Genomic DNA, 72,089 nt, shown 5'->3' on the forward strand with positions numbered 1-72,089 from the left:
TTCACATCGGTTACACCAGCCTTTTAGCTAAATATGCAGGTTTAAAAATATTGTATCCATATATTCTGTGGATTGATTTTAAGAAAGGCATTGGTGTTTATGGTTAGGTACAGTCGTCCAACGATTGTGAATTTTTCGCAAATGAGCTTTTGTTAAATCATCCCCCAGCGTTGCATTGATTATATGCAACACAGGACACACTAGATAAACTTGTAATATCACCAACCATGTGTAGTTATAACTAGTGATTATGATTGATTGTTTTTTATAAGATAAGTTTAATGCTAGCTAGCAACTTACCTTGGTTTACTGCATTTGAGTAACAGGCAGTCTCCTCGTGGAGTGCAATGAGAGGCAGGTGGTTAGAGCGTTGGACTAGTTAACTGTAAGCTTGCAAAATTGGATCCCTCGAGCTGACAAGGTGAAAATCTGTCGTTCTGCCCCTGAACGAGGCAGTTAACCCACCATTCCTAGGCAGTCATTGAAAATAAGAATGTGTTCTTAACTGACTTGCCTAGTTAATAATAATTATATATATTTTTTTAAATCGGCAAAATCGGCATCCAAAAATACCGACTTCCGATTGTTATGAAAACTTGAAATCGTCCCTAATTAATCAGCCATTCTGATTAATCGGTCGACCTCTATTCCGCTCTACCTCTCCCCTGTCCACGTAACTACAGCGACAGTAAAGTCTTATTAGATCAGAGGTCTTAGAGGAAAGGAGACAAGGAAAGGGAACAGGTTCAGACTATTTGGGACATGATGTAAAGTGTGATTCCTGTGTTTTTCTCATGGCACCTGTAGTATATTGTCTTCAGATTGTGTTGCAAGTGTGATGGAGATGGTCAGAAATCAAGTCATCATCAGTGTAAGACATTTATAACAACAATATTACCTAAAAACCTGCAACTCCCTGCTCCAGCCATCTTCAAATGATTAATTCTGTTAACCATTGAATTCCCCAGAACCATCCTTACGCTCTGACCCCTCCACGTCTATCGCCACGTTGACGGCCACAAGCCACCGGTCTCCATGGTAACCTGAGCCTTTAGTCCCGTGAGAGTGGTGTCAGCTAGCCAACATGGCACATAGCGTTCTGCCATATGGTGCCACCCCATACGTCCTGGCTGAGCTGGGCCTGAAGAGAGGGGAGTGTTAATGGGAGAGACCTGCCTGCACCAGTATACACGGCACAGCTGAGGCAGAGAGATCGGAGAGCACATGATGCCCACTATAAAAGGTGCATATTGCATGCTTGATGGTTTTACTATTGCTCAGCTGTTATCACAAGGGTGTGTGCAATGAGTACAACAAGTATGTTATGCAAGAAAGTACAATATCACTGAAACATCTTTGAAGTTAATTGCCATGATACAAATAAATCTGATTGGACGGAAAAAAATAAGTACATGACATCTTGTAGACATACGTAAACACACAATTACATTTTTTGTATTTCTAAAGTAAGACAAAACATGTATTGTACTGCCCTTTCCCAATGAGCTACTTTGTGACTCTTGATTATAAAGCCCTCTGCTGCCCCTGTGTGGTAGCAGGTGAAAGTACATCTTACAGTCTAACCAGTCACTTTCCATGGCAGGAAGGAATAGTCCCAACTCACTACAGTTGATAAAATAGTTGTATTTATTTCAAGTTCAATAAAATAAGATTACAAATACAATATGTCTTGAGCAATAGAATACTATTTATTTTGCATAAACCTTTTGAAATCTTTTTTGATATATAATATATATTACATTGTCTTAGAAGAAAGCTACACGTTTGTGAAATGTTGGTGGCAACATAATCAGAATTATATGGTTCTTGGCTCTAATTCAATGGGCTGATATGATATACAAAAGGGCAGCATGTGACACAGGGTTTGGGTTGGGGAGGGGGGGGGGGGGGTCTATTCTGGAGAAATTGAAGTTCATCAAAATTCCAATTAAATCATTTTTAAAATCCTAATTGAGATGGCATTTTTTTATTCTTGAATTAGAATTTCAATTCACTCACGGATTTTACTACTGGTTGGACCCAAAACCTGATGTGACAGAAATCAAACAATCATCAGCTAAGGAAAGTTAACTTGATAGAGCTTTTGAATAAGGGCATCTCTTAGCTTCTGTGATCGAAAATGTTGGGTGTTCAGTTGACAAAGTAAAAACAGTAGACTACAAATTGGTCAGACATTGACAAACTAGGGCATAGCTTTTGTACAGTACCCAGTCACTAACAGTGTGCTACCTTTTGTATGCCAAGGCCTCATCATAACCTTACTGCAATCAGGGCCTTTGTTTCTGAGAAGCAAGCACCCTACTGTGTCCGTACCACTCTGTGGGTGGTAAGGCTTAACATGTTAAAGATGACGTCACATCCTGTCCAGACTGAAGTAATCATAACAAACAGGGAGCCGTCTACGGCATGACAGTTGACTGCCTCATCAGCTGTGCGGAACTGCATCCGTCAAGCCTCTTAAATGGCCACTCTCAAATGATACACTATGGCATCTTTCTACAGGTCTCCTTTATTGACAACATCATTGATATCAATTTCCATATAAATGAAATGCATAAAATTAAAATAAGAATCTGTGATTCAGGTCTTTGTATTTGAGCATGTCATGCAATTATCATCTTTACATTCAAAAAAGAAACGTGATAACTTCTTAATTTAACATAAAACAAATCCTTCTAGCTAAAATGTACAGAGGGGGGGAAAAAGTATTTAGTCAGTGCAAGTTCTCCCACTTAAAAAGATGAGAGGCCTGTAATACCAGCAACGGTGTGTGAAAATCTTGTGAAGACTTACAGAAAACGTTTGACCTCTGTCATTGCCAACAAAGGGTATATAACAAAGTATTGAGATAAACTTTTGTTATTGACCAAATACTTATTTTCCACCATAATTTGCAAATAAATTCATAAAAAATCCTACAATGTGATTTTCTGGATTTTTTTTTCTAATTTTGTCTGTCATAGTTGAAGTGTACCTATGATGAAAATTACAGGCCTCATCTTTTTAAGTGGGAGAACTTGCACAATTGGTGGCTGACTAAATACTTTTTTGCCCCACTGTATGTTGAGGCTAGTCTCTCTATGACAGCTCTGGAAACAAAACGCAGTGAAGCACACTGACGAGCATGTAACCATGGTGATAGACGATGGCAGGTAAATTGTACAGTACATCAGAGTGGGTGTATGGGTGATTAGTCACCTCCTAATTAGATGCCACTCACAGAGTCAGGGCTTTTTCTTTTAGTATGCTTTCCCAATAGTCTCCACAGAGTAGAGCTTCCTTCATCAGCCACAAACACACATCCTTCCCAATAGTCTCCACAGAGTAGAGATTCCTTCATCAGCCACAAATACACATCCTTCCCAATAGTCTCCACAGAGTAGAGCTTCCTTCATCAGCCACAAACACACATCCTTCCCAATAGTCTCCACAGAGTAGAGCTTCCTTCATCAGCCACAAATACACATCCTTCCCAATAGTCTCCACAGAGTAGAGATTCCTTCATCAGCCACAAATACACATCCTTCCCAATAGTCTCCACAGAGTAGAGCTTCCTTCATCAGCCAAACACACATCCTTCCCAATAGTCTCCACAGAGTAGGGCTTCCTTCATCAGCCACAAACACACATCCTTCCCAATAGTCTCCACAGAGTAGAGATTCCTTCATCAGCCACAAATACACATCCTTCCCAATAGTCTCCACAGAGTAGAGATTCCTTCATCAGCCACAAACACACATCCTTCCCAATAGTCTCCACAGAGTAGGGCTTCCTTCATCAGCCACAAACACACATCCTTCCCAATAGTCTCCACAGAGTAGAGCTTCCTTCATCAGCCACAAACACACATCCTTCCCAATAGTCTCCACAGAGTAGAGATTCCTTCATCAGCCACAAACACACATCCTTCCCAATAGTCTCCACAGAGTAGAGCTTCCTTCATCAGCCACAAACACACATCTTTCCCAATAGTCTCCACAGAGTAGGGCTTCCTTCATCAGCCACAAATACACATCTTGTTCGGTGGGTGCTCGGTTACCTATAGAGCACCCACCGTCAAACTGACTGCTCACACACGTCATTCTCCTCATATTCCTCCAACATAAACCCAGACCTGTGTGTGGAACCACTGACACTGAGGTCATACTGAACCTTTGAACTGTTAAGCACAGTCACCATTTCCACGACCGCTACTCCACAGTCCCAGCCCAACAGGCCCAACCATGGCTGGAATTCGAACAATCCAAAACATGGCAGGAATGGTTCTTTAAATCCAAATATGGAAGCACTGTCAGTGTTCCCCTAGGATTTTTTTCAGCAGTGGTGGCAAGGGTAGTCGGTGGGAAGGGTAGTGGGTGGGAAGGGAGGGAGGATTGGTGCATTGCAACTAGTGTTAGTGCAATGACATGCTAGTTGTTCCCATATAATTAGACACATATAATTAGACACACTACTTTGTGCATGACAAGTCAATTTTCCAACAATTTTTTACAGACAGATAATTTCACTTACAATTCACTATCACAATTCCAGTGGGTCAGAAGTTTACATACACTAAGTTGACGATGCCTTTAAACAGCTTGTGAAATTCCAGAAAATGATGTCATGGCTTTAGAAGCTTCTGATAGGCTAATTGACATCATTTGAGTTAATTGGAAGTGTACCTGTGGATGTATTTCAAGGCCTGCCTTCAAACTCAGTGCCTCTTTGCTTGACATCATGGGAAAATCAAAATAAATCAGCCAAGACCTCAGAAAAAAAATTGTAGACCGCCACAAGTCTGGTTCATCCTTGGGAGCAATTTCCAAACGCCTGAAGGTACCGCGTTCACCTGTACAAACAATAGTACGCAAGTATAAACACCATGGGACCACGCAGCTGTCATACCGCTCAGGAAGGAGACGCGTTCTGTCTCCTAGAGATGAACGTACTTCGGTGCGAAAAGTGAAAATCAATCCCAGAACAACAACAAAAGGACCTTGTGAAGATGCTGGAGGAAACAGGTACAAAAGTATCTATATCCACAGTAAAACGAGTCCTATATTGACATAACCTGAAAGGCCGCTCAGCAAGGAAGAAGCCACTGCTCCAAAACCGCCAATAAAAAAATAGACTACGTTTTGCAACTGCACATGGGGACAAAGATCTTACTTTTTGGAGAAATGTCCTCTGGTTTGATGAAACAAAAATAGAACTGTTTGGCCATAATGACCATCGTTACGTTTGGAGGAAAAAGGGGAAGGCTTGCAAGCCAAAGAACCCCATCCAAACTATGAAGCACGGGGGTGGCAGAATCATGTTGTGGGGGTGGCAGAATCATGTTGTGGGGGTGGCAGAATCATGTTGTGGGGGTGGCAGCATCATGTTGTGGGGGTGGCAGCATCATGTTGTGGGGGTGGCAGCATCATGTTGTGGGGGTGGCAGCATCATGTTGTGGGGGTGGCAGCAACATGTTGTGGGGGTGGCAGCAACATGTTGTGGGGGTGGCAGCAACATGTTGTGGGGGTGGCAGCAACATGTTGTGGGGGTGGCAGCAACATGTTGTGGGGGTGCTTTGCTGCAGGAGGGACTGGTGCACTTCACAAATTAGATGGCATCATGAGGGAGGAATTTTGTGTGGTTATATTGAAGCAACATCTCAAGACGCCAGTCAGGAAGTTGGTCGCAAATGGGGCTTCCAATGGACAATGCACTTACAAAAATATAGCAAAATGGCCTAAGGACAACAAAGTCAAGATATTGGAGTGGCCATCACAAAGCTCGGACCTCAATCCTATAGAAAATTTGTGGGCAGAACTGAAAAAGCGTGTGCAAGCAAGGAGGCCTATAAACCTGACTCAGTTACACCAGCTGTCAAGAGGAATGGGACAACATTCAGTGTATGTAAACTTCTGACCCACTGGGAATGTGCTGAAATAAATCATTCACTCTACTATTATTCTGACATTTCACATTCTTAAATTAAAGTGATGATCCTAACTGACCTACAACAGGGAATTTCTACCAGGATTAAATGTCAGGAATTGTGAACAATTGAGTTTAAATGTATTTGGCTAAGGTGTATGTAAACTTCCGACTTCAACTATATATATATAGTATGTGGACACATGCTCGTCGAACATCTCATTCTAAAATGGCAATAATACGGAGTTGGTCCCCCCTTTGCTGCTATAACAGCTTACACTCTTATGGGAAGGCTTTCCACTAGATGTTGGAACATTGCTGCAGGGACTTGCTTCCATTCAGCCACAAGAGCATTAGTGAGGTCGGGCACTGATGTTGGGCGATTAGGCCTGGCTCGCAGTCAACGTTCCAATTCATCAAAGTTTTTCGATGGGGTTGAGGTCAGGGCTCTGTGCAGGCCAGTCAAGTTCTTCCACACCAATCTCGGCAAACCATTTCTGTATGGACCTCGCTTTGTGCACGGAGGCATTGTCATGCTAAAACAGGAAAGGACCTTCCCCAAACTGTTGCCACAAAGTTGGAAGGACAGAATCATGTAGAATGTCATTGTATGCTGTAGCATTGTGATTTCCCTTCACTGGAACTAAGGGGCATGAACCATGAAAAACAGCCACAGATCATTATTCCTCCTCTACAATCTTTCCATTTGGCACTATGCATTGGGGCAGGTAGCGTTCTCCTGGCATCCGCAAAACCCAGATTCGTCCATCAGACTGCCAGATGGTGAAATGTGATTCATCACTCCAGAGAACGCATGTTCCAGAGTCCAATGGCAGGAAGCTTTACACCACTCCACCAGACACATGGCATTGTGCATGGTGACCTTAGGCTTGTTTGTGATTGCTCGGCCATGGAAACCCATTTCATGAAGCTCCCGACAGTTCTTGTGCTGACGTTGCTTCCAGAGGCAGTTTGGAACTCGGTAGCGAAAATTTTAACCGAGGACAGATGATTTCTACGTGCTTCAGTACTCGACAGTCCCGTTCTGTGAGCTTGTGTGGCGTACCATTTTGCGACCGTTGTTGCTCTTAGACGTTTCCACATCACGATAACAGCACTGACAGTTGACCGGGGCAGCTCTAGCAGTTGACCGGGGCAGCTCTAACAGTTGACCGGGGCAGCTCTAACAGTTGACCGGGGCAGCTCTAACAGTTGACCGGGGCAGCTCTAACAGTTGACCGGGGCAGCTCTAACAGTTGACCGGGGCAGCTCTAACAGTTGACCGGGGCAGCTCTAACAGTTGACCGGGGAAGCTCTAGCAGTTGACCGGGGAAGCTCTAGCAGTTGACCGGGGAAGCTCTAGCAGTTGACCGGGGAAGCTCTAGCAGGGCAGACATTAGACAAACTGGTGACATCCTATGACGGTGCCAAGTTGAAAGTCACTGAGCTCTTCAGTAAGGCCATTCTACTGTGCTAATGTTTGTCTATAGAGATGACATGGCTGTGTGCTTGTCAGCAACAGGTGTAGCTGAAATTGCCACATCCACGAATGTCTATATCGAGAGAAACAATTGAGTTGTTAAATTAATATAGAAGAAACACTGACTATGATCTGACAAACATCTAGGATTGACTTTCACTACTGTTTCACTTCTCAAATTCTGATGTGGATGTTTTGATACATTCAACAGACCAAGGCTCTCGCTGTTCTCTTTCTATATTTAAGTCTCCAGTGTGCATTCTGTGGTACATGGGCATAGGTTCTGGTCCTGTTTTGGGGACTCAGATGTGGATAGTGTGGGACCTGGTCCCGTTTTGGCCCCTCAGTTTAAAAGGTGGTTGTTGAGGGACCAGGGCTTGGGACTCAGATGTGGATGTCGTGGTAGTGGCCCTTGGAAGAGTCCATGTCGACCCGGCGGGCCTCAGCGAAGGCCAGGAAGGTGACCAGGCCCACCAGGTTCACCACAGTGATGAGGGTGAAGACAGACGCCCACGACCCTGTAGCCTCAATCAGATACCCAGAGAAATACACCATCAGCACACCTGGAGAAACACGATCAGATACGCAGAGGAATACGGCATTAGGAGACAGTACATGCACGCACAAACTGAGCAGTTTCAGACTATGGCATATCATATCAACCAATGCCAGTTCAGCCTCCCATTCCCAGTTGTGTGGGGTATAAGTAAACGGTTTCAAATGCCCCTTCCCCCTACGGTGCCCTAACTGTCATCTTCTACTCCCTCAATTATTTATCTGACACAAACTCTATTATCACGCCAGTATGAAATATGCATGGAGCATTGGAGCCAATGAGACTGACAAGAGACACAACCCAAAGTGCTGCCTTTAGAACCATCAGATGAATTATTCATCACCACCTCATGAAAGGACAACACAACTGATCCTGGAACTGTTGGTGAACCATTCAACACAGATGTTTCCGCTTTGGTTTGTCCCTCAATGAACATGCTTACCTGAGAATGCTCCACAGGTATTCATAACACCTGCAATGAAAAATAGATACATGATTCATTTGTAATATTTGACAGGACTGTAAATATTCATCAATCAAATCTGCTGAGAGGATAAATGAGCCATTGGTGTAACATACCAAACAGAGCCCCAGCACATGACGGAGCCAGGTCCTGAACATTCACAGACACACCGCTGGAGTACAGACACAAGACACGTTACTGTCTGCCCCAGTAGACAAGGTGTTAAACAGACTCCCTATATTTATTGTCCCAGTAGACAAGGTGTTAAACAGACTCCCTATATTTACTGCCCCAGTAGGTAGACAAGGTGTTAAACAGACTCCCTATATTTACTGCCCCAGTAGGTGTTAAACAGACTCCCTATATTTACTGCCCCAGTAGACAAGGTGTTAAACAGACTCCCTATATTTACTGCCCCAGTAGATAAGGTGTAATACAGACTCCCTATATTTACTGCCCCAGTAGACAAGGTGTAATACAGACTCCCTATATTTACTGCCCCAGTAGACAAGATGTTAAACAGACTCCCTATATTTACTGCCCCAGTAGACAATGTGTTAAACAGACTCCCTATATTTACTGCCCCAGTAGACAAGGTGTAATACAGACTCCCTATATTTACTGCCCCAGTAGACAAGGTGTTAAACAGACTCCCTATATTTACTGCCCCAGTAGACAAGGTGTTAAACAGACTCCCTATATTTACTGCCCCAGTAGGTGTTAAACAGACTCCCTATATTTACTGCCCCAGTAGACAATGTGTTAAACAGACTCCCTATATTTACTGCCCCAGTAGACAAGGTGTAATACAGACTCCCTATATTTACTGCCCCAGTAGACAAGGTGTTAAACAGACTCCCTATATTTACTGCCCCAGTAGGTGTTAAACAGACTCCCTATATTTACTGCCCCAGTAGACAAGGTGTAATACAGACTCCCTATATTTACTGCCCCAGTAGACAAGGTGTTAAACAGACTCTCTATATTTACTGCCCCAGTAGACAAGGTGTTAAACAGACTCCCTATATTTACTGCCCCAGTAGACAAGGTATAATACAGACTCTCTATATTTACTGCCCCAGTAGACAAGGTGTTAAACAGACTCCCTATATTTACTGCCCCAGTAGACAAGGTATAATACAGACTCTCTATATTTACTGCCCCAGTAGACAAGGTATAATACAGACTCTCTATATTTACTGCCCCAGTAGACAAGATGGTAAACAGACTCCCTATATTTACTGCCCCAGTAGACAAGGTGTTAAACAGACTCCCTATATTTACTGCCCCAGTAGACAAGGTATAATACAGACTCCCTATATTTACTGCCCCAGTAGACAAGGTATAATACAGACTCTCTATATTTACTGCCCCAGTAGACAAGGTATAATACACTCTCTATATTTACTGCCACAGTAGACAAGGTGTTAAACAGACTCCCTATATTTACTGCCCCAGTAGATAAGGTGTAATACAGACTCCCTATATTTACTGCTCCAGTAGATAAGGTGTTAAACAGACTCCCTATATTTACTGCCCCAGTAGACAAGATGTTAAACAGACTCCCTATATTTACTGCCCCAGTAGACAAGGTATAATACACTCTCTATATTTACTGCCCCAGTAGACAAGGTATAATACAGACTCTCTATATTTACTGCCCCAGTAGACAAGGTGTAATACAGACTCTCTATATTTACTGCCCCAGTAGATAAGGTGTTAAACAGACTCCCTATATTTACTGCCCCAGTAGACAAGGTGTTAAACAGACTCCCTATATTTACTGCCCCAGTAGGTGTTAAACAGACTCCCTATATTTACTGCCCCAGTAGACAAGGTGTTAAACAGACTCTATATATTTACTGCCCCAGTAGACAAGGTATAATACAGACTCTCTATATTTACTGCCCCAGTAGACAAGGTGTTAAACAGACTCCCTATATTTACTGCCCCAGTAGACAAGGTATAATACAGACTCTCTATATTTACTGCCCCAGTAGATAAGGTGATAAACAGACTCCCTATATTTACTGCCCCAGTAGACAAGGTGTTAAACAGACTCTCTATATTTACTGCCCCAGTAGACAAGGTGTTAAACAGACTCCCTATATTTACTGCCCCAGTAGACAAGGTATAATACACTCTCTATATTTACTGCCCCAGTAGACAAGGTATAATACACTCTCTATATTTACTGCCCCAGTAGACAAGGTGTTAAACAGACTCCCTATATTTACTGCCCCAGTAGACAAGGTGTTAAACAGACTCCCTATATTTACTGCCCCAGTAGACAAGGTGTTAAACAGACTCTCTATATTTACTGCCCCAGTAGACAAGGTGTTAAACAGACTCTCTATATTTACTGCCCCAGTAGACAAGGTGTGAAACAGACTCCCTATATTTACTGCTCCAGTAGATAAGGTGTTAAACAGACTCCCTATATTTACTGCCTCAGTAGACAAGGTATAATACAGACTCTCTATATTTACTGCCCCAGTAGACAAGGTATAATACAGACTCTCTATATTTACTGCCCCAGTAGACAAGGTGTTAAACAGACTCCCTATATTTACTGCCCCAGTAGACAAGGTATAATCAAATCAAATTTTATTTGTCACATACACATGGTTAGCAGATGTTAATGCGAGTGTAGCGAAATGCTTGTGCTTCTAGTTCCGACAATGCAGTAATAACGAACAAGTAATCTAACTAACAATTCCAAAAAAAAAACTGCTGTCTTATACACAGTGTAAGGGGATAAGGAATATGTACATAAGGATATATGAATGAGTGATGGTACAGAGCAGCATAGGCAAGATACAGTAGATGATATCGAGTACAGTATAACATATGAGATGAGTATGTAAACCAAGTGGCATAGTTAAAGTGGCTAGTGATACATGTATTACATAAGGATGCAGTCGATGATATAGAGTCCAGTATATACGTATGCATATGAGATGAATAATGTAGGGTAAGTAACATTATATAAGGTAGCATTGTTTAAAGTGGCTAGTGATATATTTACATCATTTCCCATCAATTCCCATTATTAAAGTGGCTGGCGTTGAGTCAGTGTCATTGCCAGTGTGTTGGCAGCAGCCACTCAATGTTAGTGGTAGCTGTTTTTCAGACTCCCTATATTTACTGCCCCAGTAGACAAGATGTTAAACAGACTCCCTATATTTACTGCCCCAGTAGACAAGATGTTAAACAGACTCCCTATATTTACTGCCCCAGTAGACAAGGTATAATACAGACCCCCTCATTTACTGCCCCAGTAGACAAGGTGTTAAACAGACTCCCTATATTTACTGCCCCAGTAGACAAGGTGTTAAACAGACTCCCTATATTTACTTCCCCAGTAGACAAGGTATAATACAGACTCCCTATATTTTCTGCCTCAGTAGGTGTTAAGGGAATTCTTTATCAATTATGACTAATTATGTATACATTTCAATCAGAACTGACTAGTCCAAATGCTATTATGTACTGTACATATATGAATTTTCTCTCTTGCTCCCATTCCCAATTGTATATAATATAGTCAGGAGTTTAGTAACAATGACGGTCTGTTCCTTTGTACAAATGAATGAACTATCTCCAGATGGCAGGGACGGACTATCTCCAGACTGTCTAGAATGCTGATTTACACTGACCGACCTTGGCTTCAGGCGAGGAGGGAAGGCTCAAGAACTATAGGGCCTCTCTACCCGTGTCATGAAGAGATAGAACATTTAGAAAACGCTGACGTCATTTTCAGTTTATAACCTGTGGAAAAATGTGTATGTACTAGTACTCTGTTGAATTAAACGCTGTTACCTGACTTAAGACCGGGGCTCTGTCCATTCTTATAAAAATATTGGGTCTTTCAAACCCTTCGAATGCATTGACAGAGTATTTAATTCTGATTGGGAAACAATACAGAGGAATTTAGAATTCCTTTATCAGTAGGTAAGGTGTAAAACAGACTCCCTATATTTTCTGCCTCAGTAGATAAGGTGTAATACAGACTCCCTATATTTTCTTCCTCAGTAGGTAAGGTGTTATACAGACTCCCTATATTTTCTTCCTCAGTAGGTAAGGTGTAATACAGACTCCCTATATTTTCTTCCTTGGTAGGTAAGGTGTAATACAGACTCCCTATCTTTTCTTCCTCAGTAGGTAAGGTGTTATACAGACTCCCTATATTTTCTTCCTCAGTAGGTAAGGTGTAATACAGACTCCCTATATTTTCTTCCTTGGTAGGTAAGGTGTAATACAGACTCCCTATCTTTTCTTCCTCAGTAGGTAAGGTGTAATACAGACTCCCTATATTTTCTGTCTCAGTAGATAAGGTGTAATACAGACTCCCTATATTTTCTTCCTCAGTAGGTAAGGTGTTATACAGACTCCCTATATTTTCTTCCTTGGTAGGTAAGGTGTAATACAGACTCCCTATCTTTATCACCTGAACATATTAAACCCTATAAAACTGAGAGATAAGATAAGTGGAACTACATAGTCGCTGTTAAAGAGCTTGTGAGGGGGTGATTATGTTTATATGACCCATTCCACTGTTGGTTATTATCTACATCCTGCATCATTCATTTACATCCTTGTACACTTCCAGGATCAAACAGCGTAGTCCTCAAGGGTTAGTACCTGTGGCTGAATATGGTCCTAGATGATAGACACTAGGCCTAGGAGCGGATTTGGGGACGAGCATCGGTACCTGTGGCTGAAGGTGGTGAGGCCCATGGTGGCAGAGACAAAGGCCACAGCTGTGGGGAAGGTGTTGGTGCCACACAGCAGGAGGGTAAACACACTGGACACACCCATGGAGAAGAACTGACCAGGACACAAGGAGAGGAAAGGTGAGGAGAGGAAAGGCAACGTGAACTAGTAACGCCAATGTGGGCATTGAATCGGAAACAAGCTACAATACCTGCATAAGCTTCCTCACAGCAGCAGTGTCAAACCCTAGAGACAGAGAGAGAAAGAGAGAGAGAGAGAGAGAGACGTGGGACAGATCAATAGTTAAAAACAATCGTATAAGGGTAGCAACTTCGACTGATCATTTGTTTCCTGATGACAAATAGTTGATATCTCTGGCATTACCTCGGCTGATAAGGTGGTCAGAGAGACAGCCACTGAAGAGAGAAGAGGGGATGGCCACAAACCAAGGGATAACATTAAACACCCAACCCTGCGGGGAGAACACCATAACATTTAACACCAAGAACACTGATATGAGCTCAGACATGTATGACATTAATACCCTATACGTTTGTTAAGAGATAGTGATCCAACTTGGCAAACATCTAAGTTGGGGGAACATCCGAGTTCCTTAGCTAGCAGAGTTTTATGTCTATACCGCCCTCTCTTGGTTTACTCAGTGGTATTACACAGGTCTGTCAGATGCAGGGGGGTCTGACTAGATGAGCCATTTTGTATGTACACTTTCAAGTGTGTCTGTTGTCTTTGCCATTCCAACCTTGAACTCCAATGTGGTATTTCAAGTTTTGTTTAGTCTCATCTTCTGAAGGAATGGGTTGGGAAAAGAGGAGGGATGGAGGGGCAAGTTACCTTGGCATCAGGGAAGGTGTCCTTGAAGTAAGTCGGTAGCCATGACAACATTGTGAAGAAGGTGCTCGCAGTGCAAAGGTGCGTAATAATCACAGCACTGAAGGGAGGATAATGGAGACAGAGAGAGAGAGAGACAGAGAGAGACAGAGCAAACAAATATAATTAAGTTAGTGTACCACTTCTATGACTCATAGGCTACAACTTTTTAAAGCTCAAAATATTCCACAGCAGTTTCTACTTTTACTGGCTGAAATAACTTACGTATGGGTCACCACTACAGTTATATTAATGTGCTTGTGCAACATAAAAACAAGCACCATCAGTATGTTTACTGTACATTTATTCAGAGTGTTTAAATAGCTCTCTCTCCACTGAGTTTCGCTCATTCAAGAACTGAACAGTGTCAGTCCGTGCTGTAAATCCATGCTCACACCAACCCCCACCTACACAGTCAGTGACATCTGCTTTTCTGTTCAGTGGTTCATTTTCCTATCAAGGTGTGGTTTAGTCATTACAGGAAATAACACCAACCAACCAATCATTTCAGTCATTGTAAACAGGGCAGATCAGTTGCACGGACTGCCATGGGGTTCTATAAATAACAGCCAATAGAGACAGGCACAGAGGATATGAATGAAGCCTTTATGTGAGACAGAAACATCTACAGGGAAGTGAGCTGATCAGAGAGGATTGTGTTTGGGCCTCTCACCAGACAGCAGGTTGTTTGAAGAGACGTAGCCAGTGTCTCCTGGAGAGTTTGGACCGGGGCCCTCCACGACCCAGCGACTCCAATGTGATGATAGGTCCTGGAACACACACACACACACACACACAAAGAAAGAGAAAAGTCTGAGCTCAATGTGGAGCTCAGAGGAAGTTCATGACAACAATAGGAGCAGATGGCTAGAAAACAACAATGACGCAGCACTTGCCCAAAATAGTCTAGCTGTGAAATGAAAGTGTTCAGTTTCAGTAAGATATGCATGTGGTCATTACACCTACACACTCCTTACCTTCCCCTCTGAGCAGGTATTTCCATATGCAGTACGCCCAGAGGACAGAGAGCAGACCAGACACATAGAACACACTCTCCCAACCATACAGGTCCAGCATGAGGGAACCAGCCCCCCCAATCACCAGTGTCCTGCAGGAGACAACAGCACTGGTCATACACTCAAACTGTAGTGTTGGATTGTTTTTTTTACTGCAATGGCAAAACAAGACCATCTGTGGAGAACTCTTGACTGGAGACGGAACATCTGTGGCTCCCTGATGAGTCGTTTATGGCCAGCCCAAAATGACATCCCCCGGCAACTCCAATGACAAACAGCTGACCCTGGCTTCCATAACAACAGCAGCACTTAAAACACCTAGGTAAAAACTGCTCGAAGGCACAGATCTAGGATCAGCGTACCCTCCCTCAATCATACTCTGGGGGGGGAAACAAAAAAACGGAGCTCAAGGCGGGGGAAGGCTTGCAAAGCTTCTGGTAATTTACCAAAGTTACAGGAATCTTCGGTAATATATCAAAATGAATTGATATACAGTATTCATTTTTTTATATCTGTGTCCATATTATCCATGAGTTTCTTGTGGATAGAATATATGGTTCAAGAGAAAATAGACTAATTAATGAAAAAAACATCTATTCAACAATGGCATAATAACTCTTCCAACTAAGGCATTTTTCCTCAACTGACACCAGTTTGGTGCCAAAAAAAAAAAGAAGTTTGATGCTGAAACCCTCATATTAAACATATTATAGAACTAAATGAAGTTGATGCTGGATAGTAAGCAACGCTCGAAAAGCCTTACTGCAAACAAACTTCCAGAAATAATTAAGGCACTCATGTAGTGAAAACATTAAGAAGCCTTTATTGTTTTACAGCCAAGAATAAGAAAATACTGATGCGTTGCGGCTATAACAGCCTTCATCAGGGTGACAAAGAATAGTGGTGGACAACGCGTGTATATCCCGGCTTTTTGGGCAGTGTTTACTGTATAGCATCAACTTCTTTTTGCTCTACAGTATTTCATCCCATGATCAAAGAGAACCTCGTGGATGAACTAAAAACCAAAGTGATCCTCTCCTGTGTCTCTACATTAAACATATTATATTTAGGATAACGTTTTACAGCTTTGTTGTTCCAATGTTATTTGATTAATAATATATTCAACATGTATAAAGGCCACACAGAGGGACAGAGATAATTACACACTGGGGTCAAGCTTCCTGCTATCCAGGACCTACACACTAGGCAGTGTCAGAGGAAGAGTCAAAGACTCCGTTTTACAGCTTTGTTGTTCCAATGTTATTTGATTAATAATATATTCAACATGTATAAAGGCCACACAGAGGGACAGAGATAATTACACACTGGGGTCAAGCTTCCTGCTATCCAGGACCTACACACTAGGCAGTGTCAGAGGAAGAGTCAAAGACTCCGTTTTACAGCTTTGTTGTTCCAATGTTATTTGATTAATAATATATTCAACATGTATAAAGGCCACACAGAGGGACAGAGATAATTACACACTGGGGTCAAGCTTCCTGCTATCCAGGACCTACACACTAGGCAGTGTCAGAGGAAGAGTCAAAGACTCCGTTTTACAGCTTTGTTGTTCCAATGTTATTTGATTAATAATATATTCAACATGTATAAAGGCCACACAGAGGGACAGAGATAATTACACACTGGGGTCAAGCTTCCTGCTATCCAGGACCTACACACTAGGCAGTGTCAGAGGAAGAGTCAAAGACTCCGTTTTACAGCTTTGTTGTTCCAATGTTATTTGATTAATAATATATTCAACATGTATAAAGGCCACACAGAGGGACAGAGATAATTACACACTGGGGTCAAGCTTCCTGCTATCCAGGACCTACACACTAGGCAGTGTCAGAGGAAGAGTCAAAGACTCCGTTTTACAGCTTTGTTGTTCCAATGTTATTTGATTAATAATATATTCAACATGTATAAAGGCCACACAGAGGGACAGAGATAATTACACACTGGGGTCAAGCTTCCTGCTATCCAGGACCTACACACTAGGCAGTGTCAGAGGAAGAGTCAAAGACTCCGTTTTACAGCTTTGTTGTTCCAATGTTATTTGATTAATAATATATTCAACATGTATAAAGGCCACACAGAGGGACAGAGATAATTACACACTGGGGTCAAGCTTCCTGCTATCCAGGACCTACACACTAGGCAGTGTCAGAGGAAGAGTCAAAGACTCCGTTTTACAGCTTTGTTGTTCCAATGTTATTTGATTAATAATATATTCAACATGTATAAAGGCCACACAGAGGGACAGAGATAATTACACACTGGGGTCAAGCTTCCTGCTATCCAGGACCTACACACTAGGCAGTGTCAGAGGAAGAGTCAAAGACTCCGTTTTACAGCTTTGTTGTTCCAATGTTATTTGATTAATAATATATTCAACATGTATAAAGGCCACACAGAGGGACAGAGATAATTACACACTGGGGTCAAGCTTCCTGCTATCCAGGACCTACACACTAGGCAGTGTCAGAGGAAGAGTCAAAGACTCCGTTTTACAGCTTTGTTGTTCCAATGTTATTTGATTAATAATATATTCAACATGTATAAAGGCCACACAGAGGGACAGAGATAATTACACACTGGGGTCAAGCTTCCTGCTATCCAGGACCTACACACTAGGCAGTGTCAGAGGAAGAGTCAAAGACTCCGTTTTACAGCTTTGTTGTTCCAATGTTATTTGATTAATAATATATTCAACATGTATAAAGGCCACACAGAGGGACAGAGATAATTACACACTGGGGTCAAGCTTCCTGCTATCCAGGACCTACACACTAGGCAGTGTCAGAGGAAGAGTCAAAGACTCCGTTTTACAGCTTTGTTGTTCCAATGTTATTTGATTAATAATATATTCAACATGTATAAAGGCCACACAGAGGGACAGAGATAATTACACACTGGGGTCAAGCTTCCTGCTATCCAGGACCTACACACTAGGCAGTGTCAGAGGAAGAGTCAAAGACTCCGTTTTACAGCTTTGTTGTTCCAATGTTATTTGATTAATAATATATTCAACATGTATAAAGGCCACACAGAGGGACAGAGATAATTACACACTGGGGTCAAGCTTCCTGCTATCCAGGACCTACACACTAGGCAGTGTCAGAGGAAGAGTCAAAGACTCCGTTTTACAGCTTTGTTGTTCCAATGTTATTTGATTAATAATATATTCAACATGTATAAAGGCCACACAGAGGGACAGAGATAATTACACACTGGGGTCAAGCTTCCTGCTATCCAGGACCTACACACTAGGCAGTGTCAGAGGAAGAGTCAAAGACTCCGTTTTACAGCTTTGTTGTTCCAATGTTATTTGATTAATAATATATTCAACATGTATAAAGGCCACACAGAGGGACAGAGATAATTACACACTGGGGTCAAGCTTCCTGCTATCCAGGACCTACACACTAGGCAGTGTCAGAGGAAGAGTCAAAGACTCCGTTTTACAGCTTTGTTGTTCCAATGTTATTTGATTAATAATATATTCAACATGTATAAAGGCCACACAGAGGGACAGAGATAATTACACACTGGGGTCAAGCTTCCTGCTATCCAGGACCTACACACTAGGCAGTGTCAGAGGAAGAGTCAAAGACTCCGTTTTACAGCTTTGTTGTTCCAATGTTATTTGATTAATAATATATTCAACATGTATAAAGGCCACACAGAGGGACAGAGATAATTACACACTGGGGTCAAGCTTCCTGCTATCCAGGACCTACACACTAGGCAGTGTCAGAGGAAGAGTCAAAGACTCCGTTTTACAGCTTTGTTGTTCCAATGTTATTTGATTAATAATATATTCAACATGTATAAAGGCCACACAGAGGGACAGAGATAATTACACACTGGGGTCAAGCTTCCTGCTATCCAGGACCTACACACTAGGCAGTGTCAGAGGAAGAGTCAAAGACTCCGTTTTACAGCTTTGTTGTTCCAATGTTATTTGATTAATAATATATTCAACATGTATAAAGGCCACACAGAGGGACAGAGATAATTACACACTGGGGTCAAGCTTCCTGCTATCCAGGACCTACACACTAGGCAGTGTCAGAGGAAGAGTCAAAGACTCCGTTTTACAGCTTTGTTGTTCCAATGTTATTTGATTAATAATATATTCAACATGTATAAAGGCCACACAGAGGGACAGAGATAATTACACACTGGGGTCAAGCTTCCTGCTATCCAGGACCTACACACTAGGCAGTGTCAGAGGAAGAGTCAAAGACTCCGTTTTACAGCTTTGTTGTTCCAATGTTATTTGATTAATAATATATTCAACATGTATAAAGGCCACACAGAGGGACAGAGATAATTACACACTGGGGTCAAGCTTCCTGCTATCCAGGACCTACACACTAGGCAGTGTCAGAGGAAGAGTCAAAGACTCCGTTTTACAGCTTTGTTGTTCCAATGTTATTTGATTAATAATATATTCAACATGTATAAAGGCCACACAGAGGGACAGAGATAATTACACACTGGGGTCAAGCTTCCTGCTATCCAGGACCTACACACTAGGCAGTGTCAGAGGAAGAGTCAAAGACTCCGTTTTACAGCTTTGTTGTTCCAATGTTATTTGATTAATAATATATTCAACATGTATAAAGGCCACACAGAGGGACAGAGATAATTACACACTGGGGTCAAGCTTCCTGCTATCCAGGACCTACACACTAGGCAGTGTCAGAGGAAGAGTCAAAGACTCCGTTTTACAGCTTTGTTGTTCCAATGTTATTTGATTAATAATATATTCAACATGTATAAAGGCCACACAGAGGGACAGAGATAATTACACACTGGGGTCAAGCTTCCTGCTATCCAGGACCTACACACTAGGCAGTGTCAGAGGAAGAGTCAAAGACTCCGTTTTACAGCTTTGTTGTTCCAATGTTATTTGATTAATAATATATTCAACATGTATAAAGGCCACACAGAGGGACAGAGATAATTACACACTGGGGTCAAGCTTCCTGCTATCCAGGACCTACACACTAGGCAGTGTCAGAGGAAGAGTCAAAGACTCCGTTTTACAGCTTTGTTGTTCCAATGTTATTTGATTAATAATATATTCAACATGTATAAAGGCCACACAGAGGGACAGAGATAATTACACACTGGGGTCAAGCTTCCTGCTATCCAGGACCTACACACTAGGCAGTGTCAGAGGAAGAGTCAAAGACTCCGTTTTACAGCTTTGTTGTTCCAATGTTATTTGATTAATAATATATTCAACATGTATAAAGGCCACACAGAGGGACAGAGATAATTACACACTGGGGTCAAGCTTCCTGCTATCCAGGACCTACACACTAGGCAGTGTCAGAGGAAGAGTCAAAGACTCCGTTTTACAGCTTTGTTGTTCCAATGTTATTTGATTAATAATATATTCAACATGTATAAAGGCCACACAGAGGGACAGAGATAATTACACACTGGGGTCAAGCTTCCTGCTATCCAGGACCTACACACTAGGCAGTGTCAGAGGAAGAGTCAAAGACTCCGTTTTACAGCTTTGTTGTTCCAATGTTATTTGATTAATAATATATTCAACATGTATAAAGGCCACACAGAGGGACAGAGATAATTACACACTGGGGTCAAGCTTCCTGCTATCCAGGACCTACACACTAGGCAGTGTCAGAGGAAGAGTCAAAGACTCCGTTTTACAGCTTTGTTGTTCCAATGTTATTTGATTAATAATATATTCAACATGTATAAAGGCCACACAGAGGGACAGAGATAATTACACACTGGGGTCAAGCTTCCTGCTATCCAGGACCTACACACTAGGCAGTGTCAGAGGAAGAGTCAAAGACTCCGTTTTACAGCTTTGTTGTTCCAATGTTATTTGATTAATAATATATTCAACATGTATAAAGGCCACACAGAGGGACAGAGATAATTACACACTGGGGTCAAGCTTCCTGCTATCCAGGACCTACACACTAGGCAGTGTCAGAGGAAGAGTCAAAGACTCCGTTTTACAGCTTTGTTGTTCCAATGTTATTTGATTAATAATATATTCAACATGTATAAAGGCCACACAGAGGGACAGAGATAATTACACACTGGGGTCAAGCTTCCTGCTATCCAGGACCTACACACTAGGCAGTGTCAGAGGAAGAGTCAAAGACTCCGTTTTACAGCTTTGTTGTTCCAATGTTATTTGATTAATAATATATTCAACATGTATAAAGGCCACACAGAGGGACAGAGATAATTACACACTGGGGTCAAGCTTCCTGCTATCCAGGACCTACACACTAGGCAGTGTCAGAGGAAGAGTCAAAGACTCCGTTTTACAGCTTTGTTGTTCCAATGTTATTTGATTAATAATATATTCAACATGTATAAAGGCCACACAGAGGGACAGAGATAATTACACACTGGGGTCAAGCTTCCTGCTATCCAGGACCTACACACTAGGCAGTGTCAGAGGAAGAGTCAAAGACTCCGTTTTACAGCTTTGTTGTTCCAATGTTATTTGATTAATAATATATTCAACATGTATAAAGGCCACACAGAGGGACAGAGATAATTACACACTGGGGTCAAGCTTCCTGCTATCCAGGACCTACACACTAGGCAGTGTCAGAGGAAGAGTCAAAGACTCCGTTTTACAGCTTTGTTGTTCCAATGTTATTTGATTAATAATATATTCAACATGTATAAAGGCCACACAGAGGGACAGAGATAATTACACACTGGGGTCAAGCTTCCTGCTATCCAGGACCTACACACTAGGCAGTGTCAGAGGAAGAGTCAAAGACTCCGTTTTACAGCTTTGTTGTTCCAATGTTATTTGATTAATAATATATTCAACATGTATAAAGGCCACACAGAGGGACAGAGATAATTACACACTGGGGTCAAGCTTCCTGCTATCCAGGACCTACACACTAGGCAGTGTCAGAGGAAGAGTCAAAGACTCCGTTTTACAGCTTTGTTGTTCCAATGTTATTTGATTAATAATATATTCAACATGTATAAAGGCCACACAGAGGGACAGAGATAATTACACACTGGGGTCAAGCTTCCTGCTATCCAGGACCTACACACTAGGCAGTGTCAGAGGAAGAGTCAAAGACTCCGTTTTACAGCTTTGTTGTTCCAATGTTATTTGATTAATAATATATTCAACATGTATAAAGGCCACACAGAGGGACAGAGATAATTACACACTGGGGTCAAGCTTCCTGCTATCCAGGACCTACACACTAGGCAGTGTCAGAGGAAGAGTCAAAGACTCCGTTTTACAGCTTTGTTGTTCCAATGTTATTTGATTAATAATATATTCAACATGTATAAAGGCCACACAGAGGGACAGAGATAATTACACACTGGGGTCAAGCTTCCTGCTATCCAGGACCTACACACTAGGCAGTGTCAGAGGAAGAGTCAAAGACTCCGTTTTACAGCTTTGTTGTTCCAATGTTATTTGATTAATAATATATTCAACATGTATAAAGGCCACACAGAGGGACAGAGATAATTACACACTGGGGTCAAGCTTCCTGCTATCCAGGACCTACACACTAGGCAGTGTCAGAGGAAGAGTCAAAGACTCCGTTTTACAGCTTTGTTGTTCCAATGTTATTTGATTAATAATATATTCAACATGTATAAAGGCCACACAGAGGGACAGAGATAATTACACACTGGGGTCAAGCTTCCTGCTATCCAGGACCTACACACTAGGCAGTGTCAGAGGAAGAGTCAAAGACTCCGTTTTACAGCTTTGTTGTTCCAATGTTATTTGATTAATAATATATTCAACATGTATAAAGGCCACACAGAGGGACAGAGATAATTACACACTGGGGTCAAGCTTCCTGCTATCCAGGACCTACACACTAGGCAGTGTCAGAGGAAGAGTCAAAGACTCCGTTTTACAGCTTTGTTGTTCCAATGTTATTTGATTAATAATATATTCAACATGTATAAAGGCCACACAGAGGGACAGAGATAATTACACACTGGGGTCAAGCTTCCTGCTATCCAGGACCTACACACTAGGCAGTGTCAGAGGAAGAGTCAAAGACTCCGTTTTACAGCTTTGTTGTTCCAATGTTATTTGATTAATAATATATTCAACATGTATAAAGGCCACACAGAGGGACAGAGATAATTACACACTGGGGTCAAGCTTCCTGCTATCCAGGACCTACACACTAGGCAGTGTCAGAGGAAGAGTCAAAGACTCCGTTTTACAGCTTTGTTGTTCCAATGTTATTTGATTAATAATATATTCAACATGTATAAAGGCCACACAGAGGGACAGAGATAATTACACACTGGGGTCAAGCTTCCTGCTATCCAGGACCTACACACTAGGCAGTGTCAGAGGAAGAGTCAAAGACTCCGTTTTACAGCTTTGTTGTTCCAATGTTATTTGATTAATAATATATTCAACATGTATAAAGGCCACACAGAGGGACAGAGATAATTACACACTGGGGTCAAGCTTCCTGCTATCCAGGACCTACACACTAGGCAGTGTCAGAGGAAGAGTCAAAGACTCCGTTTTACAGCTTTGTTGTTCCAATGTTATTTGATTAATAATATATTCAACATGTATAAAGGCCACACAGAGGGACAGAGATAATTACACACTGGGGTCAAGCTTCCTGCTATCCAGGACCTACACACTAGGCAGTGTCAGAGGAAGAGTCAAAGACTCCGTTTTACAGCTTTGTTGTTCCAATGTTATTTGATTAATAATATATTCAACATGTATAAAGGCCACACAGAGGGACAGAGATAATTACACACTGGGGTCAAGCTTCCTGCTATCCAGGACCTACACACTAGGCAGTGTCAGAGGAAGAGTCAAAGACTCCGTTTTACAGCTTTGTTGTTCCAATGTTATTTGATTAATAATATATTCAACATGTATAAAGGCCACACAGAGGGACAGAGATAATTACACACTGGGGTCAAGCTTCCTGCTATCCAGGACCTACACACTAGGCAGTGTCAGAGGAAGAGTCAAAGACTCCGTTTTACAGCTTTGTTGTTCCAATGTTATTTGATTAATAATATATTCAACATGTATAAAGGCCACACAGAGGGACAGAGATAATTACACACTGGGGTCAAGCTTCCTGCTATCCAGGACCTACACACTAGGCAGTGTCAGAGGAAGAGTCAAAGACTCCGTTTTACAGCTTTGTTGTTCCAATGTTATTTGATTAATAATATATTCAACATGTATAAAGGCCACACAGAGGGACAGAGATAATTACACACTGGGGTCAAGCTTCCTGCTATCCAGGACCTACACACTAGGCAGTGTCAGAGGAAGAGTCAAAGACTCCGTTTTACAGCTTTGTTGTTCCAATGTTATTTGATTAATAATATATTCAACATGTATAAAGGCCACACAGAGGGACAGAGATAATTACACACTGGGGTCAAGCTTCCTGCTATCCAGGACCTACACACTAGGCAGTGTCAGAGGAAGAGTCAAAGACTCCGTTTTACAGCTTTGTTGTTCCAATGTTATTTGATTAATAATATATTCAACATGTATAAAGGCCACACAGAGGGACAGAGATAATTACACACTGGGGTCAAGCTTCCTGCTATCCAGGACCTACACACTAGGCAGTGTCAGAGGAAGAGTCAAAGACTCCGTTTTACAGCTTTGTTGTTCCAATGTTATTTGATTAATAATATATTCAACATGTATAAAGGCCACACAGAGGGACAGAGATAATTACACACTGGGGTCAAGCTTCCTGCTATCCAGGACCTACACACTAGGCAGTGTCAGAGGAAGAGTCAAAGACTCCGTTTTACAGCTTTGTTGTTCCAATGTTATTTGATTAATAATATATTCAACATGTATAAAGGCCACACAGAGGGACAGAGATAATTACACACTGGGGTCAAGCTTCCTGCTATCCAGGACCTACACACTAGGCAGTGTCAGAGGAAGAGTCAAAGACTCCGTTTTACAGCTTTGTTGTTCCAATGTTATTTGATTAATAATATATTCAACATGTATAAAGGCCACACAGAGGGACAGAGATAATTACACACTGGGGTCAAGCTTCCTGCTATCCAGGACCTACACACTAGGCAGTGTCAGAGGAAGAGTCAAAGACTCCGTTTTACAGCTTTGTTGTTCCAATGTTATTTGATTAATAATATATTCAACATGTATAAAGGCCACACAGAGGGACAGAGATAATTACACACTGGGGTCAAGCTTCCTGCTATCCAGGACCTACACACTAGGCAGTGTCAGAGGAAGAGTCAAAGACTCCGTTTTACAGCTTTGTTGTTCCAATGTTATTTGATTAATAATATATTCAACATGTATAAAGGCCACACAGAGGGACAGAGATAATTACACACTGGGGTCAAGCTTCCTGCTATCCAGGACCTACACACTAGGCAGTGTCAGAGGAAGAGTCAAAGACTCCGTTTTACAGCTTTGTTGTTCCAATGTTATTTGATTAATAATATATTCAACATGTATAAAGGCCACACAGAGGGACAGAGATAATTACACACTGGGGTCAAGCTTCCTGCTATCCAGGACCTACACACTAGGCAGTGTCAGAGGAAGAGTCAAAGACTCCGTTTTACAGCTTTGTTGTTCCAATGTTATTTGATTAATAATATATTCAACATGTATAAAGGCCACACAGAGGGACAGAGATAATTACACACTGGGGTCAAGCTTCCTGCTATCCAGGACCTACACACTAGGCAGTGTCAGAGGAAGAGTCAAAGACTCCGTTTTACAGCTTTGTTGTTCCAATGTTATTTGATTAATAATATATTCAACATGTATAAAGGCCACACAGAGGGACAGAGATAATTACACACTGGGGTCAAGCTTCCTGCTATCCAGGACCTACACACTAGGCAGTGTCAGAGGAAGAGTCAAAGACTCCGTTTTACAGCTTTGTTGTTCCAATGTTATTTGATTAATAATATATTCAACATGTATAAAGGCCACACAGAGGGACAGAGATAATTACACACTGGGGTCAAGCTTCCTGCTATCCAGGACCTACACACTAGGCAGTGTCAGAGGAAGAGTCAAAGACTCCGTTTTACAGCTTTGTTGTTCCAATGTTATTTGATTAATAATATATTCAACATGTATAAAGGCCACACAGAGGGACAGAGATAATTACACACTGGGGTCAAGCTTCCTGCTATCCAGGACCTACACACTAGGCAGTGTCAGAGGAAGAGTCAAAGACTCCGTTTTACAGCTTTGTTGTTCCAATGTTATTTGATTAATAATATATTCAACATGTATAAAGGCCACACAGAGGGACAGAGATAATTACACACTGGGGTCAAGCTTCCTGCTATCCAGGACCTACACACTAGGCAGTGTCAGAGGAAGAGTCAAAGACTCCGTTTTACAGCTTTGTTGTTCCAATGTTATTTGATTAATAATATATTCAACATGTATAAAGGCCACACAGAGGGACAGAGATAATTACACACTGGGGTCAAGCTTCCTGCTATCCAGGACCTACACACTAGGCAGTGTCAGAGGAAGAGTCAAAGACTCCGTTTTACAGCTTTGTTGTTCCAATGTTATTTGATTAATAATATATTCAACATGTATAAAGGCCACACAGAGGGACAGAGATAATTACACACTGGGGTCAAGCTTCCTGCTATCCAGGACCTACACACTAGGCAGTGTCAGAGGAAGAGTCAAAGACTCCGTTTTACAGCTTTGTTGTTCCAATGTTATTTGATTAATAATATATTCAACATGTATAAAGGCCACACAGAGGGACAGAGATAATTACACACTGGGGTCAAGCTTCCTGCTATCCAGGACCTACACACTAGGCAGTGTCAGAGGAAGAGTCAAAGACTCCGTTTTACAGCTTTGTTGTTCCAATGTTATTTGATTAATAATATATTCAACATGTATAAAGGCCACACAGAGGGACAGAGATAATTACACACTGGGGTCAAGCTTCCTGCTATCCAGGACCTACACACTAGGCAGTGTCAGAGGAAGAGTCAAAGACTCCGTTTTACAGCTTTGTTGTTCCAATGTTATTTGATTAATAATATATTCAACATGTATAAAGGCCACACAGAGGGACAGAGATAATTACACACTGGGGTCAAGCTTCCTGCTATCCAGGACCTACACACTAGGCAGTGTCAGAGGAAGAGTCAAAGACTCCGTTTTACAGCTTTGTTGTTCCAATGTTATTTGATTAATAATATATTCAACATGTATAAAGGCCACACAGAGGGACAGAGATAATTACACACTGGGGTCAAGCTTCCTGCTATCCAGGACCTACACACTAGGCAGTGTCAGAGGAAGAGTCAAAGACTCCGTTTTACAGCTTTGTTGTTCCAATGTTATTTGATTAATAATATATTCAACATGTATAAAGGCCACACAGAGGGACAGAGATAATTACACACTGGGGTCAAGCTTCCTGCTATCCAGGACCTACACACTAGGCAGTGTCAGAGGAAGAGTCAAAGACTCCGTTTTACAGCTTTGTTGTTCCAATGTTATTTGATTAATAATATATTCAACATGTATAAAGGCCACACAGAGGGACAGAGATAATTACACACTGGGGTCAAGCTTCCTGCTATCCAGGACCTACACACTAGGCAGTGTCAGAGGAAGAGTCAAAGACTCCGTTTTACAGCTTTGTTGTTCCAATGTTATTTGATTAATAATATATTCAACATGTATAAAGGCCACACAGAGGGACAGAGATAATTACACACTGGGGTCAAGCTTCCTGCTATCCAGGACCTACACACTAGGCAGTGTCAGAGGAAGAGTCAAAGACTCCGTTTTACAGCTTTGTTGTTCCAATGTTATTTGATTAATAATATATTCAACATGTATAAAGGCCACACAGAGGGACAGAGATAATTACACACTGGGGTCAAGCTTCCTGCTATCCAGGACCTACACACTAGGCAGTGTCAGAGGAAGAGTCAAAGACTCCGTTTTACAGCTTTGTTGTTCCAATGTTATTTGATTAATAATATATTCAACATGTATAAAGGCCACACAGAGGGACAGAGATAATTACACACTGGGGTCAAGCTTCCTGCTATCCAGGACCTACACACTAGGCAGTGTCAGAGGAAGAGTCAAAGACTCCGTTTTACAGCTTTGTTGTTCCAATGTTATTTGATTAATAATATATTCAACATGTATAAAGGCCACACAGAGGGACAGAGATAATTACACACTGGGGTCAAGCTTCCTGCTATCCAGGACCTACACACTAGGCAGTGTCAGAGGAAGAGTCAAAGACTCCGTTTTACAGCTTTGTTGTTCCAATGTTATTTGATTAATAATATATTCAACATGTATAAAGGCCACACAGAGGGACAGAGATAATTACACACTGGGGTCAAGCTTCCTGCTATCCAGGACCTACACACTAGGCAGTGTCAGAGGAAGAGTCAAAGACTCCGTTTTACAGCTTTGTTGTTCCAATGTTATTTGATTAATAATATATTCAACATGTATAAAGGCCACACAGAGGGACAGAGATAATTACACACTGGGGTCAAGCTTCCTGCTATCCAGGACCTACACACTAGGCAGTGTCAGAGGAAGAGTCAAAGACTCCGTTTTACAGCTTTGTTGTTCCAATGTTATTTGATTAATAATATATTCAACATGTATAAAGGCCACACAGAGGGACAGAGATAATTACACACTGGGGTCAAGCTTCCTGCTATCCAGGACCTACACACTAGGCAGTGTCAGAGGAAGAGTCAAAGACTCCGTTTTACAGCTTTGTTGTTCCAATGTTATTTGATTAATAATATATTCAACATGTATAAAGGCCACACAGAGGGACAGAGATAATTACACACTGGGGTCAAGCTTCCTGCTATCCAGGACCTACACACTAGGCAGTGTCAGAGGAAGAGTCAAAGACTCCGTTTTACAGCTTTGTTGTTCCAATGTTATTTGATTAATAATATATTCAACATGTATAAAGGCCACACAGAGGGACAGAGATAATTACACACTGGGGTCAAGCTTCCTGCTATCCAGGACCTACACACTAGGCAGTGTCAGAGGAAGAGTCAAAGACTCCGTTTTACAGCTTTGTTGTTCCAATGTTATTTGATTAATAATATATTCAACATGTATAAAGGCCACACAGAGGGACAGAGATAATTACACACTGGGGTCAAGCTTCCTGCTATCCAGGACCTACACACTAGGCAGTGTCAGAGGAAGAGTCAAAGACTCCGTTTTACAGCTTTGTTGTTCCAATGTTATTTGATTAATAATATATTCAACATGTATAAAGGCCACACAGAGGGACAGAGATAATTACACACTGGGGTCAAGCTTCCTGCTATCCAGGACCTACACACTAGGCAGTGTCAGAGGAAGAGTCAAAGACTCCGTTTTACAGCTTTGTTGTTCCAATGTTATTTGATTAATAATATATTCAACATGTATAAAGGCCACACAGAGGGACAGAGATAATTACACACTGGGGTCAAGCTTCCTGCTATCCAGGACCTACACACTAGGCAGTGTCAGAGGAAGAGTCAAAGACTCCGTTTTACAGCTTTGTTGTTCCAATGTTATTTGATTAATAATATATTCAACATGTATAAAGGCCACACAGAGGGACAGAGATAATTACACACTGGGGTCAAGCTTCCTGCTATCCAGGACCTACACACTAGGCAGTGTCAGAGGAAGAGTCAAAGACTCCGTTTTACAGCTTTGTTGTTCCAATGTTATTTGATTAATAATATATTCAACATGTATAAAGGCCACACAGAGGGACAGAGATAATTACACACTGGGGTCAAGCTTCCTGCTATCCAGGACCTACACACTAGGCAGTGTCAGAGGAAGAGTCAAAGACTCCGTTTTACAGCTTTGTTGTTCCAATGTTATTTGATTAATAATATATTCAACATGTATAAAGGCCACACAGAGGGACAGAGATAATTACACACTGGGGTCAAGCTTCCTGCTATCCAGGACCTACACACTAGGCAGTGTCAGAGGAAGAGTCAAAGACTCCGTTTTACAGCTTTGTTGTTCCAATGTTATTTGATTAATAATATATTCAACATGTATAAAGGCCACACAGAGGGACAGAGATAATTACACACTGGGGTCAAGCTTCCTGCTATCCAGGACCTACACACTAGGCAGTGTCAGAGGAAGAGTCAAAGACTCCGTTTTACAGCTTTGTTGTTCCAATGTTATTTGATTAATAATATATTCAACATGTATAAAGGCCACACAGAGGGACAGAGATAATTACACACTGGGGTCAAGCTTCCTGCTATCCAGGACCTACACACTAGGCAGTGTCAGAGGAAGAGTCAAAGACTCCAGTCACCCTAGTCATAGACTGTTCTCACTACTACTGCACAGCAAGCGGTACCGGAGCGCCAAATCTTGGTCCAAAAGGCTCCTTAACAGGTTCTACCCCCAAGCCTGCTGAAGAATTAATTAAATGGCCAACCGGACTTTTTGCATTGACCCCCCCTTTGTTTGTTTTTACACTGCCGCTACTTGCTGTTTATTATCAATGCAGTCACTTTACCCTGACTAACCAGTACCCCTGTATATAGTCTCATTACTAACCTGTACCCCTGTATATAGTCTCATTACTAACCTGTACCCCTGTATATAGTCTCATTACTAACCTGTCCCCCTGTATATAGCCTCATTACTAACCTGTACCCCTGTATATAGCCTCATTACTAACCAGTACCCCTGTATATAGTCTCATTACTAACCAGCACCCCTGTATATAGTCTCATTACTAACCAGCACCCCTGTATATAGTCTCATTACTAACCTGTACCCCTGTATATAGCCTCATTACTAACCAGTACCCCTGTATATAGTCTCATTACTAACCTTTACCCCTGTATATAGTCGCATTACTAACCAGTACCCCTGTATATAGTCTCATTACTAACCTGTACCCCTGTATATAGCCTCATTACTAACCTGCACCCCTTTATATAGTCTCATTACTAACCTGTACCCCTGTATATAGTCTCATTACTAACCAGTACCCCTGTATATAGTCTCATTACTAACCTGTACCCCTGTATATAGTCTCATTACTAACCAGTACCCCTGTATATAGTCTCATTACTAACCTGTACCCCTGTATATAGCCTCATTACTAACCTGCACCCCTTTATATAGTCTCATTACTAACCTGTACCCCTGTATATAGTCTCATTACTAACCAGTACCCCTGTATATAGTCTCATTACTAACCTGCACCGCTGTATATAGTCTCATTACTAACCTGTCCCCCTGTATATAGTCTCATTACTAACCTGTACCCCTGTATATAGCCTCATTACTAACCTGTACCCCTGTATATAGTCTCATTACTAACCTGTACCCCTGTATATAGTCTCATTACTAACCTGTACCCCTTTATATAGTCTCATTACTAACCTGTACCCCTGTATATAGTCTCATTACTAAACAGTACCCCTTTATATAGTCTCATTACTAACCTGTACCCCTGTATATAGCCTCATTACTAACCTGTACCCCTGTATATAGTCTCATTACTAACCTGTACCCCTGTATATAGTCTCATTACTAACCTGTACCCCTGTATATAGTCTCATTACTAAACGGTACCCCTGTATATAGCCTCATTACTAACCTGTCACCTGTATATAGCCTCATTACTAACCTGTCCACCTGTATATAGCCTCATTACTAACCTGTCCACCTGTATATAGCCTCATTACTAATCTGTACCCCTGGATATAGCCTCATTACTAACCTGTACCCCTGTTTATAGCCTCATTACTAACCTGTACCCCTGTATATATATTCTCATTACTGACCTGTACCCTTGCACATTGACTCAGTACCAGTACCCCTGTATATAGCCTCATTACTAACCTGTCCCCTGTATATAGCCTCATTACTAACCAGTACCCCTGTATATAGCCTCATTACTAACCTGTACCCCTGTATATAGCCTCATTACTAACCTGTACCCCTGTATATAGCCTCATTACTAACCTGTACCCCTGTATATAGCCTCATTACTAACTGCCCCCTTTATATAGCCTCATTACTAACCTGAACCCATGTACAGTGCCTTGCGAAAGTATTCGGCCCCCTTGAACTTTGCGACCTTTTGCCACATTTCAGGCTTCAAACATAAAGATATAAAACTATATTTTTTGGTGAAGAATCAACAACAAGTGGGACACAATCATGAAGTGGAACGACATTTATTGGATATTTCAAACTTTTTTAACAAATCAAAAACTGATAAATTGGGCGTGCAAAATTATTCAGCCCCTTTACTTTCAGTGCAGCAAACTCTCTCCAGAAGTTCAGTGAGGATCTCTGAATGATCCAATGTTGACCTAAATTACTAATGATGATAAATACAATCCACCTGTGTGTAATCAAGTCTCCGTATAAATGCACCTGCACTGTGATAATCTCAGAAGTCCGTTAAAAGCGCAGAGAGCATCATGAAGTACAAGGAACACCCCAGGCAGGTCCGAGATACTGTTGTGAAGAAGTTTAAAGCCGGATTTGGATACAAAAAGATTTCCCAAGCTTTAAACATCCCAAGGAGCACTGTGCAAGCGATAATATTGAAATGGAAGGAGTATCAGACCACTGCAAATCTACCAAGACCTGGCCGTCCCTCTAAACTTTCAGCTCATACAAGGAGAAGACTGATCAGAGATGCAGCCAAGAGGCCCATGATCACTCTGGATGAACTGCAGAGATCTACAGCTGAGACTCTGTCCATAGGACAACAACCAGTCGTATATTGCACAAATCTGACCTTTATGGAAGAGTGGCAAGAAGAAAGCCATTTCTTAAAGATATCCATAAAAAGTGTCGTTAAAAGTTTGCCACAAGCCACCTGGGAGACACACCAAACATGTGGAAGAAGGTGCTCTGGTCAGATGAAACCAAAATTGAACTTTTTGGCAACAATGCAAAACGTTATGTTTGGTGTAAAAGCAACACAGCTCATCACCCTGAACACACAATCCCCACTGTCAAACATGGTGGTGGCAGCATCATGGTTTGGGCCTGCTTTTCTTCAGCAGGGACAGGGAAGATGGTTAAAAGTGATGGGAAGATGGATGGAGCCAAATACAGGACCATTCTGGAAGAAAACCTGATGGAGTCTGCAAAAGACCTGAGACTGGGACGGAGATTTGTCTTCCAACAAGACAATGATCCAAAACATAAAGCAAAATCTACAATGGAATGGTTCAAAAATAAACATATCCAGGTGTTAGAATGGCCAAGTCAAAGTCCAGACCTGAATCCAATCGAGAATCTGTGGAAAGAACTGAAAACTGCTGTTCACAAATGCTCTCCATCCGAGCTCGAGCTGTTTTGCAAGGAGGAATGGGAAAAAATTTCAGTCTCTCGATGTGCAAATCTGATAGAGGCATACCCCAAGCGACTTACAGCTGTAATCACAGCAAAAGGTGGCGCTACAAAGTATTAACTTAAGGGGGCTGAATAATTTTGCACGCCCAATTTTTCAGTTTTTGATTTGTTAAAAAAGTTTGAAATATCCAATAAATGTCGTTCCACTTCATGATTGTGTCCCACTTGTTGTTGATTCTTCACAAAAAAATACAGTTTTATATCTTTGTTTGAAGCCTGAAATGAGGCAAAAGGTCGCAAAGTTCAAGGGGGCCGAATACTTTCGCAAGGCACTGTATATTTCCTCATTACTAACCTGAACCCATGTATATTTCCTCATTACTAACCTGTCCCCCTGTATATAGCCTCATTACTAACCTGTCCCCCTGTATATAGCCTCATTACTAACCTGTACCCCTGTATATAGCCTCATTACTAACCTGTACCCCTGTATATAGCCCCATTACCAACCTGTACCCCTGCACATTGACTCAGTACTAGTACCCCTGTATATAGCCTCATTACTAACCTGAACCCATGTATATTTCCTCATTACTAACCTGTCCCCCTGTATATAGCCTCATTACTAACCTGTCCCCCTGTATATAGCCTCATTACTAACCTGTACCCCTGTATATAGCCTCATTACTAACCTGTACCCCTGTATATAGCCCCATTACTAACCTGTACCCCTGCACATTGACTCAGTACTAGTACCCCTGTATATAGCCTCATTACTAACCTGAACCCATGTATATTTCCTCATTACTAACCTGTCCCCCTGTATATAGCCTCATTACTAACCTGTCCCCCTGTATATAGCCTCATTACTAACCTGTCCCCCTGTATATAGCCTCATTACTAACCTGTACCCCTGTATATAGCCTCATTACTAACCTGTACCGTACCCCTGTATATAGCCTCATTACTAACCTGTACCCCTGTACATAGCCCCATTACTAACCTGTACCCCTGCACATTGACTCAGTACCAGTACCCCTGTATATAGCCTCATTACTAACCTGAAACCATGTATATTTCCTCATTACTAACCTGTACCCCTGTATATAGCCTCATTACTAACCTGTCCCCCTGTATATAGCCTCATTACTAACCTGTACCCCTGTATATAGCCTCATTACTAACCTGTACCCCTGTATATAGCCTCATTACTAACCTGTACCCCTGTATATAGCCTCATTACTGACCTGTACCCCTGCACATTGACTCAGTACCAGTACCCCTGTATATAGCCTCATTACTAACCTGTACCCCTGTATATAGCCTCATTACTAACCTGTACCCCTGTATATAGCCTCATTACTAACCTGTACCCCTGTATATAGCCTCATTACTAACCTGTACCCCTGTATATAGCCTCATTACTAACCTGTACCCCTGTATATAGCCTCATTACTAACCTGTACCCCTGTATATAGCCTCATTACTAACCTGTACCCCTGTATATAGCCTCATTACTAACCTGTACCCCTGTATATAGCTCATTACTAACCTGTACCCCTGTATATAGTCTCATTACTAACCTGTACCCCTGTATATAGTCTCATTACTAACCTGTACCCCTGTATATAGCCTCATTACTAACCTGTACCCCTGTATATAGTCTCATTACTAACCTGTACCCCTGTATATAGCCTCATTACTAACCTGTACCCCTGTATATAGCCTCATTACTAACCTGTACCCCTGTATATAGCCTCATTACTAACCTGTACCCCTGTATATAGTCTCATTACTAACCTGTACCCCTGTATATAGCCTCATTACTAACCTGTACCCCTGTATATAGCCTCATTACTAACCTGTACCCCTGTATATAGTCTCATTACTAACCTGTACCCCTGTATATAGTCTCATTACTAACCTGTACCCCTGTATATAGCCTCATTACTAACCTGTACCCCTGTATATAGTCTCATTACTAACCTGTACCCCTGTATATAGCCTCATTACTAACCTGTACCCCTGTATATAGCCTCATTACTAACCTGTACCCCTGTATATAGCCTCATTACTAACCTGTACCCCTGTATATAGTCTCATTACTAACCTGTACCCCTGTATATAGCCTCATTACTAACCTGTACCCCTGTATATAGTCTCATTACTAACCTGTACCCCTGTATATAGCCTCATTACTAACCTGTACCCCTGTATATAGCCTCATTACTAACCTGTACCCCTGTATATAGCCTCATTACTAACCTGCACCCCTGTATATAGTCTCATTACTAACCTGTACCCCTGTATATAGTCTCATTACTAACCTGTACCCCTGCACATTGACTCAGTACCAGTACCCCTGTATATAGCCTCATTACTAACCTGTACCCCTGTATATAGTCTCATTACTAACCTGTACCCCTGTATATAGCCTCATTACTAACCTGTACCCCTGTATATAGCCTCATTACTAACCTGTACCCCTGTATATAGTCTCATTACTAACCTGTACCCCTGTATATAGCCTCATTACTAACCTGTACCCCTGTATATAGCCTCATTACTAACCTGTACCCCTGTATATAGCCTCATTACTAACCTGTACCCCTGTATATAGCCTCATTACTAACCTGTACCCCTGTATATAGCCTCATTACTAACCTGTACCCCTGTATATAGCCTCATTACTAACCTGTACCCCTGTATATAGCCTCATTACTAACCTGTACCCCTGTATATAGCCTCATTACTAACCTGTACCCCTGTATATAGCCTCATTACTAACCTGTACCCCTGTATATAGCCTCATTACTAACCTGTACCCCTGTGTATAGCCTCATTACTAACCTGTACCCCTGTATATAGCCTCATTACTAACCTGTACCCCTGTATATAGCCTCATTACTAACCTGTACCCCTGTATATAGCCTCATTACTAACCTGTACCCCTGTATATAGCCTCATTACTAACCTGTACCCCTGTATATAGCCTCATTACTAACCTGTACCCCTGTATATAGCCTCATTACTAACCTGTACCCCTGTATATAGCCTCATTACTAACCTGTACCCCTGTATATAGCCTCATTACTAACCTGTACCCCTGTATATAGCCTCATTACTAACCTGTACCCCTGTATATAGTCTCATTACTAACCTGTACCCCTGTATATAGCCTCATTACTAACCTGTACCCCTGTATATAGCCTCATTACTAACCTGTACCCCTGTGTATAGCCTCATTACTAACCTGTACCCCTGTATATAGCCTCATTACTAACCTGTACCCCTGTATATAGCCTCATTACTAACCTGTACCCCTGTATATAGCCTCATTACTAACCTGTACCCCTGTATATAGTCTCATTACTAACCAGTACCCCTGTATATAGCCTCATTACTAACCTGTACCCCTGTGTATAGCCTCATTACTAACCTGTACCCCTGTATATAGTCTCATTACTAACCAGTACCCCTGTATATAGCCTCATTACTAACCTGTACCCCTGTATATAGTCTCATTGTCATTCTTTTATTTTTAATACTTTAGTTTATTTAGTAAATATTTTCTTAACTCTATTTTCTTAAAACTGCATTGTTGGATAAGGGCTTGTAAGTAAGCATTTTACAGTAAGGTACACCTGTTGTATTCGGCTCATGTGACAAATAAAATTGGATTTGATTTTACTGTGATCATTTGAAGTACCCAAAAGGGCCTCTAGATGTAATTTATCAAAAGACATAGAAATTCTTTAAAATTCTGGTAGTTTCCAGTAATATTTGCAACCCTAGATCAGCATGGAAACAGGGAGTTTCGTAGGGCCAGACTCACCCCAGATAGGAGCCACTTCCCACAGTGCTCATGAGGAATCCTCTCTCACTTTCCACCACCTTCTGAGAACACAGGCTAACCAGAGACGGGTAGTGCACACCTGAAAGTACAGATGCACAGCTCTGTTACACTATGTAGTGAGCGCAGAAAGTCTCACACATTGGTTCATTCATTTAAAACATATTTGGAAGGAATGTTCTGTATTCTGTCTTCTTTAGGCAAAATGACACAGAAAGTGGAAAACGGCAAAAGAAAAACACCATTGTCTCAAATACGAAAGTGTTGTCGCCTGCAGAGTCAAACTAATGATTCATATCCTGACAGATGCGCTTCAAATCTAAATGTAATTGTAAATACGGGTCCTTTTTCAACAATGCAGAGTTAAAGATAAAAAATGTATAACATTTTGAATAGTGACAATAAATACAGAAAAAGAACATGGCTATATACAGGGAGTACCAGTACTGAGTCAATATGCAGGGGTACGAGGTAATAACATGGCTATATACAGGGAGTACCAGAACTGAGTCAATGTGCAGGGGTACGAGGTAATAACATGGCTATATACAGGGAGTACCAGTACTGAGTCAATGTGCAGGGGTACGAGGTAATAACATGGCTATATACAGGGAGTACCAGTACTGAGTCAATATGCAGGGGTACGAGGTAATAACATGGCTATATACAGGGAGTACCAGAACTGAGTCAATGTGCAAGGGTACGAGGTAATAACATGGCTATATACAGGGAGTACCAGTACTGAGTCAATGTGCAGGGGTACGAGGTAATAACATGGCTATATACAGGGAGTACCAGAACTGAGTCAATGTGCAGGGGTACGAGGTAATAACATGGCTATATACAGGGAGTACCAGTACTGAGTCAATGTGCAGGGGTACGAGGTAATAACATGGCTATATACAGGGAGTACCAGAACTGAGTCAATGTGCAGGGGTACGAGGTAATAACATGGCTATATACAGGGAGTACCAGTACTGAGTCAATGTGCAGGGGTACGAGGTAATAACATGGCTATATACAGGGAGTACCAGAACTGAGTCAATGTGCAGGGGTACGAGGTAATAACATGGCTATATACAGGGAGTACCAGAACTGAGTCAATATGCAGGGGTACGAGGTAATAACATGGCTATATACAGGGAGTACCAGAACTGAGTCAATGTGCAGGGGTACGAGGTAATAACATGGCTATATACAGGGAGTACCAGTACTGAGTCAATGTGCAGTGGTACGAGGTAATAACATGGCTATATACAGGGAGTACCAGTACTGAGTCAATGTGCAGGGGTACGAGGTAATAACATGGCTATATACAGGGAGTACCAGTACTGAGTCAATATGCAGGGGTACGAGGTAATAACATGGCTATATACAGGGAGTACCAGAACTGAGTCAATATGCAGGGGTACGAGGTAATAACATGGCTATATACAGGGAGTACCAGTACTGAGTCAATGTGCAGGGGTACGAGGTAATAACATGGCTATATACAGGGAGTACCAGTACTGAGTCAATATGCAGGGGTACGAGGTAATAACATGGCTATATACAGGGAGTACCAGTACTGAGTCAATGTGCAGGGGTACGAGGTAATAACAAGGCTATATACAGGGAGTACCAGTACTGAGTCAATGTGCAGGGGTACGAGGTAATAACATGGCTATATACAGGGAGTACCAGTACTGAGTCAATGTGCAGGGGTACGAGGTAATAACATGGCTATATACAGGGAGTACCAGAACTGAGTCAATGTGCAGGGGTACGAGGTAATAACATGGCTATATACAGGGAGTACCAGTACTGAGTCAATGTGCAGGGGTACGAGGTAATAACATGGCTATATACAGGGAGTACCAGTACTGAGTCAATATGCAGGGGTACGAGGTAATAACATGGCTATATACAGGGAGTACCAGAACTGAGTCAATGTGCAGGGGTACGAGGTAATAACATGGCTATATACAGGGAGTACCAGAACTGAGTCAATATGCAGGGGTACGAGGTAATAACATGGCTATATACAGGGAGTACCAGAACTGAGTCAATGTGCAGGGGTACGAGGTAATAACATGGCTATATACAGGGAGTACCAGTACTGAGTCAATGTGCAGGGGTACGAGGTAATAACATGGCTATATACAGGGAGTACCAGTACTGAGTCAATGTGCAGGGGTACGAGGTAATAACATGGCTATATACAGGGAGTACCAGCACTGAGTCAATGTGCAGGGGTACGAGGTAATAACATGGCTATATACAGGGAGTACCAGTACTGAGTCAATGTGCAGGGGTACGAGGTAATAACATGGCTATATACAGGGAGTACCAGAACTGAGTCAATATGCAGGGGAACGAGGTAATAACATGGCTATATACAGGGAGTACCAGTACTGAGTCAATATGCAGGGGTACGAGGTAATAACATGGCTATATACAGGGAGTACCAGTACTGAGTCAATGTGCAGGGGTACGAGGTAATAACATGGCTATATACAGGGAGTACCAGAACTGAGTCAATGTGCAGGGGTACGAGGTAATAACATGGCTATATACAGGGAGTACCAGTACTGAGTCAATGTGCAGGGGTACGAGGTAATAACATGGCTATATACAGGGAGTACCAGAACTGAGTCAATGTGCAGGGGTACGAGGTAATAACATGGCTATATACAGGGAGTACCAGAACTGAGTCAATGTGCAGGGGTACGAGGTAATAACATGGCTATATACAGGGAGTACCAGAACTGAGTCAATGTGCAGGGGTACGAGGTAATAACATGGCTATATACAGGGAGTACCAGTACTGAGTCAATGTGCAGTGGTACGAGGTAATAACATGGCTATATACAGGGAGTACCAGTACTGAGTCAATGTGCAGGGGTACGAGGTAATAACATGGCTATATACAGGGAGTACCAGTACTGAGTCAATATGCAGGGGTACGAGGTAATAACATGGCTATATACAGGGAGTACCAGAACTGAGTCAATGTGCAGGGGTACGAGGTAATAACATGGCTATATACAGGGAGTACCAGTACTGAGTCAATATGCAGGGGTACGAGGTAATAACATGGCTATATACAGGGAGTACCAGTACTGAGTCAATGTGCAGGGGTACGAGGTAATAACATGGCTATATACAGGGAGTACCAGTACTGAGTCAATATGCAGGGGTACGAGGTAATAACATGGCTATATACAGGGAGTACCAGTACTGAGTCAATGTGCAGGGGTACGAGGTAATAACATGGCTATATACAGGGAGTACCAGTACTGAGTCAATGTGCAGGGGTACGAGGTAATAACATGGCTATATACAGGGAGTACCAGTACTGAGTCAATGTGCAGGGGTACGAGGTAATAACATGGCTATATACAGGGAGTACCAGAACTGAGTCAATGTGCAGGGGTACGAGGTAATAACATGGCTATATACAGGGAGTACCAGTACTGAGTCAATGTGCAGGGGTACGAGGTAATAACATGGCTATATACAGGGAGTACCAGTACTGAGTCAATATGCAGGGGTACGAGGTAATAACATGGCTATATACAGGGAGTACCAGAACTGAGTCAATGTGCAGGGGTACGAGGTAATAACATGGCTATATACAGGGAGTACCAGAACTGAGTCAATATGCAGGGGTACGAGGTAATAACATGGCTATATACAGGGAGTACCAGAACTGAGTCAATGTGCAGGGGTACGAGGTAATAACATGGCTATATACAGGGAGTACCAGTACTGAGTCAATGTGCAGGGGTACGAGGTAATAACATGGCTATATACAGGGAGTACCAGTACTGAGTCAATGTGCAGGGGTACGAGGTAATAACATGGCTATATACAGGGAGTACCAGTACTGAGTCAATGTGCAGGGGTACGAGGTAATAACATGGCTATATACAGGGAGTACCAGTACTGAGTCAATGTGCAGGGGTACGAGGTAATAACATGGCTATATACAGGGAGTACCAGAACTGAGTCAATGTGCAGGGGTACGAGGTAATAACATGGCTATATACAGGGAGTACCAGTACTGAGTCAATGTGCAGGGGTACGAGGTAATAACATGGCTATATACAGGGAGTACCAGTACTGAGTCAATGTGCAGGGGTACGAGGTAATAACATGGCTATATACAGGGAGTACCAGTACTGAGTCAATGTGCAGGGGTACGAGGTAATAACATGGCTATATACAGGGAGTACCAGTACTGAGTCAATGTGCAGGGGTACGAGGTAATAACATGGCTATATACAGGGAGTACCAGTACTGAGTCAATGTGCAGGGGTACGAGGTAATAACATGGCTATATACAGGGAGTACCAGTACTGAGTCAATGTGCAGGGGTACGAGGTAATAACATGGCTATATACAGGGAGTACCAGTACTGAGTCAATGTGCAGGGGTACGAGGTAATAACATGGCTATATACAGGGAGTACCAGAACTGAGTCAATGTGCAGGGGTACGAGGTAATAACATGGCTATATACAGGGAGTACCAGAACTGAGTCAATGTGCAGGGGTACGAGGTAATAACATGGCTATATACAGGGAGTACCAGTACTGAGTCAATGTGCAGGGGTACGAGGTAATAACATGGCTATATACAGGGAGTACCAGTACTGAGTCAATATGCAGGGGTACGAGGTAATAACATGGCTATATACAGGGAGTACCAGAACTGAGTCAATGTGCAGGGGTACGAGGTAATAACATGGCTATATACAGGGAGTACCAGAACTGAGTCGATGTGCAGGGGTACGAGGTAATAACATGGCTATATACAGGGAGTACCAGTACTGAGTCAATATGCAGGGGTACGAGGTAATAACATGGCTATATACAGGGAAGTACCAGTACTGAGTCAATATGCAGGGGTACGAGGTAATAACATGGCTATATACAGGGAGTACCAGTACTGAGTCAATATGCAGGGGTACGAGGTAATAACATGGCTATATACAGGGAGTACCAGTACTGAGTCAATGTGCAGGGGTACGAGGTAATAACATGGCTATATACAGGGAGTACCAGAACTGAGTCAATGTGCAGGGGTACGAGGTAATAACATGGCTATATACAGGGAGTACCAGAACTGAGTCGATGTGCAGGGGTACGAGGTAATAACATGGCTATATACAGGGAGTACCAGTACTGAGTCAATATGCAGGGGTACGAGGTAATAACATGGCTATATACAGGGAGTACCAGTACTGAGTCAATATGCAGGGGTACGAGGTAATAACATGGCTATATACAGGGAGTACCACTACTGAGTCAATGTGCAGGGGTACGAGGTAATAACATGGCTATATACAGGGAGTACCAGTACTGAGTCAATATGCAGGGGTACGAGGTAATAACATGGCTATATAAAGGGAGTACCAGAACTGAGTCAATGTGCAGGGGTACGAGGTAATAACATGGCTATATACAGGGAGTACCAGTACTGAGTCAATATGCAGGGGTACGAGGTAATAACATGGCTATATACAGGGAGTACCAGTACTGAGTCAATGTGCAGGGGTACGAGGTAATAACATGGCTATATACAGGGAGTACCAGTACTGAGTCAATATGCAGGGGTACGAGGTAATAACATGGCTATATAAAGGGAGTACCAGAACTGAGTCAATGTGCAGGGGTACGAGGTAATAACATGGCTATATACAGGGAGTACCAGTACTGAGTCAATATGCAGGGGTATGAGGTAATAACATGGCTATATACAGGGAGTACCAGAACTGAGTCAATGTGCAGGGGTACGAGGTAATAACATGGCTATATACAGGGAGTACCAGTACTGAGTCAATGTGCAGGGGTACGAGGTAATAACATGGCTATATACAGGGAGTACCAGTACTGAGTCAATGTGCAGGGGTACGAGGTAATAACATGGCTATATACAGGGAGTACCAGAACTGAGTCAATGTGCAGGGGTACGAGGTAATAACATGGCTATATACAGGGAGTACCAGGTAATAACATGGTTATATACAGGGAGTACCAGGTAATAACATGGCTATATACAGGGAGTACCAGTACTGAGTCAATGTGCAGGGGTACGAGGTAATAACATGGCTATATACAGGGAGTACCAGAACTGAGTCAATGTGCAGGGGTACGAGGTAATAACATGGCTATATACAGGGAGTACCAGAACTGAGTCAATGTGCAGGGGTACGAGGTAATAACATGGCTATATACAGGGAGTACCAGAACTGAGTCAATGTGCAGGGGTACGAGGTAATAACATGGCTATATACAGGGAGTACCAGAACTGAGTCAATGTGCAGGGGTACGAGGTAATAACATGGCTATATACAGGGAGTACCAGGTAATAACATGGCTATATACAGGGAGGACCAGAACTGAGTCAATATGCAGGGGTACGAGGTAATAACATGGCTATATACAGGGAGTACCAGTACTGAGTCAATGTGCAGGGGTACGAGGTAATAACATGGCTATATACAGGGAGTACCAGAACTGAGTCAATGTGCAGGGGTACGAGGTAATAACATGGCTATATACAGGGAGTACCAGGTAATAACATGGTTATATACAGGAAGTACCAGGTAATAACATGGCTATATACAGGGAGTACCAGTACTGAGTCAATATGCAGGGGTACGAGGTAATAACATGGCTATATACAGGGAGTACCAGTACTGAGTCAATGTGCAGGGGTACGAGGTAATAACATGGCTATATACAGGGAGTACCAGTACTGAGTCAATGTGCAGGGGTACGAGGTAATAACATGGCTATATACAGGGAGTACCAGTACTGAGTCAATGTGCAGGGGTACGAGGTAATAACATGGCTATATACAGGGAGTGCCAGAACTGAGTCAATATGCAGGGGTACGAGGTAATAACATGGCTATATACAGGGAGTACCAGAACGGAGTCAATGTGCAGGGGTACGAGGTAATAACATGGCTATATACAGGGAGTACCAGTACTGAGTCAATATGCAGGGGTACGAGGTAATGACATGGCTATATACAGGGAGTACCAGTACTGAGTCAATGTGCAGGGGTATGGAGGTAATTGAGGTAGCTATGTACATATACAGTGCATTCAGAAAATATTCAGACCCCATGACTTTTTCCACATTGCTACGTTACAGCCTTACTCGCAAATAGATTAAATTGTTTTTCCCCCCCTCATCAATCTACACACAATACCCCATAATGACAAAGCAAAAACAGGTCTTTAGAAAAATTTGCGAACATCTAAAAATAAACAATGAAGTATGATATTTCCATAAGTATTCAGACTCTTTACTCAGTACTTTGTTTGAAGCACCTTTGGCAGCGATTACAGCCTCGAGTCCTGTATCTGGGGAGTTTCTCCCATTCTCTGTAGCGCTCTCCTACATGTTGTAAAAGCGTTACATGGACGCTGCACATTTCATAATGCAGCAAATAGAGGAGAGTTCAGGGGCCTTGCTTAAAAAAAGTTAACCATTTTCACTGTAGTGTCAGTGGATGCTGCAGAGTACCCAAGTGGCGTCGGGAGCAACTGCTTACAAACACACTACCACTTCACTATGTCTCCCTGTCATGGCTTTTGCGCCATCAGTACATACCAAGACATCTTGACCACCAAAGTCCATTTGATGTCACAAAGCTGTCCAGTACTTTAAACATATCCTCTCTTGTTGTACATTTGTCCCAGCCATATCTGCACCATATAAGAATCACATTTTTTTGCTTCCAATCAGCCACAAGAGGATTAGTGAGGTCAGGCACTGATGTTGGGTGATTAAGACTGAAATGGGGTTGAGGTCATGGCTCTGTGCAGGCCAGTCAAGTTCTTCCACACCTCGACAAACCATATCTGTATGGACCTCACTTTGTGCACGGGGGCATTGTCATGCTGAAACAGGAAAGGGCCTTTCCCAAACTGTTGCACAGAATCGTCTAGAATGTCATTGTATGCTGTAGCATTGTGATTTCCCTTCACTGAAACTAAGCCACAGACCATTATTCCTCCTCCACCAAACTTTACAGTTGGCACTATGCATTGGGGCAGGTTCTCCTGGCATCCACCAAACCCAGATTTGTCTGTTTGACTGCCAGATGCTGAAGTTTGATTCATCACTCCCGAGAACGCGTTTCCACTGCTCCAGTCCAATGGTGTCGAGCTTTACACCCCTCCAGCCGACGCTTGGCATTGTGCAATGATGATCTTAGCCTTGTGTGTGGCTACTTGGCCATGGAAACCCATTTCATGAAGCTCCCGACGAACAGTTCTAGTGCTGACGCTGCTTCCAGAGGCAGTTTGGAAATCGCTAGTGAGCATTGCAAGCGTGCTACAGCACTCTGCGGTCCCGTTCTGTGATCTTCTGTGGCCTACCACTTTGCGGCTGAACCATTGTTGCTCCTAGATGTTTACACCACAATAACGGCACTTCGAGTTGACCGGGGCAGCTCTAGCAGGGCAGAAATTTGACTTGAACAGTTGGCATCATATGACGGTGCCATGTTGAAAGTCACTGAGCTCTTCAGTACGGGCCATTCTACTGCCAATGTGAAGACACTTGCTAGCTGGTCAGAGCATACTCTGAGTACGCTTCCAGGTATTCCATTTGGCCCTGCGGCCTTGCGAACCTGTTTAGCCTCTCTGGGACACTAGGTATTTTCACAACAGTAGCCGGGCTATAAAATGTATTTTGTCCTGCTAATATGAATCATTTGCATGATGGGCTACATTCTTTATTGTAACCACAATGTCATACATCATTTGTATCTACTTGTCCAATTACTTTTCGAGTTTGTGATTTACAAATGTGCGCTTTTCATTATTAGTTACATTGTTTAAGTTTGAACGTGCAGACTTTTCTTCTTTAAAATGATTGTTTTATGTAGGATGCTACATTTTTGACCAGTTGCAATTGTAAATAGGCCTAATAAACAAAATCCTACTTCTATTAGGCTGTTATATAGGTCTAGGCTCCAAAACATAAACTCAAATTAAGCCCTCTTGTTGTTTGTATAGTCAAATTAAAATTATTGTTGAAATGAATTGCTCAACTGGTGTAGGTTTCGCCATTTGTTGGTGTGCAACACTTGCATATCAAGTCAGCTATATTTTCAGCTCCACTGTTAACCTCTACTGTTTGCGCTGCGGTTGCTGCCAGTTGTTTTTTAATTTGAACCTTTATTTAACTAGGCAAGTCAGGTAAGAACAAATTCTTATTTAGAATGACGGCCTACCCCGGCCAAACCCGGATGACGCTGGACCAATTGTGCGCCGCCCTATGGCACTCCCAATCACGGCCAGATGTGATATAGCCTGAATTCGAACCAGGGATTGTAGTAAAGCCACTTGCACCGAAATGCAGTGCATTAGACCCCTGCGCCACTCAACATAAATAAACTCAGCAAAAAAAGAAACGTCCTCTCACTGTCAAGTGAGTTTATTTTCAGCAAACTTCACGTGTAAATATTTGTATGAACATAAGATTCAACAACTGAAACAAACTGAACAAGTTCCACAGACAGAAATGGAATAATGTGTTCCTGAACAAAAGGGGGGTCAAAATCAAAAGTAACAGTCAGTATCTGGTGTGGCCACCAGCTGCATGGACTGCACCAGATTTGCCAGTTCTTGCTGTGAGATGTTACCCCACTCTTCCACCAAGGCACCTGCAAGTTTCTGGACATTTCTGGGAGGAATGGCCCTAGCCCTCACCCTCTAATCCAACAGGTCCCAGATGTACTCAATGGGATTGAGATCCGGGCTCGTTGCTGGCCATGGCAGAACACTGACATTACTGTCTTGCAGGAAATGACACACAGAACGAGCAGTATGGCTGATGGCATTGTCATGCTGGAGGGTCATGTCAGGATGAGCCTGCAGGAAGGGTACGACATGAGGGATGAGGATGTCTTCCCTATAACGCACAGCATTGAGATTACCTGCAATGACAACAAGCTCAGTCCAATGATGCTGTGACACACCGCCCCAGAACATGACGGACACGCCACCACCAAATCAATCCCGCTCCAGAGTACAGGCCTCGGTGTAACGCTCATTCCTTTGATGGTAAACGTGAATCCAACCATCATCCCTGGTGAGACAAAACCACAACTCGTCAGTGAAGAGCACTTTTTGCCAGTTCTGTCTAGTCCAGCGACGGTGGGTTTGTGCCCATAGGCAACGTTGTTGCCGGTGATGTCTGGTGAAGACCTGCCTTACAACAGGGCTACAAGCCCTCAGTCCAGCCTCTCTCAGCCTATTGTGGACAGTCTGAGCACTGATGGAGGGATTGTGCATTCCTGGTGTAACTCTGGCAGTTGTTGTTGCCATCCTGTACCTGTCCCGCAGGTGTGGTGTTCGGATTTACCGATTCTGTGCAGGTGTTGTTACACTTGGTCTGCTACTACGAGGACGATCAGCTGTCTGTCCTGTCTCCCTGTAGCGCTGTCTTAGGCGTCTCACAGTACGGACATTGCAATTTATTGCCCTGGTCACATCTGCAGTCCTCATGCCTCCTTGCAGCATGCCTAAGACACGTTCACGCAGATGAGCAGGGACCCTGGTCTTTCTTTTGGTGTTTTTCAGAGTCAGTAGAAAGGCCTCTTTAGTGTCCTAAGATTTTCATAACTGTGACCTTAATTGCCTACCGTCTGTAAGCTGTTAGTGTCTTAACGACCTTTCCACAGGTGCATGTTCATTATTGTTTAAGGTTCATTGAACAAGCATGGGAAGTTATTTGGATTTTTACGAATTATCTTCGAAAGACAGGGTCCTGAAAATATCCTTTCAGTATATATATATTTTTTTTTTCTTTTTTTTCCTTCAGAACATTGACCGTGTGTAGGTAGATAAGTGTGTAGATAGATGCGGAAAGATGTATACAAAAAATGTGTTGCAAGTTGGTGGGTTCACACCTAGCTCGGCTCTTTAGTAAAGGTTGAATAGTGTATTGTTCAGCTAATAGCCCATCCTGCTACACTAGTAAAGGTTGAATAGTGTATTGTTCAGCTAATAGCCCATCCTGCTACACTAGTAAAGGTTGAATAGTGTATTGTTCAGCTAATAGCCCATCCTGCTACACTAGTAAAGGTTGAATAGTGTATTGTTCAGCTAATAGCCCATCCTGCTACACTAGTAAAGGTTGAATAGTGTATTGTTCAGCTAATAGCCCATCCTGCTACACTAGTAAAGGTTGAATAGTGTATTGTTCAGCTAATAGCCCATCCTGCTACACTAGTAAAGGTTGAATAGTGTATTGTTCAGCTAATAGCCCATCCTGCTACACTAGTAAAGGTTGAATAGTGTATTGTTCAGCTAATAGCCCATCCTGCTACACTAGTAAAGGTTGAATAGTGTATTGTTCAGCTAATAGCCCATCCTGCTACACTAGTAAAGGTTGAATAGTGTATTGTTCAGCTAATAGCCCATCCTGCTACACTAGTAAAGGTTGAATAGTGTATTGTTCAGCTAATAGCCCATCCTGCTACACTAGTAAAGGTTGAATAGTGTATTGTTAAGCTAATAGCCCATCCTGCTACACTAGTAAAGGTTGAATAGTGTATTGTTCAGCTAATAGCCCATCCTGCTACACTAGTAAAGGTTGAATAGTGTATTGTTCAGCTAATAGCCCATCCTGCTACACTAGTAAAGGTTGAATAGTGTATTGTTCAGCTAATAGCCCATCCTGCTACACTAGTAAAGGTTGAATAGTGTATTGTTCAGCTAATAGCCCATCCTGCTACACTAGTAAAGGTTGAATAGTGTATTGTTCAGCTAATAGCCCATCCTGCTACACTAGTAAAGGTTGAATAGTGTATTGTTCAGCTAATAGCCCATCCTGCTACACTAGTAAAGGTTGAATAGTGTATTGTTCAGCTAATAGCCCATCCTGCTACACTAGTAAAGGTTGAATAGTGTATTGTTCAGCTAATAGCCCATCCTGCTACACTAGTAAAGGTTGAATAGTGTATTGTTCAGCTAATAGCCCATCCTGCTACACTAGTAAAGGTTGAATAGTGTATTGTTCAGCTAATAGCCCATCCTGCTACACTAGTAAAGGTTGAATAGTCTATTGTTCAGCTAATAGCCCATCCTGCTACGCTAGTAAAGGTTGAATAGTGTATTGTTCAGCTAATAGCCCATCCTGCTACGCTGGTGATAAACTAATAATAATACTTTCCCCCCTTTCCACATGTTAAAGATTCCAATAGAGAGTGTTTTTAGCCACAATCGGCCCCAACCCCAATTACTACATTTGGGCACAGTCGATAGCGTGCTGGACTTCCCTGCTTGTTTCATTACATTATTACGCCGGTCTCAGTGCAAATAGCCTGGATTGTTATTCCCATCTCGTTCCTCACGTTATTATCCGCCTGAGTGGCTCGCTTGTGGGCGTGCTTGTAGGATGTACTGTTTTTTTCCCTGTATATATGAATTACAAATCAGCCTTTACTTAAATCATGTTTCTAGTCTATTGCATAGTTACAATGTGTAATCATTGATGTCCCAGGAGCAGCAGTGGTAAACACTTGAAGTGGATGATTGTAATACATCATTCAGAGGCGTTTGATACACCTGGTATTGGATAGGACGGGAAAAAACTCGCTAAAGAGCAAAGTTCCTCATTTAACATGATGACGGAAAAATATGCACAATCGTAAAACAAGGGTTAAATAAAAAAAGAAATTTAAAAAAAGTAGGAAACGCGAACAGTTATACCTCAGGAGGAAGCAATAAAGTCCAACTTCAACCCCAGAGGCCTTAAAGTTAAAGCCACAGGCTATGTAGTTCTGAAGGTGAGACCATTTTTGTTTGTTCAGGACAGAGAAACTATTTGACTGGTTTTGTACAGTAATTGACTCTTAACCAGAAACCAGTTCTCTCGGTTTGGGCACACAGTTGCTTGTCCCTTCCCCATGTGGCTCTAGTTATAATTACAGCACTATATAGGAAATAATAGGGTGTCATTTGAGACGGAGCATAGCTGTTCATTCGCTCCCAGTGCCCAGTGACCTCTGACCTTGCAGCAGCCCCATCAGGAAGCGTGCCAGCGTCATAGAGAAGATGGGCTGAGAGCAGAAGTGGGCCAGGACGGGTGTGAAGGCTGTCATCGCCCCCCAGGCCGCCGCAGACAGCAGGAGCACCTTCTCACCTCCAACCCTGAAGGGAATAGATATCATAATAATGTTACTGCAACAACATGCACACTCCAGACAACTTTATTATTACGACTATACATTCTCACCTTCAGCCATGAGGGGAAGAGAGAGTCATATAACAACATGGCTATTACTACAGTATTACACAACACGTCAACCCTGAGGGGCAGAGATGGAGTAATATAACAACAATATAATTACTACTGGACTACTAACCTCCTCCTCCAACCCTGAGGGGCAGAGATGGAGTAATATAACAACACTATCATTACTACTGGACTACTAACCTCCTCCTCCAACCCTGAGGGGAAGAGATGGAGTAATATAACAACACTATCATTACTACTGGACTACTAACCTCCTCCTCCAACCCTGAGGGGAAGAGATGGAGTAATATAACAACACTATCATTACTACTGGACTACTAACCTCCTCCTCCAACCCTGAGGGGAAGAGATGGAGTAATATAACAACAATATAATTACTACTGGACTACTAACCTCCTCCTCCAACCCTGAGGGGAAGAGATGGAGTAATATAACACTATCATTACTACTGGACTACTAACCTCCTCCTCCAACCCTGAGGGGAAGAGATGGAGTAATATAACAACACTATCATTACTACTGGACTACTAACCTCCTCCAACCCTGAGGGGAAGAGATGGAGTAATATAACAACAATATAATTACTACTGGACTACTAACCTCCTCCTCCAACCCTGAGGGGAAGAGATGGAGTAATATAACACTATCATTACTACTGGACTACTAACCTCCTCCTCCAACCCTGAGGGGAAGAGATGGAGTAATATAACAACACTATCATTACTACTGGACTACTAACCTCCTCCTCCAACCCTGAGGGGCAGAGATGGAGTAATATAACACTATCATTACCACTGGACTACTAACCTCCTCCTCCAACCCTGAGGGGAAGAGATGGAGTAATATAACAACACTATCATTACTACTGGACTACTAACCTCCTCCTCCAACCCTGAGGGGAAGAGATGGAGTAATATAACAACACTATCATTACTACTGGACTACTAACCTCCTCCTCCAACCCTGAGGGGAAGAGATGGAGTAATATAACAACACTATCATTACTACTGGACTACTAACCTCCTCCTCCAACCCTGAGGGGAAGAGATGGAGTAATATAACAACACTATCATTACTACTGGACTACTAACCTCCTCCTCCAACCCTGAGGGGAAGAGATGGAGTAATATAACAACACTATCATTACTACTGGACTACTAACCTCCTCCAACCCTGAGGGGAAGAGATGGAGTAATATAACAACAATATAATTACTACTGGACTACTAACCTCCTCCTCCAACCCTGAGGGGCAGAGATGGAGTAATATAACACTATCATTACTACTGGACTACTAACCTCCTCCAACCCTGAGGGGAAGAGATGGAGTAATATAACACTATCATTACTACTGGACTACTAACCTCCTCCAACCCTGAGGGGAAGAGATGGAGTAATATAACACTATCATTACTACTGGACTACTAACCTCCTCCTCCAACTCTTAGGAGAAGAGAATGATGAAACAGTGATACAAGTAGATGACAATTACAATGATGACATACTCTCAATCTACAACCTGAAGGAAAGACACAGTACTGTGACCAGATGATAACAATTACGCATCTCTCAATAGTACAACATTTATTTTCTCATCTAACCTGCTTCATTTGCACTATTCATAACATGTATACATGAAACCAAGTGATCCAGTTGGTCTCCAACAATTAGCTTTCACCTATTCTGTTGTCAGAACAATGCAAATGAAGAAGAGACAAGGAGCGTACTTCCCATTATCAGCTACCCATTTCCTGAGTGCTTCCTCTAATATCTGAAAGAATTGAAAATCAGAATCAGATGATAATAGCTTCAAGGTTTCTGACAAAAGGATTGAAAATCTATATCATATGATAATAGCTTCAGGTGTTTTGCCAAATCTAAACTGTTTCAGTGGAGTTAAGACCGTTTCACTTCATTGATTTTGGGGGGAGGAGTTGAGAGCAGAGGCTTCTGAACTTTGAACGCTCGATTACTTATTTCCTCCGTTGGCAAGATGTGAGATGACCCTAAACATCAACAGGCCATGTGAAGAAACAGAATCATTAAATACCTTTTAGACTGCCATTTTAGTCTGCAGTCACGTAAAATGTCTTGGTACTCATCTTTCCTACCAGGAGACACAACTGCCAGGCAATGTAATTGAAAAATGACTGACATTGGATGATTTGGTCTGCTTTGAGTGGACATCAGCATACAAAGCAAGCACAACTAACCAATGACATCAACGTCATTGCAGTCACCCTTTTCACCACCCAGACACCGGCACAAGGGCTGTGCACTCCTCAAACAACACACAATATAATAATAACGGTCACATAATGCCCTTCAAATTCCACTCATGACTCAAGGTTTATCTTGTAACCCTTTCATACGCAGACCAAAATCCTACAAATGTACCATAACTTCAATTAAAAAACAGCTTTTTCATATTTCTGAAAGGGGTTCTCCAAAAAAAAATGAATGTATTGATTTTTCCTGCATTTTCACAGACCCTGTATCCAAAATACAGGAATTGGGTTTGTGTGAATGATTCTCTGCTTTTTTTGCAGGTAAATTCATTGATAACTTCTATTGTTTAACACCTCCTCAATTTGAACTGCAAACAGACCCCATGTTCAAACAACAACCCCCAACCCTCCCAAATTGCCAGTTACGACCTGATATATACAGTGCATTCGGGAAAGTATTCAGAACCCTTGACCTTTTCCACATTTTGTTACCTTACAGCCTTATTCTAAAATGGATAGATTTAAAAGTCCCCCCCCCCCAAATCTACACACAATTAACCCATAATGACAAAGAAAAACAGGTTGAGAAATTCTTGCAAATGTTTATTTATTTTTTTAAATAACAAAATATGACATTTTACACAAGTATTCAGACACTTTACTCATTATATTGTTGAAGCATCTTTGGCCGCGATTACAGCCTCAACGCTTCTTGGGTTTGACGCTACAAGCTTGGCACACTTGTATTTTGGGAGTTTCTCCCATTCTTCTCTGCAGATTCTCTCAAGCTCTGTCAGGTTGGATGGGGAGCGTTGCTGCACAGCTATTTTCAGGTCTCTTTGGAGATGTTCGATCGGGTAAAAGTCCAGGCTCTGGCTGGACCACGCAAGGACATCCAGAGACTTGTCCCGAAGCCACTCCTGTGGTGTCTTGGCTGTGTGATTAGGGTCGTGGTTCTGTCAGGTTTTCCTTTTGAATAGATTCAACCATCAGCCAACACAGCGATCTGTGTTGCCTGTGTCACTGACCTACTGAAAACCTGCTAACCAAACAACAGTGTTTCTCTTATCCTCTAACACTAGCACTTCCTCCAACCACGAGTGAGTACTCAATAGTTTAAACGTGTTTTATTGTGTGTATCTACCGGAAAGATCCATCCATTGTTTTGTTCTTTTTGTTTAACTGCCTGCAAACACACTGGATGACTCAAACCGTTGAGGAGCTTGAACGATTCATTGACGAGAGATACTTACGAACTCAAAAGAAACGCGTCACTGGTTACGGAGGAGTCGAGCACTGCTGAGGACAACAAACCCAATCAACAAAACAAACCAAGTGGGCCAAGCTGTATCAGCGATGGCACCAAACCATCCCCAAGCAAGAAGGCACATGTGGAGAGAGGTTTACGGATATGGATGTTGACTTGTTAAAATCCATTAATGAAAGGCCAAACTTGATATCTTGGATATATTACGAGAGGACATCAATGCATTATGTCTAGAATTCAGCCAACATCAGATTGATGATCTAAGGAAAGAGAACACGGCGCTGAAAGGTACTATAGACTCTATTCATAGCAAGGTGGATGTGGTGCAAAGGGAGAACAAACAACTTAAAGAAACCTTGCTTGATGTACAGTGTCCATCAATGCGGAACAATCTAATATTCTCAGGGATACCGGAGAATGACAACAACAGAGGCTGTGAGGACACAGTCCGAGACTTTATGTCAACTCAACTAAAACTGCCCACTGATGTTGTGCGTAATGTCACTTTCTCCAGAGTCCATAGAATGGGCAAGGCCTCTGGAAATAGGCCACGGGCTATTATTGCATGTTTTGACCATTTTAAGCAAAAGGAAATGACAAAGAACATGGGCAGAGAACTCAGAAACACTGATTTTGGAATGAATGATCACTTCCCCACCGAGATCAATGAAAGGAGAAAAAACTATATCCCATCATGAAGGAAAAGCGTTGCCTGAGTCAACGAGTCTCCATGGTGATGGATAAACTTTATATCAACGGGCAACTGTATCAGGACTCTAGAGTAACTCCCTGGTTATTTTAATTCAATGTTCAAATTTGAGTTTGTGTGTTGCAGTGTATCATGACAACTTCTACTATAATGAATACATGCTCTATTGATCTTCACTTGACAAGGAAAGGGTTGCATATAGCTCAGGTTAATGTATGCTGCAGTAGTCCAGGATGCTGGCCTTCTAGGCAGAGTTGCAAAGAAAAAGCCAGACTGGCCAATAAAAAGAAAAGATTAAGATGGGAGAAAGAACCGACACTGGACAGAGGAACTCTGCCTAGAAGGCCAGCATCCCAGAGTCGCCTCTTCACTGTTGACGTTGAGACTGGTGTTTTGCAGGTACTATTTAATGAAGCTTTCAGATGAGGACTTGTGAGGAGTATGTCAAACGCGATGAAACCGTCACTCTTGTGGAGACATTTAGAAACAAAACATGCCAATTTGAAAAATAAGACACCTGAGTTTGAGCGAGATTTAAGTTGACTTTTGAGTAGTAAGACATGTATAAAAGCAACAGATCCCATTAATAAGAAGGGGCTAGAAGCATCTTATATGGTGAGTTACCGAGTGGCTAGGACAGGCAAGCCCCATACTATTGTAGAGGACTTAATTCTTCCTGCTGCCGTGGATATGGCTGGGACAATACTGGGGGGAAAGACCCCCCAAAAATATACAGACAATGTCTTCATCAAACACTGTTTCACAACACATCAGTGACAAGGCAGGACATGTTTTGAAACAATTACTGCTTCGCATACAAGCCAGTGAATTATATGCGTGACAGCTGGATGAGTCAACAGACCTGGCGGGCCTGGCACAGCTCCTGCTATATGTCCGTTTACGTTTATGGGGGGGGGGGTCAATTAAGGAAGACATCCTCTTCTGCAAACCAGGACAAAAGGAGAGGCTATTTTTCAAATTAGGAATCTGCAGATTGCACAGAACAAAGCAGCAAGCATTGTTTTAAGGTGGAGACATGGTTCTTCTGTTGTAGTCATGCTCAAAGCGCTTGGTTGGTCATCAATCAACAAGATCATTGAAAAAAAACATGCGCATTATATTCCATACTATACAGCATTTAAAACTCTTCACAACAGGATTCAGTTGGTAAGAGACAATCAGTAAATACAGGGAACAGATTGTCCCATCTATGTGTCATCCAGACAGAAAAGAGAAATGGGCAAAATAACAATTCGATTTAGAGCAATAAAGAAATGGAATAATTTGTCTGAGCAAACCAGAAATCTTCCAATATACAAACTACAACAATACTTTAAAACAATTAATATAATACAAAGTGGTAGATGAAGAATCAATCCATCTTTTTAGACTGTTAGAGTATTTATCTGGTCAATATAATGTATTATAAATTGTATTTTAATGTTGAAGGACTCTTGGAAGATTAGAATCTCTTTTAGTCCTCATTTGGACTAATCAAATCAAAGACTAACCACGGGGTTCTTGGTCACCTCCCTGACCAAGTCCCTTCTCACCCAATTGCTCAGTTTTGCCGGGCAGCCAGCTCTAGGAAGGTTCTCGGTGGTTCCAAACTTCCTCCATATAACAATGATGGAGGCCATCATGTTCTTGGGGACCTTCAATGCTGCAGAGATGTTTTGGTACCCTTCCCCAGACCTGTGCCTCGACACAATCCTGTCTCGGAGCTCCATGGACAACTCCTTCGACCTCATGGCTTGGTTTCTGCTCTGACATGCACTTTCAACTGCGGGACCTTATATAGACAGGTGTGTGCCTTTCCAAAGCATGTCCAATCAATAGAATTTAACAACAGGTGGATTCCAATAAAGGATGATCAATGGAAACAGGATGCACCTGAACTCAATTTCATGTCTCATAAGCAAAGCAAATACTTATGTAAATAAGGTATTTGATTTTTATTTTTGATAAATTAGCAAAAAAATTCTAAAAATCTATTTTCGCTTTGTCATTATGGGTTATTGTGTGTAGATTTATGAGGAATTGTAAATGAGAACTGGTTCTCAACCTGGTTAAATAAAAGGTGAAATAAAATAACATTTGTTTTATTCAATTTTAGAATAAGGCTGTAACATAAAAAAATGTTGAAAAAGTACAGGGGACTGAATACTTTCCCAATGCACTGTATTTATACGCTTTATAAATGCAAATAAGTGCTAAATAAGGGGCTGTTTGAAAGGGGGACATATAAACACTGCCTTATAATTTAAGGTAAATTACTCCATCTTCTGTCTGAAATGGGTATTGGCTCATAAAACTACACTCCCTTTATACTCTGTAGCATGTACAGTAGTATCTCTGCACCATGACATTCTATCACCATCCCCTCAGGAGTTCTTTTGCTTTTTGGGCTAATGGGTGTTTTGAAGTGAATAGGAGTTATATAAAATGTATTGTTTAATAGTCTATTGTACCAATGGAGCAGCTGTATGACGTAAAACAAATGTGTAAAACAGACAAAGTCTTGGGCTATTTCATTCTCAAATCGCAGGTCTCATATCATCCGATTGTCCATCTGTGTTTAAAGGTGAATAAATGTAATGCAATGTACACTGTTTATTCTAGCTATTGTATGTAGTGAGCGCAGCTGCAGGTTGTGCAAACAGGCAATTTATGTGCAAATTTATGAGCAAACAGACAATAACTCTATAATCATCTCCTCTCGTTGCCCACCTGTCGCTGACGTAGCCTCCAAGGACCTGTGTGAAGCAGTAGCCCCAGAAGAAGCTGCCCAGCACCATGCCCTGTTCCCTCTTGGTCCAGTTAAACTTCTCGGCCATGCTGACGGCACAGATGGGCATGGCCACGCGGGCACAGTACAGCAGACAGGTCCCCAGCAGTAGCACCACCGTCCATACCCGCGCCAGGGGTCTGCAGAGCGGGTGCAGGGAATGATTGTGCAGCAAATACAATGGTGTGTGTGGTGTGTTTGATAGAGTAGGTGTGAGAGTGGGTGTGATATTCTCAGTAAAACCAACACATGTACATTTATTTAGCTTTTCTACATTTTAAAAACAGCAAATGGGCCTCATGAGACATGTAGAACGTTAAACTTAACCAACTAGGCGTATTCACTTTACTTCAAATGTATAAATTGTATCTATGCTAAATAACTAGTTAGGTTAAGCCTACATCTCATGATATTAGTATTGGCTGAATCCTTAGTTGACAAGACAAAGATAAAGCTATGATGGATGCTAAGAAAATTCTATAAAATGCCTGACTATCAGACTTCCTAGTAACTTTGAATGTCCCAAAAGGTGTGTGTGCAGCTTAGTAACATAACCTGGAGACCACCAGCTGACAGGTATCTGATTAAAAGTCAAGTATTTGGGGGGGGATGCCCCTCACAGCAGTGTTAGCTACATTTCATATGGTTACAGTATGGCTCCATTGTAGGTCTACACTGTGTCAACTTTTAGAGAGGACTCAAAAGTATCAAACACAAAGCTACATTTGTATGAGTCGTACTTTTTGTTTGCTTACATCAAAGGAGAGAAAATGTTCTGAAAATTCAATTTGCCAATGCCAATTACTTTCAGTAACCCACCAAGAGCTCAAATCATTTCAAACTTGTAGGGCATTTGCAAAATAAGGAACTAGCTAAGATATCGCTCATAGGTTTGTAATAACATAACACTATAAGAAAACGTCCGTAATTTCAATATGGTAGTTTTAGTCTTTGGGGGAAATGATGGATACTAGAATCTTGCTTCGTTAACTCACCTGGGCCAGTTCGTGTAATGTTCACTCCAATTCTTCTGATGACCTCCGGCGTCACCGATTGTGTCTGACGGGGTTTCTTTGAGGCAGACCAAATCTGGACCAGAGATCTTTCCATGTTTTTGCAGAATTGCCATTCAACAAGAGATGCTAATGTTTGAGATTTGCTTTTTCCTGCACGTCGCAGTTCAGTGGGCTATGGAATGAGTGAGGAAAGCCGACAAAAAGAAACGCTTTGATCGATGTTCGCGACGACGTATCATTTCCTTTCGTTTAACGAGGATCCATACTTGTATTGCAGTGTGATGAGGTGAAGAGCACGGAGAATAAGGACATATAGCCACAGAGAGGATGGTTTTTTTCCGTGGCGCTTGCCTGGAACTAGAGGAGCAATGATAATCCACGTGTCCGTTTTCTTTTCAAGACACGCAGTTCTTCCTGCTAACGGTTTGTTACACCAGGAAGTAAGTTAAAGAAGTTACTCAGTCCCTATGAAAACCAGTTTGAATGCACGCTCTTTTCCACCCGGGGTATCGCTGCCTAGTATATCCATCCAACATAGGCGTTCGCGCTCCATAATGACTGTGCAATATTCTTGAAACTCTATGCTACATAACCTGGATGATAACTATGGAAGCCCCCCCCCCCCCCCCCCACCCCCCCCCCCAAAAAAATCTGACTACGAGATAGTAAATCATAATTATGACATTGCAAATCATAATGAGATTGAGGGCCAAATCGTGAGAGATAGTAAATCAGGATTATGAAATCATTCAAAATGAGATAATTATGGCTTACTATCTCATAGTAAGTCTACTATGATATATGAAGTCATAATTAGGAGATATTATACAAAGGGTGGGTCTAATCCTGAATCCTATTGGTTAAAACCGCATTCCAGCCAGTGTCTATTCCACAAATGACCACCGGTTAAAGCTGAGGTTAAAATGCCTATTTACTTTGTTCCATCAGCCCAGCCAGGCAATTTATAAATTTGATCTCCACTATAAAAAGCATCTAGACATTCTCACATTTCTTTTAGAATTACATTTGGTTTCAACAGCAGATATTTGTATAAACCTTGCTCTCTGTCTGACATTTGCAACATTGTTTCAATATTGAAATTCGATCTCCAGCTGTCCCATAGTAATGTTGAACAAGTCGGGATGAGACAGACAGGCAGCTTTTCTCAGCCAGTCGAAATCATGAATCAGCATCATTTTTATGGATATATATAAATAACCATCAATAAAAAAGCAGCTGAAATTAAACGAAGTGCAGCTCATTTGCTTTATTTCCAGCTTCAGTTTTAAGTGATTGTGTTAGCTGTGTTTTTGGCTAGCTCCACATTGTCCTGACGAGAGAGCACATTTTCTATGCCAGGTGAAATCACATCATTAGCTCATTGTTATAGATGTATCCAAATTCATGTCACTCGAAAACAGCTTAAACAAACAAAAATGCAGCCACTTTGCTGTTTGTCTTGTGTGACTAAGTTAGCTGTAGTTGGTTAGCTAGCAAGCAGGAACATTTAGAACAAACGTCTGGATCGTGTCCATAAATGTAGAACAAAAAGATTGAACGACTGGGTCCTGTCTCTGGCAACCAAACCGATAATACAAACAACCAGCCGGCTTGGGTAGCAACCCTAGATGTGTCGAGACTATATCTTGTGGATGGATGAAATTGTATGTATAAATTAATAAAATGAAAGTAAAAAAATATGAAAATCATTACGGTTTGCTGGCACTCGACTAACAACACCTGTGTCAATATATCCTCCAAACACCGGCTTCTCTGGAATTATCAATTAACTCATAATAATGAGATAGTAAGTCATTATTACGAGATAGTAAGTTTGGATCATGGACATTGAATAGATCTGCAGGTTGACCCCTTTTAAAGGGGCAATCTGGGATTCAAAGAATAAAGCACTGTCCCCACCACTTTATTTGGTAAACAGCTGAGGAATGGGGCAGGAGAAATGTAACCACTCTCAATTCCATAGACAGTGTTTGTTTACAAACAATGGAGTAAAACAAGCTTACATTTTGGGTTGGTGGAGTAAAACCGTTGTTCCTGAGGCATTTCTAAGATATTCAAGAATCAATGGCTATATATTAATAATTTAAAAGTAAAAAAAAAAATGTACCATTCCCAGATTGCCCCTTTAATGAATTGAATTGAGTTAATGAATTACCATAAAAAGTCTCAAATAGCTACCTGTCTCTTAATAGCAGAGCAACAACACACATTAAAGAAAATAAACACTGGGTCTAAATTAATCATTTACAAGGTTAACAAATTACCATGAATTGTTTACAAGGTTTAATGTTTGATTTGTTACATTAAATAATTCAGTAATGATAAAAAAATGGCAATCATCCGTTTTATTGCCAGTAAGAGAACGTGCTAGCCATTAGCTGCTAACAGCTGAGAAATCCTAGCAAGTACAAAAACAGTCAACAATTTCGGGAGGACAGACCCTAGAAACTGGCCAATCGCCCTCTAGTCGTAGAACTCCCACTCTTATGTTTACATAGAGGCATACTAAGACAAGAGAAACGTGACAGTGTGTAAATAATAACACAGTGCAGGCAATGTAGAAATTGATTAAAATGCTGGAAGTGAATGCTGGAATTAAACAATTAACTATGCAAATGAGCAAAAGCTGTGTTCAGTGATTTAAGGAAATAAATGCCTGAGCTATTAACTGAAAGTGTCACAGAAATTAATTAAATCTGATAAACCAGATGTCATCATACAGGCACCAACTCACATCAACAAAACTCTCCAATCCATTAATATGGGACAATACCACCACAAACTCTCTCTCGCATACACACACACAATGTGTGATTGGCTATAGGATATACATAAGGTTATCCTTGAAAATTGAGGCAGGCCTGATGCAAAGTGCACATTGGATTCATGTGATACAGATCACCTAAACGTATTTGGCTCCCAAGTGGCACAGTGGTCTAAGGCACTGCATCTCAGTGCAAGAGGTGTCACTACAGTCCCTGGTTTGAATCCAGGCTGTATCACAAACCAGCTGTGATTGGGAGTCCCATGGCTGGGGTAGGCTGTCATTGCAAATAAGAATTTGTCCTTAACTGTCTTGCATAGTTAAATAGGTAAATAAAAAAGATAAATGACTTATAATTATGAGAAGTCATCATGAGATTGTGACTAACTATTTCATAACAAAGTCAGATATATTTTTTTGAGGGGGGGTTGGCGGGAACACGCTTCCATAAATACCTGATTGGATTGCACAGCAAAACTCAGCAGGGTCCATATGAGAAAAACCACACATCCCAGCCCACACATAGCCAGCTACTACAGAATGTTAGTCTATAATAGCCATATCATCCTAAATTTTGTAGGTCTACCACTTACGGGATGGATGCACTACCCTGCCCTTGGCATGTCTGATGATCCTCTGTTGCAATGTAGTTGGTGTTGTCATCCTTCATAGGACAGCCAGGGACGCTGCAGAACATCTTCAATGAGTTGGCTCCTCTGCCTAAGGTACCAAGCATAGGTACCATTATATAACCTGTAATCAGATGGGGAAAAAGTGAGATTCCTGCACATTGGTGTCTAAAACAACATTTCTTACTTGTTCCATCCTGTGAGAAAGTAAGCTATCGGTAACTAGCACACATCTGACAATAACACACACAATATCATCATTACATATTTTTTGTTGCAAATATAATGAACAACAACCTAGGCATATCAAGTGTTCCAAAAGAGTATTTTATTCCATACATGTAAATAATCCGGTTGCAAAACAGCCACCGTGAACTGAGTGGATGTCTCTGTATGTATTCACATTATTGTCTTGTTTGTTCAAGATAACACAGGATGAAAACTAAAGTTGCAATAAAACTCTGACAAAGATACAGGGCATTGGCAGCTTTGAAGCATTCACCATCAGTACCCAGAAGCTTTGGCCCCTATCCTATAGCATTAAACTCAAATGTGCATGTTTTTGTTCAGAAAAATAAAACAATGTTGACAGTGGACCACAGCAATGGGAACCAATCGTTCTACCCAAACATCACACCTTCATTCCTCTTCTAGGTTGACACATAGTCCCGAGAGCCTAATTTAGGCTTTAAACACACACCTCCATATGCAAAGATTGCTAACTTTCCCTGCCAGTAGACAGAAAAAAAATAGTGAAACTGGGAAATATGTAACCATCTATCGGAGACATGAAACAAAAGTCTAATTTTACTTCATTAAAATACAAGGGTTTATATTTCAGATGTTGAAGTTTCAGTCAGAAAGTCACTTTAAAAATACAAACCATCCAGTTTGCACAGTCCATGTTATCAAAGTCTCCCAAAAAGCAACCCACACAAAAAAAGAAAAAAGTAGGATGAGTCAGTCTGTGTCGGAGCATAAATAGATAGGAGGGGAGTAGGTGAGTCCATTTAGTTTCCCACGGCACACATAGCCTGGTGTGCGGTCACTTTGGGTCCTCGATCGTGCCCTTGCTGAGGTCTGTCATTTTGGGGTACTTGACTTTCTTTTGGTCAAGTTCATTCTGAGCCCACAGGAGCAGTTTGAGGAGCTTGGCCAGTTTGGGCGTTGACTCTCTGTTCTCGTAGTCCAGCACAGACTGGTTCACTTCACTCCATACCTTCAGGAAGCACACAGTGGACAGGAAGAACATGAAATCAGCAATAATGTAGTCAAAAGTTCAATTACTAAAGAAATTAAATAAAAAATTAAATAGTAGAAACGTACAATTACAAAGCAATAAGTTATCTATTTCTAGATTATGATGCGACATTAAAGCCTCACTTTCTGCCTCTGCATCGTGTTGAGGAGGTCTCCGAAGGGCGACTCCTCAGGGTTGTCGAAGGCCAGCAGGGCCAGGGTTCTCTCCATCTCTGTCAGACACTCTCTGCTCTCCTCCCCCTGCTCGGCCAGCTGGGACTGAGCAAACTCTAGTGCTGCCTCAGTCTCCCTCAGACGGATCAGCTCAATCAGGTGCTGCTGCTGCAGAGGGGCAGATCAGTATGAGGGGACGGTCAGAGGGGGGGGATGGACAAAAGAAAAGGATAGTGAGATTAACCGATTGCATGGAATAAAGGGAACACTGCACATAAGAATAAAGGGAGAGGCCATCTGCTTTTTACCTGTAGGTGAAAGTACAGGTAGCGGTTTGTGTCGAGCAGTTCTGGGTGCAGGCTGTTGATGAGTGCAATGGCTTCCTGTATCTGTCCCTTCAGGATCATCTCCCGGATCTTTATCCTCTCATCCAGAGAATCCAGGTCCACACTGGGCTCAATTCCAGACTCCATACGGAACTTCTCAGCTGCCTCCTTAAACCCCTCTGTTGATATCAAAGACATACAATTGTCTGTTTAGAGAACCTTTTTGCGCACCTGGTATTTCTTGGTATGCCTATGTTTGTGTGTGTGCATGGTTTACTGTACCGGTCACCAGGTAGTTCATGGTATGTGTGTGTTTTACTGTACCTGTCACCAAGTAGTTCATGATGAGCCTGTTCATGTCGGCTCTCTGAATGTGGACATTGTTGAGCTTTTCCATCCACTCCTCTCTCGTTATCTCCTCCGGCTTTTCAGCATAACTCATCATGAATTGTTCTGCAAAAACATGTTTTTTCTGATGATCATTGCCATTTCACTAATAAAACTAAGGCTCAATGTTTAACGTTGCAGTTAGTGGGTGTGTCAACTGTATTGTAACGTTAGTGAGTTATTTAGGTTACTTTATTTATTTAACTAGGCAAGTCAGTTAAGAACAAATTATTATTTACAATAACGGCCGGTTAAATGTATCATAGCACATAGAAGCCAGGTTAAAATAGAATAACTGCAATGTGGTAAAATTGTTGTATGAGATTGCCATGGACGTAATTTTAACGTCAGTAACGTATTCGTAAATAAAGTTGGGGAACTGAGTGACTGTCCTTTTGGTATAAGCCGGAAACGTAATACTGCGGCCTTCGACGAAAACCACAACATTGAAGCCTGGCCGCTATCAAGCAGAACAACGCCATCTATTTGGCCTCAATGAATTTCTATCAGACATAAATAAGCACAGGGTCAGTTTAGGAACGCGAATATCTATTTGTAGGAGTCAACCGTGTTTTGGTAAAGAAAATATATTGTTTTAAATACTGTACCTGATATTTTCCTCCTACTCTTCAGCGATAGCAAATAAGATCACACGGGAAAACTCGCGAGACTTCGTCATAAAGCCCATGAACGTGGGATTTCATTGATTCCCTCAAATTATTGGTACGGACTGCGTAGGTCATGTGATAAGAATCCTGCGTGTAGGTTTTTTTCGTGTGTGTCAACGGAAGCAGGCGCAATGGGTGAGTTAAAAATCACATTAGAATAAACATTTATTTCATTGATCAAACATGCAAAAACTGTCTGACAATAGTCACAATATAATATGATGTCATCACACGATGCAGAGGTAATGATCTTGTATTTTCATGTTACGAAGCCATAGTCGGCAGCACCTGCCACATGTAGCCAGCTGCCAATGCTTGGAAATAAATGTATTATATGAGAATGCTAGTGGGTTAGCGATATGTCAGCTTACCAAAGCTCTCTTTCAGTGTCCATGTAGGATACATGATTTTGTTGTAAGGTGTTCGTTTGGCTGCTGTCCTCTCTTCTTGACAGTTTATTTCTCTCCACACCTGTGTGATGCTGTGAGCACGCCAGATAATAATCATGCAGCCCTCACATTCCCAGACCAATAGTTGTTACATGTAACTACAGATTGTACACCAGATGTTTCCGTTACAGGTTAGTTTATACAAAATGCTCACGAATTTATTTTCCAATCTGAACAGAACCACTTATTTTTCTGTTCCCGACAAGCAAAATGAAGTTCTGAACCGGTTCAACCCCACCAAAAACGCAGTTTATATCATTCCTTTCTATTCCTTTTTTAACCTGTGAAATCAACATTGTGTTTACATTTAGCTCATTAAATTACTCCACCCTTAGCAAGCTGGCACAGATGCTTGTGTTTCTAGCTCAACCAACTCATTTTAAATGTGTTTGGAGGCATTCTGGGGGAGGTCAAAGGGGACAAAAAGAGGAAAATGTGCAATGTCTTTACATTTTATCTTTCATTCATTGTGAATAAAAATATTATAAAAAAATATAGAAATGCATTTGTCTACAATTATTTGCTACAATTTGCCATACTTTTTCATTATTATTTGAGCAAAAAAATATAGAAATATTTAAAAAAAATTTCCTTAAAATATAATTTTGAAAGTATTAACTTTTAATTATTTTTACTGTCCCCACTACAAAAAAACAAACTTAAATACATGTAATTTTGTCCTTAACATTGACTTGAAATACTGTAAAATTCCATTCATTCCTATGGAGGACTGCTTCAGGGGAGTGCCAATATGGCCGATCAGGTGGCTTCAAAGCCTCTCATTGGCCATTATATAGCAACAGCAATCCATATTATATTATATATTGTACATCATTGAGCTAGATTCATTTACCAATCCAAAAATTGTTAGCTGACATGGCTAATTGAGTGACTCAGTGACTGACATAACAAAATAAACTGATGCAAATCCACATATTGAAATTGCACCTTGTGTATTCTACTATTTTAACTCTCTACGCCCCCCATTATTAGACATTGATCCATGGACCTACAAAGAGCCGTTTCCAGTCCCTCAAGAACATCCATATACTTTTGATTTGTGTTTTGGTTTATTATGAGTTTGCCATCTATGTTTCCTGGATTTTCCTCCTTTGAACTTCCTACACAATTTCCAGGCATTTCATCATAACCACTGTTTTGAAATCCTCTTCCTCCTCTCTCAACAGGAAGACGATGAAGTCTTGGTAGCAGAATTTGGTTGAAAGGGACATTCCGATGGTGATATTCCTGGTCTGCTTCAACGTGGTCAAGGTAGCCAATGTCTCACTACTGGCCCTTTACAAGGGCAAGAAAGAAAGACCTCGATCATAGAAAATGTGTACACTAAAACAATTTTAAAAAAATGGAAGACATTTCTATTATGAGGATATGAATTCTGAAATGTGTAAAATGTCATAGACATGTAAAATGTTTTATTTCTCTAGGGTTAATAGTTAGCATAAAACATGTGGTAGACAACTATAAAGGAGCTGTATAGCCTCTCGCTCTTTTTTTTGTGTTGTTGCAATGCAAAGTATTCCAAAAAATTTGTACCTTTTTTAAATGTCCCTGCATAAATTGCAATGCATGATAATGCTAGTCTGGTACCCAGTCTTTTTAGCTAATATTCCACTCCATGTCATTGCCAAAGAGACTGCCTAAAGGCCAATCTTAACTTTCTATATGCAGCTGGATTTGAGACTGATTGGTTGGTGGCAATAACATTATTTTCCATGATATGTGGAGCCTCAAATAGAATTATAGGCAAATTGTTGTATTTTGTGGTTGGAATTGCAGTATGTACACTGTATATATTTGTTTCAGTACCAATCAAATGTTTGGACACACCTACTCGTTCCATGTTTTTTTTCTTTATTTTTGCTATTTTCTACATTGTGAAGACATCAAAACGATGTAATGACACACATGGAATCATGTAGTAACCAAAAAAGTGTTAAACGAATCTATATGTTTGATTTCAGATTCTTTAAAGTAGCCACCCTTTGCCTTGATGGCTTTGCACACTCTTGGCATTCTCTCAACCAGCTTCATGAGGCAGTCACCTGGAATGCATTTCAATTAACAGGTGTGCCTTTCTTTCCTTCTTAATCCATTTGAGCCAATCAGTTGTGTTGTAGGGATGGTATACAGAAGATGGCTATATTTGGTATAAGACAACATCCATATTCTGTCATGCTAACTTAAAATCAAAACATTTTAATATATTTTAACTTGTTTAGCACTTGGTAATTACTACATGATTCCATATGTGGAATGTAGAAAATAGTACAAAAATAAAGAAAAACCCTTGAATGAGTAGGTGTGTCCAAACTGTTGACTGGTACTGTATAAACACATGTATTTTTGGTTTCATGAACTGAAATAAAAGAACACAGAAATGTTACATATGCACAAAAAGCTTTGTCTCATCTCTTGCACTAATGTATTTACATCCCTGTTAGTGAGCATTTCTCCTTTGCCAAGATAATCTATCCACCTGATGTGTGGCATATCAAGAAATTGATTAAACGGCATGATCATTACACAGGTACACCTTGTGCTGGGGACAATAAAAGGCCACTGTAAAATGTGCAGTTTTGTAGAGTAGATTTGGGCCTCATTGCCAAAATCCTGAAGAAGTCAACCCTGTAACTTGGCCACTCAGGAACATTCACTGTCTTCTTGGTAAGCAACTCTAATGTAGATTTGGCTTCGTGTTGTAGGTTATTGTCCTGCTGAAAGGTTGAATTCCTCTTCCTGTGCCTGCCTGGTCTAAAGCAGGTTTTCCTCTAAGATTTTGCCTGTGCTCCGCTCCATCCCATTTCTTTTCATCCTGAAAAACTCCCCAGTCTTTGCCGATGTCAAGGATACCCATACCTTGATGCAGCCACCACCATGCTTGAAAATAAGGATTGAGTGAAGTTAATCAGTGATGTGTTGGATTTGGCCAAAAAGTGTTCTTTTTTTTGTTGCAATATTACTTATTGCCTTGTTCCATACAGATGCATGTTTTGGAATATTTTTATTCTGTATATATTTTTTAAACATATTTAGGTAATTATTGTGGAGTCACTACACTTTTGTTGGGGGGGTGAGAGAAATTACGTATTTACCTGCTTTGTTTAATATTAATAGTTAACAACTATGTGCTTAACAAATGGTAAGACATTTCTATTCTGCCAATGCTGTGCTTCTGAGGAACTTGGTCACATGGCATGAGACAGAGATTCCATGAGAGTGACCATAGTGTCACAGTTCAACCTGTTGGCATGACACTCCTGTGAGGATACAAAGATGAAGTTACAGTGGATCAGCGTCTACAGAGCCCTCTCACCTGCAGAGGGGAAGAGGGACTGGTGTGGGGGTTCTATGACACACGCCAATCGTAAATTGTAGGCAGCAGACGACTCCTTTTGGTCTCTAATGTTGGTGAATAGAATCTCTTTGTTACAGAAGGTTTTGCCGCCCAAAAACTAACATCCATCAGTGAACACTGGGACAATATATTTCACCTTCCAAATGTGGGGAATGATGAGAGATGGAATATGGGAAATGAATGACTGTTTTGTGATGCCATTAAAAATTGTAGAAAAGTTATATAATGAAAATATTGTACCTTGAAGAGTTTTCCAACGGTATAAATCAGGTTTACATCCTTTACGCTGTGTAGGAAATATCAAGGATGAAGATAATATTTTTGTTTAGACAGGAATGTGATTTTGGTTTTCTAACAAGATCACAGTTTTTGATGAAGTTTTGCCCCGTAACTAGCCACGCACGAGGGAGCTCAGAGAGCGTGTCAGTATGACGGAAATCCAAGTGTATAAAAGATTGAGTTAAGAATTAACATACCAGACTAGAAGGACCACAAGCTCCAGCTAGGTCTCCATTTGTCACGACCCTGAAAATCAACACGATTTGAAGACGATAAAGTAGCCTCTAACAATCAATGTTACGGTTGAGTAGCTGTTCTAAGTACTGTGTCTAAGAAAGTAAATTTAAGTAGGACCATCCGGTTATTCTCTTCAATTCATCGTCGCCTACACTGCTCTCATCACCACTCTGGGGATCATCGGCTGATTAGCTGTCCACAGAAGACCACTCTTCCAGAACGAGGGAAAGTTAACACAGATAACTAAGGAGAAGGACATTATGATCTCTTGTGGACAATCAGAGCCTTACACTTATGAACTAAGGAGAAGGCCCAATCAAACCCTTTTCACAAAGCGGCACTCTTTTCACGAAGGCCTGGGTCCAACAGAGATACACAACGAAGACCTTCAACACATAAATACATGCATTACTTCTTACCCAAACGGGCAGCAGTTCGTGGCAAGGTATTAGGATTACTGTGAGCGTAGTTCCCAAATCTATCCAAGTGTTGTCTCTCTTTCTTTCTCTCTCTCTCTCTCTCTCTCTCTCTCTCTCTCTCTCTCTCTCTCTCTCTCTCTCTCTCTCTCCATCTTGTGTAACAAGTGTCATATTGTGTTAGTCCGCTAGGGACCTGTTTTCATCGTATTAAGTTTCTAATCAATAACCTGTACCGTGTGTGTGTACCCTGTGTTATTATTTCGTTTGTTAGTACATAATCAAATCAATGGTGTGGTACGGAATGCTCTGTAAGACTGGGGTTTGTGCAGATTCAAGTGGTCTGCGATGTTCAGAATGAGACTGATATGAGGTAATGATTAATAAGTGACTTATAACTTATATATATATATATATATTCTTGAGTTTAATTCGGGAGATGGTAACTCGTTGAACAACTTCTTCCGTGTTGCCCCAAATTCCTAATGAGTTGTTACATGATTAATATAATCTGGTAACAATTAAACATAGTAGGTAATGATTCGATAAATAACAGCTCATGTCACAACATATTGGAGCCCCGTGCGAGGAATCTAAGATAAAACTAGGCCTTACTGTTGAATTCAGTCTATATGAATTGTGTAGCAAAGTAAGTTATACACCATTAGTGCTATAGGCAGGATTATTGTTGAGTGGCATGTGTGGTTCCTTTTCATCCAGATACTGGTAGGGAGAGATTGACTCTGGTGTTGTATATCTGACGAAAAGTCAGTGTGTAGGGTGACTCCTACTATTTCTGTATCTCACGTTTCAGAAGTGAGTAGACTCTGTCATTATTCATTTCTAGAGCGAGGACATATGGGCCGGCCGATTTATAGAAATTTGAGTAGATCTAGTCGTTTGAACGAAACTAACTTATCCCTCCATCTTTCACATTTCAGTAGCGTGAGGACCCACTGGGTCACGAAATGGGTTATCTGTCTTGAAAAATGTTCTTCCAACTCTATCCACTGTGTTGGGGATATGACGAGAAAAACAACTCGAACCATACCTCCACGTACCTCAATATACCTCAACTTGGTCTTAGAGGACTGTTTGACCTGTGATGCACTGATAGATTCAGGTTAGACTATTTCCCTCAAATCTCAAAATTTGCTGGATGAACTTAAAAGGGCAATGGATCCAGGAAAACGATGGTTAGGACCAAACACTACACTTCAAGGTTTCACTCAGGCTACCTCACCTCTAACCAAGCATCTCCTACTAAAACTGAACTTCAAAGGCGTGTCACTTATCCACCCTGTGCACGTGACTAGCATTGACACAGAGAATATGCTGATTGGGATAGATTTAATTGACCGTATGGTACCACTAATGGATTGGAAAACCAACCAAGTCTGGTCACAAATAACTATGCCAACTCCGTTGACTCCACCGCCTTCATCGAAGGCTACCTGCAGTACATTATGCAACGACGAGGGTTTTGCGTCATCAACTGACGTACCCCCGGTGAACTTGGTCATGAGTCTGCCATTTGTGGCAAATGACAGGGTGACAAGTTCAACTCAGAAATTAACCAAACATGAGGTTCTCCTGTGTGGCTTGGGTGAATCACCAACAGACACTTACCGCCCTCCACTGATAGATGGCTTGTGCCTAAACAGCACTATGGTGGAGGATGCCATACTGGCAACCTGGTCCGAAAAATCTGCAATCAGTTTGGAAATGTTCAATAACATTTAGAAAGCGGCTAACTGCCACCCCCTTGTTCCCCAAAAAATCAGATGGAATGACTCCCCAGATGACACTGACTGCTGTAGGGGTGTCTGCGCTATCACTTCGCATTGGAACCAAGGAATCATCTCACTACCTACTACTTGTCACAAACCATCTGAGCAGACTATTCCTGAAGCTTGCAAAGTGCTAACTTAGTCCGCCGTAGTGATACCGGCAAGAACCAGAAAGGTTTCTGTAAGACTGAACCTGGCACCCGGCTACAAGATGGAAGGCACCACTGCGTTCTTCCAACCATCTCCGCGACTATTCGACTTGGGGCTAACTATCAATGGTAACCCACTGTTGGAGCAAAACGCTAGATCCACTTACCTCTTGGTGCAGAATCTGACTCAATCAGATATTTAAATTCCTCGGCACACTCAGCTAGGAACATTGATTGATTAATCCTTCCTTGATTTTGAACTTGTTGTTCCCATGATTGGGCCTCTTCCTTCCTCTCTAGACCTATTTGGTGAGGGAGGGACGCTTTTTAGTTGTCCGTCAAAGGTAGACGCACTTGTCAATTACACTGAACGACATCAGTTGCAGGAATTGTTTAACAAACACAGAGTGATCTGGTCGACAGACTCGCTGGATTGCGGTGTTACGGATATTCATGTGGTGGGTATTCCTACGCCACCAGGAGTGTCAGTGTCTGATTTCAAAAATGCTTTACAGCGAAAGATCCACAAACGATTATGTTAGATCACCACCAAGCCACAGAATAAACACAGCCATTTTTCCAGCTAAAGAGAGGAGTCA

The 72,089-nt window shown here is 41.7% G+C and overlaps 2 protein-coding genes across 4 annotated transcripts; both read right to left on the minus strand.

The window, feature by feature from the left end:
- Positions 1-7,353: 7,353 nt before the first annotated feature.
- Positions 7,354-59,105, minus strand: LOC109883288 (solute carrier family 17 member 9-like). Of its 2 annotated transcripts, none has more exons than XM_031806777.1 (13): positions 58,566-59,101; positions 57,513-57,710; positions 50,334-50,473; positions 37,292-37,391; positions 15,006-15,136; positions 14,702-14,798; positions 13,993-14,089; positions 13,525-13,612; positions 13,352-13,386; positions 13,139-13,254; positions 8,541-8,596; positions 8,404-8,433; positions 7,354-7,968 (listed from the first exon to the last, which is right to left on the minus strand). In XM_031806777.1, exons 1-13 carry the CDS (start codon positions 58,697-58,699, stop codon positions 7,790-7,792), a joined length of 1,401 nt encoding a protein of 466 aa, XP_031662637.1. In that variant the 5' UTR covers positions 58,700-59,101; the 3' UTR covers positions 7,354-7,789. The 2 variants fall into 2 exon arrangements, 1 of the variants encoding a protein (XP_031662637.1); XR_004205754.1 differs by having other exon boundaries at positions 7,953-7,968; positions 13,069-13,254; positions 58,566-59,105.
- A 3,199-nt stretch (positions 59,106-62,304) lies between these two features.
- LOC109885113 (glucose-induced degradation protein 8-B homolog) lies at positions 62,305-65,298 on the minus strand. Of its 2 annotated transcripts, none has more exons than XM_020476966.2 (5): positions 64,735-64,830; positions 64,064-64,192; positions 63,722-63,918; positions 63,384-63,581; positions 62,305-63,219 (listed from the first exon to the last, which is right to left on the minus strand). In XM_020476966.2, the coding sequence occupies exons 2-5, from the start codon at positions 64,182-64,184 to the stop codon at positions 63,046-63,048; spliced, it is 690 nt and encodes a 229-aa protein (XP_020332555.1). In that variant the 5' UTR covers positions 64,185-64,192; positions 64,735-64,830; the 3' UTR covers positions 62,305-63,045. The 2 variants fall into 2 exon arrangements, with proteins under 2 accessions (XP_020332555.1, XP_031662638.1); XM_031806778.1 differs by lacking the exon at positions 64,735-64,830 and adding an exon at positions 65,166-65,298 and having other exon boundaries at positions 62,307-63,219.
- Positions 65,299-72,089: the final 6,791 nt, after the last annotated feature.

The sequence above is a fragment of the Oncorhynchus kisutch genome, linkage group LG27, assembly GCF_002021735.2.
Source record: "Oncorhynchus kisutch isolate 150728-3 linkage group LG27, Okis_V2, whole genome shotgun sequence".
Lineage (NCBI taxonomy): Eukaryota > Metazoa > Chordata > Actinopteri > Salmoniformes > Salmonidae > Oncorhynchus > Oncorhynchus kisutch.

What these genes read in the sequence shown, in the direction of transcription:
- LOC109885113 (XM_031806778.1), bottom strand. Translation starts at nt 65,199, where the DNA reads ATGTATCCTACATGGACACTGAAAGAGAGCTTTG. An exon ending in GACACTGAAAGAGAGCTTTG is followed by an intron (nt 64,193 to 65,165) that starts GTAAGCTGACAT and finishes ATGTTTTTGCAG; the next exon opens with AACAATTCATGATGAGTTAT. An exon ending in ACACGATGCAGAGGCAGAAA is followed by an intron (nt 63,220 to 63,383) that starts GTGAGGCTTTAA and finishes TGCTTCCTGAAG; the next exon opens with GTATGGAGTGAAGTGAACCA.
- LOC109883288 (XM_031806777.1), bottom strand. Translation starts at nt 58,699, where the DNA reads ATGGCAATTCTGCAAAAACATGGAAAGATCTCTGGTCCAGATTTGGTC. An exon ending in CCTGATGGGGCTGCTGCAAG is followed by an intron (nt 37,392 to 50,333) that starts GTCAGAGGTCAC and finishes CTGTACTTTCAG; the next exon opens with GTGTGCACTACCCGTCTCTG. An exon ending in CTGTGAGGAAGCTTATGCAG is followed by an intron (nt 13,255 to 13,351) that starts GTATTGTAGCTT and finishes TGTCCTGGTCAG; the next exon opens with TTCTTCTCCATGGGTGTGTC.